The 71,734-nt window shown below is 46.7% G+C and overlaps 2 protein-coding genes and 2 pseudogenes across 3 annotated transcripts in view; 3 read left to right on the top strand and 1 right to left on the bottom strand.

Annotated features, from left to right (window-relative positions):
- The window catches only part of polr2i (RNA polymerase II subunit I), an 11,911-nt gene extending 8,800 nt beyond the window's left edge, over nucleotides 1–3,111 (top strand). The window contains exons 5-6 of the mRNA XM_078533115.1: nucleotides 1,733–1,784; nucleotides 2,861–3,111. Coding sequence (XP_078389241.1) covers nucleotides 1,733–1,784; nucleotides 2,861–2,923 — 115 coding nt within the window. The 3' untranslated portion in view covers nucleotides 2,924–3,111. The remainder of the gene's footprint in view (nucleotides 1–1,732; nucleotides 1,785–2,860) is intronic.
- A 4,212-nt stretch (nucleotides 3,112–7,323) lies between these two features.
- Nucleotides 7,324–14,103, bottom strand: LOC144671295 (putative transcription factor Ovo-like 1). The gene is made up of 4 exons (XM_078533104.1): nucleotides 14,004–14,103; nucleotides 12,702–12,760; nucleotides 8,272–8,455; nucleotides 7,324–7,616 (listed from the first exon to the last, which is right to left on the bottom strand). Exons 1-4 carry the CDS (start codon nucleotides 14,101–14,103, stop codon nucleotides 7,324–7,326), a joined length of 636 nt encoding a protein of 211 aa, XP_078389230.1.
- A 23,856-nt stretch (nucleotides 14,104–37,959) lies between these two features.
- Nucleotides 37,960–39,012, top strand: LOC144671294 (adenosine receptor A1 pseudogene; annotated as a pseudogene).
- A 32,632-nt stretch (nucleotides 39,013–71,644) lies between these two features.
- Nucleotides 71,645–71,734, top strand: part of LOC144671419 (putative G-protein coupled receptor 132 pseudogene) — a 3,389-nt pseudogene continuing 3,299 nt past the window's right edge. The window contains exon 1 of the transcript XR_013573932.1: nucleotides 71,645–71,734. This exon is cut by the window's right edge and continues 71 nt beyond it. The product of XR_013573932.1 is annotated as a putative G-protein coupled receptor 132 pseudogene (transcript).

The following is a 71,734-nucleotide window of genomic DNA, read 5'->3' as shown; positions in this document are numbered from 1 at the left end:
ATTCTCCTTGCTGCAATAGATTTGGCACAGAGATTCCTTTTGGTGGTGGAGAGAGAAAGGCCTCTCTTGTAAAAATGTCAGAGCTTCACCTCCGATAGCCCAGCCTTCACATTGCTTGTTTGACATTATTGCGATCAGACCTTCTTCCAACTTACTATTGGCAAGATTTAGCCGCCCTGTTGGGGCCTGTCAGAAAAAACTAGTACCTTATCCCAAATCTCTACACTCCGCTACAACCCTTCCCCACTGAGGTTTACTGTATCTGATCCTGCACAACTTCACTGTAGCCTTCAAGCCAGAGTCAGTCTTTCAGCCCAATAATACTCTCCATGATGCCAACTACTTAATGCACATTGTCTACCTCCTCCTGACCTCCACCCTACTTCCACAGGCCAACATCACACCTCCCTAGCAGTAAAGTTTATTTTCCAATGTATACACTCTTACGGTAATTATTGTGGTTGCTGTTTTCCCTCTTCCAAGAGACACAGGTTCCAACCAGAGCATATTGGATGTGATCCTGAGTCCTGGAGCAGAGGCTCAGAGATTGTAGCATAGCTCTGCTGCCTGGAAGCGTGACAGCAGATGCTGTGTCGCTGAGAGAAAGAGCCCGAGGCACTCGGTTTGAGGAGCTAGAGCTGGAGACAGAGAGTTTGGAGGCTAAAGGTGGGAATCAGTGACCTTAGACCAGTGAGCTGGGGAGGATGTGGGGTTGTGAAGTAGAGCACTGGTTGCCATTGCCATTTTAAAAAGGACATGTAATTCCCATAAACCAATCAGATTGATTGAAAGAAATGGATGAAGGGGTCTCATGAACTAGTTAAACCAGTAGAGTGCAACAGGGCTTCAAAGCTCATTTTAACATGGATAGACAACTTCATAGAATAATATAGCACAGGAGATGACCATTTGACCCATTGCACCTATGCAGCTCTTTGTTAGAGCTGTCCAATTAATTCTACTCCCTCGACCTTTCCCCATAGCACTGTATTTTTTCTCTTCAACCAGTTATCCAGTTAACTTTTTAAAGTTACTATTGAATCTGTTTCCATTGCAGGCAGTGCATTCAGAACTTATGCAGAATTCTCTTTCCTCATGTCACCTTTTGCCAGTTACCTTAAATCTGTCCCCTCTGGTTACCCACCCTTCTGCCACTGGAAACTGTATCCCTTTATTTACTCTGTCAGAACCCTTTGGAATTTTGAGCACCTCTATCAAATCTCTTGTTAATCTTCGCTACTCTAAGGAGAAGAGTCTCAGCTTCTCCAGTCTCGCCACATAACTGAAGTCCCTCATTCCTGGCATTGTTCTAGTAAATCTCTCTCTATCCCCTCCAAGGCCACACATCCTTCCTACAATGTGTTGCCTAGATTTGGATACACTGCTCCAGCTAAGGGATAACACGTGATTTATAAAAGTTTAGCACCACTTCCTTGCTTTTGCACTCTATGCCTTTGAATAAAGCCAAGGACCCTTATGCTTTTTTTTAGCAGCCTTCTCAATTTGCTTGACCGCCTTCAAAGATTTGTGGACAGGCACCCCCAGGTGCCTCAGTTCCTGCACTCCTTTAACATTGTACCATTTAGTTTATATCGGCTCTGCTCATTCTTCCCAGAAAAAAATGCATCACTTCTCGCTGCCTCGTATTAAACTTTGTCTGCTATATGTCTGCCTATTTCACCAGTCTGTCCTCTATAACCTGTTACTGCTGTATTTTTAAATATTGTTGCAGGTGTGGACACAAGGAAGCCGTGTTTTTCCAGTCGCACAGTGCAAGAGCTGAGGTACAGTAATGGAACCCTTTGCAGAAGCACATGCAATTGTTAAAAGTATAAATTCAAACCACTTATGCCAATGAATATTATAAGTTATATGGATATGAGTTGCTCCCTATTAAAGGCCACAAAACAAACATATTATTTGTTTTCACCATTTGTCCTTCTGTAAAGAAAGCTGAACTTAAAATAGATAAATTAAAGACAGGAGGGGAGGGCATTTTGAACTTTGAAAGTAGGTGTTGCTGCTGTGTACGGCTTTGTTTGCTGACCGTATCTTTTTGTACCTGTGATTTCTCACTGCCCTGCTGCCAACCCCACTATCAAGCTTCCTGCACGAGCCCAAAAACAGCCATTATAACCGCTGTTTAAACCCTCAGCTGCCTGGCCCAGAACGTGCACGTAGCTGTCGGCTTTCTCTTGCTTCTGTGGTCATTTCTGAGTGTGAATGTGTAGCCAGGGAGGATAGGAGAATGACTAGGCATGTATTACTCTGGGGTGTGTGTGTTTTTGTTGTGTGTAAGCCGTGAGACTATGAAAGGTAGCCTGGGAGATGAAAAGCTTAAGTTTGACCCTTGGTTACAGTGTTATGGGAATCTGGCAAGATGGTGTATTGGTTACATGCTACCTGGCGAGCTTTAACTATTCAAAAGTGAGTTTTCCATGGATAGCTAGGGTCTCACTCTGCAAAAACTAAACATTGTGGGGATGCAGTAAAGTTTATGTAGAGTATATTGCGTTTACCTGTATATAAAATTTACGTGATAAACATATTCTCCTAGTATTCAAAAAGCAGGAAGTTTCTCTCTGAATTATAGACAGTTCAATTGCTGTGAGCACATGCCTATTAAGATCTAGATCAGGATTGCCTGACCTCGTTTTGTGTACAGTGGAAATTTTAATGAGCATTAGCAACAATTGTGGCTTTTAAAAGGGCTAGAAAAATGTTAGAATACAAGGGACGTGGCTGCAGTCCTGCCTCCGTTTTTGAGTGAGCCAAATGGCGTTTGTGGCTCTTTGTTGTTGACAAAGGATTGCGAGTTTTAAGCGTGCATTTAATGCAGCCTCCTTCCTCCCTGCTGCAGGATGCAATGAGGCTGTACTACGTGTGCACAGCGCCACACTGCGGCCATCGCTGGACAGAATGAGGACACACTGTGTTGCAACTTGAGGTTTTGCTGTGCTGTTTTTGGAGCCACCAATGGACATATCAGTTCAGGCATAATGTAAGACAAAGAAATCAACAGTGTTGTAATGATGTTTATTTTTTAAAAGTCATACTTGTACTAATTTTTTGCTAATTTTATAAATACACTAATAAAACTTATTTTTAAAACAATTGGAATAATACTCTGTGCATTGACTTAACTGATAAACATTTAAGAAACTTGTTTTACGGAATTGAGAAATTTCAGCCCAAAGGTTCACCACAACAGGAAAAATTAAAACCTACATGAACCTCCTCAGCAGTAAACTGGCCGGTACCTACTGAGGATCATTGGCCAGGACCCAAAGGACCTCTGAACTTGCCACCATGTCCTCAACTGCAGAGTACTGTGCCTCAGTGTGGCACCGATCTGCTCGCACCAAACTTTTCGATGTGCAGCTCAACTCAATGATACGCATCGTTACAGGTACTCTTTCACCAACTCACTCCCCCTGGCCCCCAATCCTGAGCAACATTGCCCCGGGCCTTCCCCCAACATCAGGAGGGTAATTGCAACAGGCAAGCTATTGGAGAAGGTCAACCCAAGCCAGCCGTTAGTCAATGACCTCCGTAACCCACCACCAGTACACGTTCCCTCACACCACCCCGCCTGGTTAAACCCCCTATGCCGAGCAGTAACAACTGAGTACCTAAGACGGGAGAAAACGTCCACTAGGAACCACTCTCTCATCGTAGACCCCACTGCTCCTCCACCCAGCTTTGATCTCCTACGATGACAGTGGGCCCTTTTTAAAGCGTTTGCGGACTGGCCAAGGCCTTTGTGCAACACCCGACATCAGTGAGATCGCCAAGACCATCCAGGCTGTAGCTGTTGTACAGCCCAAACAGCAATTGACATTGTCGAGGGAGTGCCCAGTGACTAAACTTGAAAGTGGACTTGAAGAACTCCAACTAGCCACTGAGTAGACTATTGCTTGGCTCTGTGACTACACATGCAGACGCTAAATAAATACCACAAAAGAAAGGCCATTTCGTCAATTGTGCCTGAAACCACTCTACCTCAGAACTGTCTACTCCAATCCCCTTTCCTCATACCCTTTGATATTTTTCTTTGTTTATCTAATTGTCTTAAATGCGATTAACAGCTTCAGCATGACCCTACTAATGAAGCTTTTCATTGTTAGCCCTTGTGTAAAGGTACGTCTGAGAGGGGGGGGGAAAAAGTACGAGATGTGCTTTTCCCACTTCCTCACCCTGCCGTTGGTGGCCGTGTATTCGGGCTTAAACTCCTGGAATTTCCTCCCTACACCCCACCTCTGCCCCTCTACCCTTCTCTGTTTAAGAAGCTACTTAAAAGCCTACTTTTTGAATAAGCTTTTTGTCACCCCGTCCTACTATCTTGCTCTTTGGTTCAGAGTCAATTTGTGTTTGATAATCTCTCTTTACTGCAATAAAGGCGCTATATAAATGAATGCAAGTTGTTGCTTTGTCCCGGCCTGCATTTTTGTTTTAAATCGCCATGTTCTGCTGCATTAACATGCGGATTTGTAAATGTCCCTGTAATTCTGCAGCCCTGCCGACACATTCCCGTGCTTTGCAGATGGGCTGATCCACCCAGTTACCTCCTCCCTGGCCAGCATCAGAACCCTCATTATCCGTTGTGGGAGGTGAGGATGCGGGAGTAGGGGGCGACCTTGCTGGGGGGGTTTTTTTTATTGTACACTCCGCGAATAATAGATGGCTAGGGGGTGAACTGCAAATGTATTTTTGGGATCTGGATGTGAATTCAAAGCTTTTCTGCATCGGCACACCTTGCGTTTTGCATCTCATTTGTACCCCGAGCAGCTGTGCCATCCCTTTATGGTTTCTTCTCTCCTTTTCCTGAAAAAGTCGCTGACACACTGGCTCCGTTTTCTTGGGTTCCAGCACCTCACCACGGTGGCAGTTCATTCTGCGAGACTCCAGGTGGTGTGCTATTCAACTGCAGTGGGCTTCACAACAGCCCCTGAACTATCCTCACTCAACACGCACTTTCCAGCGAGAACCAAAAATTAAGTGTGCACTTCACTGAACGGGGATTAATTGACCCTCCTCCAACCTGCTGTCCCTGACTCGAGTTCAGGCAAAGATCGGTAAATTCAGTCCTGGGACTTCCAGCTGAATCCATAGTGCACTTAGTTTTTTTTTCCCCCCCTGCTGCAGAGGAATTCACGTTACCAGTTTACCTGGGGGGTCCGAGTTGCTATGCACTTTTACACACATGTTGTGTTTGAAGGATTTGCAGGTTGATACTTGACCTGTTTGGCCACACCTTCTTTCTCGTCAAGTCCCAGAGTGGGACGTGAACCTGGGGCTTCTGGCTCAGAGGCCGTGACGCTACCCACTGCACCACAAGGTCTCCCCTCCTCCTCTGCTCTACCACTTAGTCCATGTGGAGTCCTGACTGTCTTGTATTACAATCAATGCTGTATTTTATTTGGTCCTACAGTCAAATCTGCTCCTGCTGATGCTTCCTTCCCTCCTTTTATATTTCCTCCTACGCCAGTTTAAAATTATTTATCCTCCCCTTAATAAAAAGTCCCTTGAATATCCGACTACTGCCTTGTCCACTTTCAATAAGCTGAAAGCAAGCAGCTTGTTTACTGACACTACTGCGTTGACCGGTGAGTTGGGGGTGTCTGTAGAACTCAGGGCAAGTAGTTTAAACAGCTTCGGTCGACTGTTGTCTTATTTAGAAAGAGAGTCTGTATGGACTACAGCAAACAGAGCTCATGACGAAGACTGGGGCGACTCCCGATTAAAGCACGATTTCTCCCAAAAATGCAGCAAGTGGAGGGTAGTTAATGTTATGCAAATAGCGTGGGTAAGATCAGTCCCAGTCACGTACAGCAGTGCCATTTCCAGGGGGCAATTGACAGGGGGATACCTCAGGATTGTGGCTGGATATAATGGTGTCACTATGTACAGCTGCAAGTCGAAGGCTGACATTGTGAAAAATCGCGGGGGAATATTAACCCCCAACTGTCATGACGTGGCACATTGTACCCCTGGCATATATTTCCCCTAGTTTGTCTCAGCTTTCTGTCGAGGGCACAGGCCCATGATTTATTTCAACAAAAGGCAGAAGAATTGAAATGGGGTTCAGAACTCAGTCTCCAGCGGCTTGGCAGTTTATTACCGATGGAGGGAGGGAGAGTGGTCACTCACTGGAGAAGCTCAAGTTTGCTTCCCCTGCCCATGCCTTGATTATTCCCCTCCCCTCATGGAAGGGCTGATTCCTTATGGAGCGTAGTTCCAGTGGGTGCTGATAGAGCTGCTGTGCCTGCATAGTAATTGTTAGCAAGCTGTTCGGTTGTGGAGGGCATCACACCTGAATACAAACCAGCCCTCACCCAGAATACACGCACTCTTTACCAGCAGGTGTCCATGGATAGCTGCCAGGAAGTGGAGCTCTGGACGATTTTGCTCCTACCTAGCACAGAGCTACCAAAGCCATGTACCGCTAGCTCTGCTGCAGCCAAGATGATCCAACTCGATGCAGACTGTGAATTTGAACCATGGGATCTTCCCAACTTGTGCGATCTACTATCACAACGAACAATGTCAGCCACGGCCCAGTGAGTAGGAGTCTCACTTGTAAGGTCACAGCCTCAAGTCCACTCCAGAGACTTGAGCACAATAACCTAGGCTGACACCTGCAGAACGTTACTAAGGGAGTGCTGTACTGCCAACTCGAGTGCACATAATTGATCCCATGACCACAATCTAAAAGACCAGGGGGGTTAATCCCTGGTGTCCTGGCCAATATTTGGATTATTTTTATTTTTTTGTGGGAAGTGGGTATCACTGGCAAGGCCAGCATTTGTTGCCCATCCCTAATTGCCCTTGAACTGATTGAGTGGCTTGCTCAGCCATTTCAGAAGGTAGTCAAGAGTCAACCACATTGCTGTGGGTCTGGAGTCACATGTAAGCCAGACCAGGTAAGGGTGACAGATTTCCTTCCCTTCCCTCAAGGGCATTAGTGAACCAGATGGGTTTTTACAACAATCACTGGTAGTTGTCATGACTAAGACCAGATTGATTAATTGAATTTAAATTCCACCAGCTGCTATGGTAGGATTTGAACCCATGTTCCCCCAAAGCATAAGCCTGGGCTGCTGGATTACTAGGCCAGTGACATTACCACTACACCACCATGTCCCCAATTTTCTGGTTTATCACATTGCTGTTTGAGGCACTTGCTGTGTGCAATATGGCTGCCATGTTTCCTATATAACAACAGTCAATGTTTAACAGTATTTCTTGGGTTATAAAGCACTTTAGGACTCAGGTTGTGAAAGGTGCTATATAAATGCAAGTTCTTTCTGTCTTAGCTAGTTTCTAGACAAAACGCGGAATGAGCAACATGCTTAATCTGTTCTGGAACGATGCACTTTGCTTCCGCAGGTACTTGCGTAGTAAAGGGCTGCCAGGGTGATGGTCCCTGATGTGCAGGAAGAATGCGTCCCCTTGACTGGATGTAAAACCACAGTCCTCGCATACAAAAATCTTGGAACGCCGTTCCCTGTAGGCATAATTCTGGTGTACATTGTGAATCTTCTTCAGGTGGGACTCCAAGGAACATCGCTGTGTGAATGCCTTCTCACACAGGTCACACTTGTACGGGCGAATGCCTGCTTAAAACAAAGGTGAGGTGATAAGTCTTTTTCGTTAGAGTAGTAGTGAGGGGAAGTACGGCACCAAAAGGCAAAACAAGAGAGAACTTGGCGTCACATAGCACCTCTCAGAACCTCAGTTATGTCCCAAGGCAATTTAAAGCCAGTGAAATCGTTCTGAAGTGTGGTCACTTTTTTTTAATGTAGGAAATGCAGCAGCCAATTTGTGCACAGCAAACTCCCACGAACGCCAATGAAATAAATGACCAGCTCACCTACATCAGGTGTTGTTTGAGCAATAAATATTGGCTGAGGTGCTGTGAGAACAGCCCTGCCCTTATTTGAATAGTGCAGTGGGATCTTTAACATCCACCTGAGAGAGCAGACAGGTCTCATTGAAAAGGCAGCGCCCCTGACAGTGCAGCACTCCCTCCGTACTCTCAGACCAGACTATGTGCTCGGGTCTCTGCCTCCACAATGTTTCGACACAGAGGCAACGGCGCTGCCGTGGGTTCAAGTACCCGTGGGTCGAATGCAAAGCCTAGGCTGACGCTCCGAACGCAGTACCGAGGGGCACGCTGAACTGTCGGAGGTGCCATCTTTTGGAGAAGACTTTACCGAATGAGGTCCATTTTGACCGCGATGTAACCCTCCCCCCTCCCGTCCCCCCTACCTGTGTGTGTTCGCATGTGCCTCTTCAGATCAAACGTGTCGTTGAAGCCTTTACCGCAGAACCCGCAGACATGTTTCTTTACCGTGCTGTGGCACTTCAGGTGACGGGTCAGCATGCGATGTAAAGGGAAGACTTTGCTGCAGCGGTAGCAGAGGAAGTGGCCCTGGGCGTAAGCAGATTTCACCTTCCAAAAAGAATTTAAGGATTAGAAAGTGTTTTGGCAAGAGAGAATTTTCTACAAAAAAAATGCACAGCCCAGAAACAGGCCCAACTGGACCATGCCAGTGTTTATGATCCAGTTGAGACTCCTGACACTGCCCTATCCACTCATTTTTTGTTTGGAGCGTGCGAGTGATTCTTTTTAAGTGCGTGGCCCCTTTAAAAAAATTTTTTCACAGGCCTGCTAGCTAAAAGGGAGCAACCTACGTGTGGCCTCCACGAGAATGTTTGGGTTGCTGTGAGACATCACCGGTCGCCCTTCTTTCATCTAACCCTATCAGCGTTCTCTTCTCCCTCATACTTAACTAACTTGCCATTAGAAGCGTCTGTGATATTAGCTTCAATCACTTCATGAGGGAATTCGACCACTCTCTGGGTAAAGGGGTTCCTCCTAAATGACCATCTTAAATTAATACCCAGTGTTTTGGATTCCTCCCCAGGCGGAAACATCTTCCCTGCCCTGCCAAAGCCTTCAATAATCTTAAGAACGCAGGAAATAGGAGCAGGATACAGCCCCTCAAACCTGCTCCACCATTCAATAACATAATAGCTGAACGTCTACATTAACGCTGCTTTCCTGTCCTACGTCTATATGCCTCGATTCCCTTAGTATCTAAAAACCTGTTGCTTCTGACTTAGATGTTACTCAATGACTGAGCGTCCATAGCTCTCCGGGATGGGGAATTCCAAAGACTCACAACCCTCTTGAGTTTTTTTTTATTCATTCAAGGGATGTATGGGCGTCGTTGGTGGAGCCAGTATTTATTGCCCATCCCTAATTGCCACTTGAGAAGGTGGTGGTGAGCCGCCTTCTTGAGCCGCTGCAGCCCATGTGGTGTAGGTACACCCACAGTGCTGTTAGGGAGGGAGTTCCAGGATTTTGACCCAACGACAGTGAAGGAACGGCCGATATATTTCCAAGTCAGGATGGTGAGTGGCTTGGAGGGGAACTTCCAGGTGGTGGTGTTCCCATGTGTCTGCTGCCCTTGTCCTTCTAAATGGTGGTGGTCGTGGGTTTGGAAGGTGCTGTCTAAGGAGCCTTGGTGAGTTTCTGCAGTGTATCTTGTAGATGGTACACACTGCCGCTACTGTGCGTCGGTGGTGGAGGGAGTGAACGTTTGTGGATGTGGTGCCAATCAAGCGGGCTGCTTTGTCCTGGATGGTGTTGAGCTTCTTGAGTGTTGTAGGAGCTGCACTCATCCAGGCAAGTGGAGAGTATTCCATCACACTCCTGACCTGTGGCTTGTAGATGGTGGACAGGGTTTGGGGAGTCAGGAGGTGAGTTACTTGCTGCAGGATTCCCAGCTTCTGACCTGCTCTTGTAGCCACAGTATTTATATGGTTAGTCCAGTTCAGGTCAATGGTAACCCCCAGGATGTTGATAGTGGGGGATTCAGCGATGGTAATGCCATTGAATGTGAAGGGGCAATGGTTAGATTCTCTCTTGTTTGAGATGGTCATTGCCTGGCACTTGTGTGGCATGAATGTTACTTGCCATTTGTCAGCCCAAGCCTGGATGCTGTTCAGATCTTGCTACATTTGGACATAGACTGCTTCAGTATCTGAGGAGTCGCGAATGGTGCTGAATATTGTGCAATCATTAACGAACATCCCCACTTCTGACCTTATGATGGAAGTAAGATCATTGATGAAGCAGCTGAAGATGGTTGGGCCAAGGACACTACCCTGAGGAACTCGTGCACTGATATCCTGGAGCTGAGATGACTGACCTCCAACAACCACAGGCCATCCTCTTTTGTAAAATAAAAGCAAAAGACTGCGGATGCTGGAAATCCAAAACAAAAATAAAAATACCTGGAAAAACTCAGCAGGTCTGACAGCATCTATGGAGAGGAAGACAGTTAACATTTCGAGTCCGTATGACTCTTCAACAGGACTAAGGAAAAATAGAAGAGAGGTAAAATATAAGCTGGTTTAAGGGGGGGTGGGACAAGTAGAGCTGGACAGAGGGCCAGGTGGAGATTGCCAAAAGATGTCATAAACAAAAGGACAAAGAGGTGTTGAAGGTGGTGATATTATCTAAGGAATGTGCTAATTAAGGGTAGAAAGCAGGACAAGCAAGGTACAGATAGCCCTAGTGGGGGTGAGGGTGGGGGGAAGGGATCGAAATAGGCTAAAAGGCAGAGATAAAACAATGGATGGAAATACATTTAAAATAATGGAAATAGGTGGGAAAAGAAAAATCTATATAAATTATTGGAAAAAAGGGGGATCGGAAAGGGGGTGGGGATGGAGGAGAGAGTTCATGATCTAAAGTTGTTAAACTCAATATTCAGTCCGGAAGGCTGTAAAGTGCCTAGTCGGAAGATGAGGTGCTGTTCCTCCAGTTTGCATTGAGCTTCACTGGAACAATGCAGCAGGCCAAGGACAGACATGTGGGCATGAGAGCAGGGTGGGGGTGTTGAAATGGCAAGCGACAGGGAGGTCTGGGTCATGCTTGCGGACAGACCAAAGGTGTTCTGCAAAGCAGTCACCCAGTCTGCGTTTGGTCTCTCCATCTTCTTTTGTGCTAGTTATGACTCCAACTAGCGGAGAGCATTCCCCCTGATTCCCATTAAGTCCAGTTTTGCTAGGGCTCCTTGGTGCCACACTTGGTCAAATGCCACCCTGGTGTCAAGGACAGTCATTCTCACCTCACCTCTGGATTCAGCTCTTTTGTCCATGTTTGAACCGAGGCTGTAATGAGGTCAGGAGCTGAGTGGCCCTGGTGGAACCCAAATTGGGCATCAGTGAACAGGTTATTGCTAAGCAGGTGCCGCTTGATAGCACTGTTGATGACCCCTTCCATTACTTTACTGATGATCGAGAGTAGACTGATAGGGTGGTAATTGGCCTGGTTGGATTTGTCCTACTTTTTGTGTACAGGACGTACCTGGTCAATTTTCCACATAGCTGGGTAGATGCCAGTGTTGTTGAGTGAAGAGGTTTCGCCTCATCTCAGTCCAAAATGGCCGACCCTTTATCCTGAGAGCGTGCTGCCAAGTTAGAGACTGCTATCTGTACTGTCACAGTTTTCACGTTTGCTTGCTCTCCCTGCTTCAGTTGTTTTGAGATATTCCTCCCCACCCAAAAGGAAAAACCTGTAAAACTTGGAATGAAGGGTACCAGTAAAACTTGTCCAGTCTGGTCTTCTATACCTAAAAATGAACTCCAGTACCACTGCTGCCGGTATTACTGATTTTTTACTGGGATTTGAAAATTCTGAACTGGTTTTTCCCTTGCCTGCTGGCACCAAGCATTCCACCATCTACAAGGCACAGGTCAGGAGTGTGATGGAATACTCTCCACTTGCCTGGATGAGTGCAGCTCCCACAACACTCAAGAAGCTTGACACTATCCAGGACAAAGCAGCCCCGCTTGATTGGCACCCCATCCACCACCCTCAGCATCCACTCCCTCCACCACTGACGCACAGTGGCAGCAGTGTGTGCACCATCTACAAGATGCACTGCATCAACTCACCAAGGCTCCCTCGACAGCACCTTCCAAACCCACGACCTCTACCACCTAGAAGGATAAGGGCGGCAGACAAATGGGAACACCACCACCTGCAAGTTCCTCTCCCCCCCACAAGCCACATACCATCCTGATTTAGAAATATATCGGACGTTCCTTCACTGTCGTTGGGTCAAAATCCTGGAACTCCCTCCCTAACAGCACTGTGGGTGTACCTACACCACATGGACTGCAGCGGTTCAAGAAGGCAGCTCACCACCACCTTCTCAAGGGCAACAAGGGATGGGCAATAAATGCTGGCCCAGCCAGCGATGCCCACATCCCATGAACGAATAATAAAAAAAATTCTTCCAATACTCGGCTGAAGTGACCATCTGTCATGTCTGGACCTCAACATTGAGGATCCCATTTGTGGGGATGGGGGGGTAGGTGTTCCTCAGTACAGCTCCACCTTGGCCTTGCTCAACACCCATCCCCACCCCCCAGCCTGGTAAGACTGTTCTTCAGGGTTTCCTTAAATCTTTCGGGCAGTGAGAATCTCGCAGAGACAGCGATGCGGGGAGATGGGGTGGTGGTCGGGTCGGGAGCGATGGCCGGTCACTAACAGCTTTAACGCGATAAAGACGTACCCTAGCCCTGCTGAGCGCTGGCCCTTCTCCAGGGTGAGCTATTCCATGCAATTCTTTAGCAAACGATCCCACCCATGTCTTTTGCCTTTTGGCCTTTCTACTCACCGCGGCACTTTGCTGAGGTAAAGGCTGCTGCTTGTCCAGGGCACAGGCATCCGGGCATTCTGTGGGTGGAATTAAATGCTATTCATGACAGATCACGGGTATGTAAATCAGATGTGATGTTGCTATAGGCATCAAGACTACTGTGAGGGAGCATCTTTAGGCAATCACTACTTATCAGCCGCTAGACAGCTTATACCTGGCGAGGTTTAAAAAAAAAGAAACTTGCATTTATATAGCGCCTTTCATGATCTCAGGACCCCCCCACCAAAGCACTTCACAGCAAATGAAGTACTTTTTGAAGTGTAGTCACTGTTGTGATGTAGGAAAAATGCCAGACACTTTGCACACAGCAAGATCCCACGAACAGCAATGTGACAATGGCCAGATCATCTGTTTTTTTTTCCTCTCAGTGACGTTAGTTGAGGGACAAATATTGGCCCCAGGACACCAGGGAAAATTTCCCAGCCCTTCTTTAAAACAGTGCCATGGGATATTTTTACGTTCATCTGTAAGGGCAGGCAGAAGCTCGGTTTAAGGTCCCACCTGAAAGATGGCATCTCAGTATTCAACTCACTGTTCGTACATTGAGGAATGGATGACTCTGAAACCAGCCTTTTCCCTAATCCAGGTTTATTCCCAAGATTACAGAGTAAAGGCACCAGACTCCTCGTGTTCCCCCAACACTCAGTATTTTTATACACTTGCAATAATTCCCTAGCCTTTCCCCAATTGGTGGCAGCTGCTCTCAATTTCATACTTAAAGCATGCACTCCATTGCAACATGATTCCAACATTAACACTCAGGAAATGCAGTAGTCTATCTACCTATCCATCTCTCCATCCATCCCTCCATCCATCCCTCCGTCCATCTATCTATCTCCCTCCCTTCATTTCTCCACCTAGCTCTCCATCTGTCTCTAGCTATCTCTATCTATCCATCTCACTATCCATCTGTACATCAATCGCTCTATCTCTTGCTCACCTGAAAGATGGCACCTCAGAAAGTGCAGTACTTTTTCTATCTATCCATTCATCTATCTCTCTCCTTCTTTATCCCTTTCTCTAGCTACTTCTCCCTCTAGCTATCTCTATCTATCCATCTCTCTATCCATCCACCTGTCCATCTCTCTTCCCCCTTTATCTCTCCCCAGCTCTGTCGCTCTAGCTCTCTTTCTAGCCATCTCAATCTATCCATCTCTCTATCCAGCTGTGCATCAATCTCTCTCTCTCTCTGTCTCTCGCTCTGTGTCCCTTCCTTCCATCCTGGAAAAGATTGGGATTGTTTTGGAGAAGGGAACCTACCTGGAACGTAGAAATCCCCTCGCTGATCATCCGATATGTTACCCCAGTTCCGACTGCCACACTTGGCGTGTTGTTTTTTGACCAGAAATGACCGAGGCATCGTGGACAAGTGGGAGTCAGAAAGCAGCAGCAGCAGCAGAGATCACAGGCCCTGACTAACAATCGGACTGGGACTCCAGGAGAGTTTCTAACACCGGCTAAACTCTGTCCACCTGCCAAACAAGTCAGCAATTCTCTCTCAAAATATAACCTATCATCCACGGCGCTTAAATACACATGGAGCCTTATTTACCTAATGCACCTAACAAAGCCAGTGTGGACAGCAAAAGCTTTGGATAAATTATATTTAAATTTTCTTAGATAGTTTCAAAAGCTTTTCCGTTGGTAAACAGGCTGACGATGTAAAAATTTTGCAAATGAGATCATTATCCAATATTTCCATCCTCTTTATGCAAATCGTTTGCCTTCTGGTGAATGCAGTGGTTCAGCTGGCTGCCTCCATCAGAAGGTTGTGGATTCAAATCCCACTCCAGGACCTGAGCAAAGGAAAATATCAAGGCTGACACTCCAGTACGGTGCTGAGGGAGCACTGCAAGGTCAAAGGTGCTGACTTTGGACGGACTGTTAATCTGAGGCCCCGTCTGCCACCTCAGGTGAACGTAAAAGACCCCACAGCACTATTTCGAACAAGAGCAGGGGAACTCTCCCCAGTGCCCTGGTCGATATTTACTCCTCCATCAACATCGCTAAAAAACAGATTATCTGGTCGTGATCACATTGCTGTTCGTGGGAGTTTGCTGTGCGCAAATTGGCTGCCATGCTTCCTGTGTCACAACAGTGACTGTACTTCAGAAATTATTCCATTGACTGTCAGGCGCTCTGGGAGGTCCTGAGGTCAGACACAGAACGCCAAGTCCTGTTCACCCATCACCCACTGTCCTCACTGACCTACATTGGCTCCTGATTAAACAGTACCTCGAACATAAAATTCTCATTCTTGTTTTAATATTTCTTCAAGGCCTCGCCCACTCCTTGTCTCTGTAATCTCCTCCAGCCCCCACAAACCTCCGAGATCTCCTCCAATTCTGGCCTCTTGACCATCCCCCGATTTTAATCGCTCCCACTTTGGCGGCCACGCCTTCAGCAGCCTGGGCCCCAAGCTCTGGCATTCCCTCCCTCAACCTCTTCGCCTCCCTACCTCACCTTTCTCCATTAAGACGCTCGTTAAAACCTACCTCTCTGACCAAGCCTTTGGGCGTCTGCCCTATTAACACCCAATCGGCTCAGTGTCACATTTTATTTTATCCTGTGAATGTCTTGCAATTTTATTAGGTTAAAGGTGCTGTACAAATGGAAATTGTACTTGTATATAAACGCAAGTTCTTTAGGGAACCAAGGGCAGAAGTTTCACCTTGGTGGGCGGGTGGTAGGCCCAACCTGCTTGAGCGTGAAATGGCGCGCGGTGATGTTGGGCAAGCGTCCCGATGTCAACGCACAGTCGCGCAATAGTTTGGTTGGCGGGCACACCTGCCCACTGACAAGTGGAAGGCCCATTGAGGCCATTAAAGTATTAATTGACTCAAATTTTTCGATAAGGCCAAAGCGGCCTTTGCACTTTTTAGGAAACCCCATCCACGGGCGGGATGAGGTTTCCAATAGCAAATAAGAATAAAATAAAACATTTTACGTCTCATTCATAACATGTCCCCGCTCATGTGACGTGAGGGGACATGTTTTTTAAACATTTAAAAAAGATTTATTTTTGTTTATCGGAGCTCTTCATTTCCTCGCGGCTGCTCCGCGCCTCAAGGAGCTTTTCCAGTGCGTACCCACACAAAGATCCCTGCTCGCCCCGCTCACCCTCCTCCCGCCCCCACCCCTGACTGCCCACACACGCAACACTGAGCGCTGCAGCACGCTTAACTGGCCTAACAGGGTCTTAATTGGCCTAACAGGTCCTTAATTGGCTTAACATGTCCTTAGTTGGCTTAACATGTCCTTAGTTGGCTTAACATGTCCTTAGTTGGCTTAACATGTCCTTAGTTGGCTTAACATGTCCTTAGTTGGCTTAACATGTCCTTAGTTGGCTTAACATGTCCTTAGTTGGCTTAACATGTCCTTAGTTGGCTTAACATGTCCTTAGTTGGCTTAACATGTCCTTAGTTGGCTTAACATGTCCTTAGTTGGCTTAACATGTCCTTAGTTGGCTTAACATGTCCTTAGTTGGCTTAACATGTCCTTAGTTGGCTTAACATGTCCTTAGTTGGCTTAACATGTCCTTAGTTGGCTTAACATGTCCTTAGTTGGCTTAACATGTCCTTAGTTGGCTTAACATGTCCTTAGTTGGCTTAACATGTCCTTAGTTGGCTTAACATGTCCTTAGTTGGCTTAACATGTCCTTAGTTGGCTTAACATGTCCTTAGTTGGCTTAGCATGTCCTTAGTTGGCTTAGCATGTCCTTAGTTGGCTTAGCATGTCCTTAGTTGGCTTAGCATGTCCTTAGTTGGCTTAGCATGTCCTTAGTTGGCTTAACATGTCCTTAGTTGGCTTAACATGTCCTTAGTTGGCTTAACATGTCCTTAGTTGGCTTAACATGTCCTTAGTTGGCTTAACATGTCCTTAGTTGGCTTAACATGTCCTTAGTTGGCTTAACATGTCCTTAGTTGGCTTAACATGTCCTTAGTTGGCTTAACATGTCCTTAATTGGCTTAGCATGTCCTTAGTTGGCTTAGCATGTCCTTAGTTGGCTTAGCATGTCCTTAGTTGGCTTAGCATGTCCTTAGTTGGCTTAGCATGTCCTTAGTTGGCTTAGCATGTCCTTAGTTGGCTTAACATGTCCTTAGTTGGCTTAACATGTCCTTAGTTGGCTTAACATGTCCTTAGTTGGCTTAACATGTCCTTAGTTGGCTTAACATGTCCTTAGTTGGCTTAACATGTCCTTAGTTGGCTTAACATGTCCTTAGTTGGCTTAACATGTCCTTAGTTGGCTTAGCATGTCCTTAGTTGGCTTAGCATGTCCTTAGTTGGCTTAACATGTCCTTAGTTGGCTTAACATGTCCTTAGTTGGCTTAACATGTCCTTAGTTGGCTTAGCATGTCCTTAGTTGGCTTAGCATGTCCTTAGTTGGCTTAACATGTCCTTAGTTGGCTTAACATGTCCTTAGTTGGCTTAACATGTCCTTAGTTGGCTTAGCATGTCCTTAGTTGGCTTAGCATGTCCTTAGTTGGCTTAACATGTCCTTAGTTGGCTTAACATGTCCTTAGTTGGCTTAACATGTCCTTAGTTGGCTTAACATGTCCTTAGTTGGCTTAGCATGTCCTTAGTTGGCTTAACATGTCCTTAGTTGGCTTAGCATGTCCTTAGTTGGCTTAACATGTCCTTAGTTGGCTTAACATGTCCTTAGTTGGCTTAACATGTCCTTAGTTGGCTTAACATGTCCTTAGTTGGCTTAACATGTCCTTAGTTGGCTTAACATGTCCTTAGTTGGCTTAACATGTCCTTAGTTGGCTTAACATGTCCTTAGTTGGCCCGCCAGCGTGAAATCAAGATCCGGCCCCAATCATGGCCAAGCCTGCCCGACAAGGGCAACATTCTGCCCCAAGAATTATAAATGGAGTGAAGCTCCAAGACAGGGTTACTTGCGTACCAAACAGCGGAGGCAGATGTGACGGACACAGCTCAGTGGTCCCTCAACCAACAGATCAGATCTAAGCCCTGCAGTCCTGCCACATCTAGTCGTGGATGGTGACGGGCAATTAAACAACTCACCGGCGGAGGACGCCCCACAAACATCCCCATCCTCGATGATGGGGGAGTCCAGCACATCGGTGCAAAAGATAAGGCTGAAGCATTTGCAACCATCTTCAGCCAGAAGTGCCTAGTGGCTGATTCATCTTGGCCTCTTCCTGAGGTCCCCGGCATCATAGATGCCAGTCTTCAGCCAATTCGATTCACTCCACGTGATATCAAAAATGGCTGAAGGCACTGGATAGTGCAAGGGCTATGGGCCCTGACAACATTCCGGCGATAGTACTGAAGGCTTGTGCTGCACCCCTAGCCAAGCTGTTCCAGTGCAGCTACAACACTGGCATCTACCCGGCTATGTGGAAAATTGCCCAGGTATATCCTGTCCACAAAAAGCAGGACAAATCCAACCCAGCCAGTTATCGTCCCATCAGTCTACTCTCAATCACCAGCAAGTGACGGAAGGTGTCATCGACAGTGCTATCAAGCAGCACTTACTCAGCAATAACCTGCTCACTGACACTCAGATTGGGTTCCGCCAGGACCACTCAGCTCCTGACCTCATTACAGCCTTGGTTCAAAAATGGACAAAACAACTGAACTCCAGAGGTGAGGTGAGAGTGACTGCCCTTGACATCAAGGCAGAATTTGACCGAGTGTGGCATCAAGGACCCTGGCAAAATTGAAGACAATGGGAATTGGGGGAATACTCTCCACTGGTTGGAGTCATACCTAGCACAAAGAAAGGTGGTTGTGGTTGTTGGAGGTCAGTCATCTCAGCTCCAGGACATCACTGCAGGAGTTCCTCAGGGTAGTGTCCTTGGCCCAACCATCTTCAGCTGCTTCATCAATGACCTTCCTTCCATCATAAGGTCAGAAGTGGGGATGTTCACTGATGATTGCACAATGTTCAGCACCATTCGCGACTCCTCAGACACTGAAGCAGTCCATGATCAAATGCAGCAAGACTTGGACAATATCCAGGCTTGGGCTGACAAGTGGCAAGTAACATTTGTGCCACATAAGTGCCAGGCAATGGCCATCTCCAACAAGAGAGAATCTAATCATTTCCAATTGACATTCAATGGCATTACCATCATTGAATCTCCCACTATCAACATTCTGGGGGTTACCATTGACCAGAAACTGAACTGGACTAGCCATATAAATACTGTGGCTACAAGAGCAGATCAAAGGCTGGGAATCCTGCAGCAAGTAACTCACCTCCTGATTCCCCAAAGTCTGTCCACAATCTACAAGGCACAAGTCAGGAGTGTGATGTAATACTCTCCACTTGCCTGGATAAGTGCAGCTCCAACAATGCTCAAAAAGCTCGAAATCATCCAGGACAAAGCAGCCTGATTGATCGGCACCCCATCTGCAAATATTCACTCCCTCCACCACCGACGCACAGGGGCAGCAGTGTGTGTACCATCTACAAGATGCGCTGCAGCAACTCACCAGTGCTCCTTAGACAGCACCTTCCAAACCCACGACCTCTACCATCTAGAAGGACAAGGGCACTAGGCACTTGGGAACATCACCACCTAGAAGTTCCCCTCCAAGTCACTCACCATCCCGACTTGGAAATATATCGGCCGTTCCTTTGCTGTCACTGGGTCAAAATCCTGGAACTCCCTCCCTAACAGCACCATAGGTGTACTTACACCATGTAGACTGCAACAGTTCAAGAGGGTGGCTCACTACCACCTTAAAGGGCAATTAGGGATGTGCAATAAATGCTGACCTTGCCAGTGACACCCACAAGTGAATGAGTAAAAAAAAGACCATGATTAATCACCAAAATAAGACAGTGTCAAAGCTTTGCAGACACAAATACAGCCAAACAGCACAGTAGCACACACTAGCTATCACTGGGGACAATCGGTCTCTGTGATCACTATTAACTCCAACCAATCACAATGCACTATGTGTCATCCACTTGCCTGGATGAGTGCAGCAACACTCAAGAAGCTTGACACCATCCAGGACAAAGCAGCCCCGCTTGATTGGCACCCCATCCACAAACATTCACTCCCTCCACCACCGATGCACAGTAGCACCATCTACAAGATGCACTGCAGAAACTCACCAAGGCTCCTTGGGCAGCACCTTCCAAACCCACAACCTCTACCACCTAGAAGGACAAGGGCAGCAGATAGATGGGAACACCACCACCTGGAAGTTCCCCTCCAAGCCACTCACTATCCTGACTTGGAAATATATCGGCCGTTACTTCACTGTCGCTGGGACAAAATCCTGGAACTCCCTCCCTAACAGCACTGTGTGTGTACCTACACCACATGGACTGCAGCGGCTCAAGAAGGCAGCTCACCCCCACCTTCTCAAGGAGCAACTTGGGACGTGCAAAAAATGCTGGCCCAGCCAGTGAATGAATTAAAAAATACACTGTAAGTTATGAGTGGGAAATGTATTGATGTCTTCTAACAAAATATAATTGCGATTAATGATAAGAGGCAATCACGAAAGAGAACCCCTGCTTCTTGGAGCAGGCTGATTTCATTAATCACTGAGATGTGGGTTTTTGCGAAGGGCAGACCGATCAAACTAACAGTGCCTCATTCATCTGTTCCAGCTCTTGCTCAACAAACATAGCACAAGGGGGCAGCAGCCTCCATTTCCAGTGCAATCCATCCAGTTAAAATGACAGTTCAAGCTACACCGAGCTCTCTCGCTGATGATTAACCCTCACAGCTCTGGTTTCCCAATACCATCTTTGAAACAAAATGAACTTTGAATCCTCTCATGCCCTATTGGCTTCCTAATCATCAATTTCCTCCCATCCCTCCATCCTTCTCTCATCAATTTACTGTCCCTTGTGAGGTTACAGATCCAAACTGCATCGAACCCCGTGCTGTACCTGCCCTGGGAGTGTTTGATGGGGACAGTGTAGAGGGAGCTTTACTCTGTATCTAACCCCGTGCTGTACCTGTCCTGGGAGTGTTTGATGGGGACAGTGTAGAGGGAGCTTTATTCTGTATCTAACCCCATGCTGTACCTGTCCTGGGAGTGTTTGATGGGGACAGTGTAGAGGGAGCTTTATTCTGTATCTAACCCCGTGCTGTACCTGCCCTGGGAGCGTTTGATGGGGACAGTGTAGAGGGAGATTTACTCTCTATCTAACCCCCTGCTGTACCTGTCCTGGGAGTGTTTGGTGTGGACAGTGTAGAGGGAGCTTTACTCTGTATCTAACCCCGTGCAGTACCTGTCCTGGGAGTGTTTGATGGGGACGGTGTAGAGGGAGCTTTACTCTGTATCTAATCCCATGCTGTACCTGCCCTGGGAGTGTTTGATGGGGACAATGTAGAGGGAGCTTTACTCTATATCTAACCCCGTGCTGTACCTGTCCTGGGAGTGTTTGATGGGGACAGTGTAGAGGGGGCTTTACTCTGTATCTAACCCCGTGCTGTACCTGTCCTGGGTGTGTTTGATGGGGACAGTGTAGACAGAGCTTTACTCTGTATCTAACCCTGTGCTGTACCTGCCCTGGGAGTGTTTGATGGGGACAGTGTAGAGGGGGCTTTGCTCTAACTAACCCCGTGCTGTACCTGTCCTGGGAGTGGGTACCCTTCTCTTGTACATATCCTTGGGGATATACAGGAGAAATTGTCTAATGGTAGATTTTATCTATTAATTATTTCATTTATTGATCGAAGTTTTATAATTGGCTACTCAGGCAAAGCTTTAAAACTCTGTGGGAATTTGTTATATAAAGTAGTTGATTTACTTCAAGATGTAGCAATGAGAACACATGAGGTACAAAATCTCCAATCACTGAACATTACAGCCTGGATTCAGTTGCCAAGCAACCATCCAGTCTAACTGCACTTCACCTAGGCCAAGTTTTTTTGGGTTGTCCACATCGCCCTGGATTATAGCGATGGGACAAGCCCTGCGTATCTGCCTCACGATGATGCACAGAATGTGCGAATATCTCAATGCAGAACCTGACCTCTCGTCATCTTGGAACTCCATCGAACCAAGGCTTCACTTTGCCAATACTGTGTGGTAGTCGGAGTACAATGGCCACCCCACATTTTAAAAAAATCACACGTAGGCATCTTCCACTCATCCAAATGTAGTTTGGAACCTTGAAGCTCAGGACCCTCCTGGACACCCCTCACAGTGACAGGCCAAAGCGCCACCCTGCCATCATAGCTCGGGGACTCAGGCAGCACCAACGTCAACATTGCCGTCCTAACTGAGCTCATCCGGGAAGGCACCGAACACATCGGGAGACATCGTCCGGAATGTGCAGAGGTGAAGCCGAGGCGCTGGAGGGGGAGCACAAACCTCTGAACAACCCCATCTACCCAACCCCCTCCAGCACCACCTGCCCCGCATGGGGTAGACTCTGCAGATCGCGCATCGGACTGATCAGCCACCTCCGAACCCATCGAACCGGAGTGGAAACAAGCCATCCTCGATCCCCAAGGGGCTGCCTAAGAAGAGAAGCTTCAACTTACCTGTGGGAACGGGGATTTTATCAATGAAATCAAAGGTTTGCCAACGCTTTTGTGTAGAAAACAATTGACAATGCAAACTGTCAAAGGTCACTCAAAACATTATGTACCTGCACTGAAACAAAGAGCCTCACCCATCATATTACTGGTAAGTAGTACTTGTCAGCCATTCTTTAAGCTTTATAAATGTGTGTTAACTTGTACATTGTGTACCATTCTTGTGCATTAAAAAGGTTAAGATATTAAAAGGGGGCAGCTGGTAGATCTGGAAGATTGTCTGTAATAAGTAAGGTTTGGGAACCACGTGTGGAGGGAGCTTTACTCTGTATCTAACCCCGTGCTGTACCTGTCCTGGGAGTGTTTGATGGGGACAGTGTAGAGGGAGCTTTACTCTGTATCTAACCCCGTGCTGTACCTGTCCTGGGAGTGTTTGATGGGGACAGTGTAGAGGGAGTTTTACTCTGTATCTAACCCCGTGCTGTACCTGTCCTGGGAGTGTTTGATGGGGACAGTGTCAAGGGAGCTTTACTCTGTATCTAACCCCATGCTGTACCTGTCCTGGGAGTGTTTGATGTGGACAGTGTAGAGGGAGCTTTACTCTGTATCTAACCCCGTGCTGTACCTGCCCTGGGAGTGTTTGAAGGGGACAGTGTAGAGGGAGCTTTACTCTGTATCTAACCCCGTGCTGTACCTGTCCTGGGAGTTTTTGATGGGGACAGTGTAGAGGGAGCTTTACTCTGTATCTAACCCCGTGTTGTCCCTGCTCTGGGAGTGTTTGATGAAGACAGTGTAGAGGGAGCTCTACTCTGTATCTAACCCCATGCTGTACCTGTCCTGGGAGTGTTTGATGTGGACAGTGTAGAGGGAGCTTTACTCTGTATCTAACCCCGTGCTGTACCTGCCCTGGGAGTGTTTGAAGGGGACAGTGTAGAGGGAGCTTTACTCTGTATCTAACCCCGTGCTGTACCTGTCCTGGGAGTTTTTGATGGGGACAGTGTAGAGGGAGCTTTACTCTGTATCTAACCCCGTGTTGTCCCTGCTCTGGGAGTGTTTGATGAAGACAGTGTAGAGGGAGCTCTGCTCTGTATCTAACCCCATGCTGTACCTGTCCTGGGAGTGTTTGATGGGGACAGTGTAGAGGGAGCTTTACTCTGTATCTAACCCCGTGCTGTACCTGTCCTGGGAGTGTTTGATGGGGACAGTGTCAAGGGAGCTTTACTCTGTATCTAACCCCGTGCTGTACCTGTCCTGGGAGTGTTTGATGGGGACAGTGTAGAGGGAGCTTTACTCTGTATCTAACCCTGTGCTGTACCTTTCCTGGTGTGTTTGATCCTGACACTAAGAGAACAATAAGTTGTGTTTCTACAGCGTGGAGAGTTACAGGAGGATGTCTCATAGCCATGGAGATTAAGAAAGACAATTCTGGACACTAAGCAGGAGGGGAGAAATGAACAGGTCATGTTTGTCATCCATGACAGGGCTGAAGAGAAAGGGTTTGGTGTTAGGTGGTAAGGTGCACGTAATTGGCCCAGTAAGCTCAAAGGACAAAGGTGAGCAAGCGGCTACCAACGGCTCACTGGAGGGAACACGACCGAGGAAAAGCCTGGGGTTGGAAGTGTGTCGGATACTCATTGGACCTCGTGTCAGGTGGTAGGAGGTGACTGAGGGAAAGTGAGGGTGAGGCCATCGAGGGATTTCAGAAAGCAGAACTGAACTTTGGAGTCAGGTCACTGGTTCGTGGAATGCCAATGGAGAACAGAGAGGCCTGGGAGCTGAAAGCAAAACTATTGGGAAGAAATCTGTATCTAGCATGAATATCCCTCAGCCTGATGAACCTGGGTGACTTCACTCCTTATCGTTATCCAGTGACCACCATACTGGTAACCGTGGCCATGTTGGCATTGGTGAGCACAGGTGCAGGATCAGTGTGATGCTTTCATGGGTGGAATATCCAATTGCCACTGACCGTCAAGGTTCCTCTTGAGGCCCCTCTAGAAAAGAGGAGGCTGAGGGGTGGCCTGATAGAGGTCTTTGAAATTATGAAGGTTTCTTTTTTTTAAATTCTCTCGTGGGATGTGGGCGTCGCTGGCAAGGCCAACATTTGTTGCTCGTCCCTTATTGCCCTCGAACTGAGTGGCTTGCCCAGCCATTTCAAAGGACAGTTAAGTGTCAACCATATTGCTGTGGGTCCAGAGTCACATGTAGGCCTGGCCGGGTAAGGGTGGCAGATTTCCCTCCCTAAAGGATAGTTGTCACGGTCGCCATTACTGAGACCAGCTTTACCTTCCATATTTATTAATTAAATCTAAATTCTATCAGTTATCATGGTGGGATTTGACCCCCATGACCTCAGAATGTTAGCCTGGGCCTTTGGGATTATTAATCCAGAGACATTACCACCACGCCACCGTCTCCCTTTAAATATAGTAAAACGTCTCGAGATGCATAGAAGGATCAAGCACCATGTTTGAGGAGGATGGTTTGGGGAGGAGGACCTGAAAGGGGTTTGAGTTTGAGACATCTCAAAATGGAGAGAGGTGCAGGAAGGAGCAAGTGTTTGGAGAAGATGTTTCTCCTTCTGGAAAATTCCAGACCCAGGGGTCATAAATATACGATAGTCACTAATAAATCGAAGGAGGGAATTCAGGAGAAACATCTTTGCCCAGAGGGTGGTTAGAATTCTACCACAGGGAGTAGTTGAGGTGAATAACGGATGCATTTAAGGGGAGGCTAGAGGAGGAAGTAGGGGAGCAGTCGGACATAATGATGAGGTCGGATGAGGTAGGGCGGGAGGAGGCCCACCATAAACATTAGTGGGCTGAATGGCCTGTTTCTGTGCTGTACACTCTCTAATCGGGGCACAGCCAAGTTCCGTGGAACTGTAGTCTAGTAAATCGTCAACAAGACCACCGATTTGTGCTGTCCACTGAACTCTGGAGAGAAAATAAGGTTCCCCCAAATCAGCCATAAAAACACTGGATTCTCGCGGACAAAGTCGAACTTGGGATGGTGACAGTCAGAGGAAATCTCAGCCTGTGGGTGAAGGCCTTCACTGGGCCCTGATTTGGAAGGGATTGGGAGTGAATCAGCTGTTTCCGCATGAGTTGTTCCAAGTGAATAGCCCGGATTGTTCGTTTGAATGGACCTCAAGTATCATAAACGGAGCTCTATTCCTTCTGCTGGATTTGCACAGTGCCTTCAACGTTTCTTTCTCACGAAGCCAAACTGTTGTCTGCATTCTGACCCCAGTCACCTCCTTTGGCTCACATTTCTTTCAGGACTCCAGGCAAATTGGAAGAGAGAGAGAGAGAGGATCAATATTCTGAGCTCTGCAAAAGAAGCGGCTTTAAGAGCCCATGACAGAGTGTTTCCGCTCCCTTGCTTGGCACTTTTTTTTTTGTTTTGTCTCGTTTTGCATATTCAATTGCCTCTCTCCCTTTCCTTAGTTAAACAAATCAACGAACTGTGGAAGTGAATACAAACAGCCCAGGGTCGGGCGTCCTCCCAGCAGCGGGGACGTGACGAGGTTTGCAGGTGCAACCCTGACGGGTTCGGGAGAATGGACGCCGTCGGCGCCATACTGGAATCATAGAATAATACAAAGCAGAAGGAGGCCATTCTGCCCTTTGTGCCAGTGCCGGCTGTCCAATTAGCCTCTGGTCTTTCCCCTTAGCCCTGCATGTTTTTCCACCTCAAGTATTTATTCAATTCCCTTTTGAAATTTACCCTTGAACCTGTTTCCACCGCTTTTTCAGGCAGGGCATCCCGGATCACAACAACTCACTGCCTAAGTAATTTTTTAGCAGCACTTGCTGAACAATCCTAAATGTGCTAACAAGTGCACTAACAGCCAATTTAAGATAATCAGTTGGGCTTGTAATGTGGCTCACTTACACTTGCTAGAAGCTACATACATTCAAACAGAGGGACCCATCTTCTACACGCAAAAAGAACATGTCCAGGCATTGCACTATTTTTGCATTAAATAAAAGTGTGGAGGACAATAATTCCCTGGTGCATTCTCAGTGACAACACCTTGATCAATCAGAGCTGACTTGCCAACCAATCAGCACCTTTTCCCATGCAATATACATTGTTCCTCCCTTTGAAATTTGGCATTCTTGCATTTGTCCTATCGAATGCAAGACGAAATGCTTCAACATGGCTCTTTTTTTCAGCAATACTCAAGTTCTGTACTACCAAACAATTGAATATTTTTTTCCTCATATTACCTCTGGTTGCTTTGCCAGTTACCTAAATCTGTGTTCTCTGGTCACTGACCTTTCTGCCACTGGAAACAGTCGTTATTTAATCTATCAAAACTCATCGTGATTTTGAACACTTTTATCAAATCGCCCCTTAACCTTCCCTGCTCTAAAGAGAAGCCTCAGCTTCTCCAGTCTCTCTCATCCTTGGGATTGGCTCCTCTTGAACCCACGACCACTACCGCCTAGACAGACAGGGGCAGCAGACACATGGGAACACCACCACCTGCACGTTCTCCTCCAAGCCACCCACCACCCTGACTTCAAACTATATCGGCGTTCCATTGCTGTCGCTGGATCAAAATTCCCTAACAGCACTGTGGGTGTGCCTACACCACAGGGACTGCAGCGGCTCAAGAAGGCAGCTCACCCACCACCATCTCAAGGGGCAATTAGGGACGGCCAATAAATGCTGGCTTAGCCAGCGACACCCACAACGCATAAATGAATATTTTTTTAAAAACGGAAAATCTCCTCCGAACCCTCTCTTAGGTTCACTCCAGAAAAATCCAAGCTGACAATCCAGTGCAGTAGTGAGGGAGCGCTGCACAGTCCGATGGGGCGTTAAACTGAGGCCCCCTTCTGTCCTCTCAGACGTGAGGTACAGGCACGCTTTCCAAGGTCCGGGGGGGGGGGTGGTTCTCCTCAGGCCACCCATTACCCCTCAACCGACATCACCAAAAAAACCGGATGACCCCATTTTTCGGACTGAGCTGACGTCGGCAGGGGTTGGGGATTAAAACCTGGGATCCTGCAGTTGTTTGGCGATGCCTCTTTAAAACGAGGGCCTGGGAGGAGCGGTTTTGCATGGAACAGTACTGTGAACGTGTGACCGTGCCAACCAGGTAACCGTCGGTTGACCTGTTTGTTAAACGTAGGCTGCTGAGTTTGGTTGACTTGATCGGAGGCAGCTGTGTCAACAGCACTGGACCCTATGTAAATTTAGAATTATTCAGTCAACGCTTGCCGGGAGGTCTCAGTTATTGTTGCTTTGCTCCCGATGGTTGCAAGCAAAGAAACAAAATTAATGTAACTAGAGCAGGGTTGCCAACCCTCCAGAACTGGTTTGGAGTCTCCAACAATTGAAGATCAATCTCCAGAACGCCGCTGCAATTAAAATCAAAGGGACAGCAATAACTTACATTTATATAGCGCCTTTAACATACTGAAATATCTCAAGACGCTTCACAGGAGCATCGTGACAGAAAGTATGACGCCAGCCGTATCAGGAGCTATTAGGACAACTGACCAAAAGCTTGCTCAGAGAGGTAGATTTTAAGGAGCGCCTTAAAGGAGGAGGAGGAACGAGAGGCGGAGATGTTTAGGGAGGGCCATTCCAGCGCTTGGAGCCCAGGCACCTCCACCAATGGTGGAGCAATGAAAATCAGGGTCGCACCGGAGGCCAGAATCGGAGGAACGCAGAAGCCTTGGAGGGTGGTGGGGCTGGAGCAGATGACAGAGATAGGGAGGGGGCAAGGCCACGGAGACATTTGAAAACAAGGAGGAGAATTTTAAAATCAAATGTCACGGACAGAGTTTCTGTGTTTTCCTGTTGCCTGTGATCAAAGTGTTTTAATGTGTGAGGTTAGTGCGTTTTGTTACCTTCTGAGCGATTTGTCTCAGTAATTTCCAGCAGCAAGCTTTTGTGAATTTAAAATTAAGAAGATTATTTACTAGCGCACACTTGCCCCAGAGGTTTAAACGCAATATGTTAACACACAAAGATTAGATGCGGATGAAGAAAAAAAAACACGCTTACAATCTGGAATTATTTCAGCCTCTTTCACAGCAGGCCTGTCATTTCTTGAACGAATTGATGCTTTAGCTGGAGTGGTGGTCTTGTGAAAGCAAAGGATTCTCAGTAAGCTGTGAGGCTTCCTGTAGTTGAATTGCCAGGAGGTCAGCTCCTAGGTGAACTTGAAGTTGGAACAGATTGGGGGGAAGAGGCCTCCTCCTACTTGCAAGGTATGGCAATGTATAACCTTGGCTGTGGTTGTCTTGCAGCTGGTTCGATGGCTTAGATTTTGCTGTCAATGGTGTTTTGGAACAGCTCCTGCCGTTGTATATTTTAAAAGCAGGGAGCAAAGATGGCTGCCTTACCAATGTGACCCGCGATAGGCCCAAAGTCCTTTTCCAAATAAGGTGGTGGATTGGTAAACATCCTGCGTTGAGGCTTTTCACATCCTGGGAGTTTCAGACAGCCATGGTCTTTGTGTTTGAGGTGAGGAACCACTACAATACAGTGAAAGGTTGATGAGATCTATTTCACATCCGGCTAACACCCCTGAGTTTCGATGCCTCTCTTGTCCATGGTCCTTTCTCTTGACAGTCCCTCCTGGACAAAAGGAATGTGGGAATTTCACAAGTAGCAGTGATTGTCCATATGTGATTAGATATTTGTTTGTGTGTCAGGACTGTCTGGAACAACATACTGCCAAGTCACGTGATATGCTGAAGTCATCTTAAATAGCTTTTGATGTCCACTTTTAAGAAACATAGCCTTGAAGGTTGGTAATATCTTCATGCCTGTACTGGGCATGACATGAGGCTGCTTGACTGGGAACCAATGTCAGTCCTTAACCAGCTGGCGATTTAAAAGTTCTAGGTCAGAATCTGGCCGCTAATCTAATACTAAAGATTGAGAAAAATGTACCAAAGAGATTCGGACCTGCACCAAATTCCTATATTAGCACCGGTACCTCCTCACAATCAGGCCTCGTCACACTCTATGCTCCCACGCTCACTAACTTCACGATCTCAGGAGGGTGCCAAGGGATGGTCTAATGAAAAAGAACAGAGAAAGCAGCAGGAGGCAGTAAATCAATAAGAAGGAGCAGGTAATTAATCACCGTTCAATTACAGTGAAAGAACAATAATGTGAATCATCAAAACTGATTTTCATAAGATAATTGAGTACGTATTAAGCATCCATGCATCTGGTTAACTGAGCTAAGAGAAAAATGCTCATTATTCAACTCAGCTCTGGGTTAGCCAGAACTTGGACAAGTTAATCCTGCCCAGACACTTCCTTGTTGGAATAAGGTTGCTGGCTACTGTTCATTCGATCCTGCTGTCGTCTCAGGGGTCATTTCTACATGGACCGAGAGAGCTCATATAACTCCTGCTGTTCAGGTCAGTGACGCTAGTTTAAAATGAAATGTCATTCACAGTGAAATGGTGATCGACACAAGATTTGTCGGCAATGTCTTTTCAATCCTGTCCGTCTAACAGTAAAGCCTTGTGTCAAAGCAAAATACTGCGGACGCTGGAAATCTGAAATAAAGACAGAAAATGTTGGAGAGCCTCAGCTGGTCTGGCAGAATCTGTGGAGAGAGCAATAGAGTTAACGCTTTGAGTCCGTATGACTCCTTTTACAAGAAGAGCCTTACGGACTCGAAACGCTAACTCTGTTTCTCCCTCCACAGATGCTGCCAGACCTGCTGAGCATTTTTCCAGCATTTTCTGCTTTTATTTTGCATTCTATAATAAAGCCTTGCGCTTTGGTTTGCTTTGAGTGGCATTTATTTTAAGCTTAGCCAAGTCTCTTTAGCTGGCAGGTGCTGCACTAGCGTTACCCTCTGCGATTGCCGCTACACAGGTCTGTAGCTACGATGATGCCCTTGGCTTGAGGCTCTGGATCTGGGGCACTCTGATATTGTGTCCGTGTCGATCATACAGGCACACATCATGAAGCCTTGGAGCCACATCTAAAGTTTAAATCCATCCTCCTCAATATCTCAAAATGCTGCAAATAACCAGGATTTGTCATATAAGACCATAAGACATAGGAGCAGAAATTAGGCCATTCGGCCCATCGAGTCTGCTCCGCCATTCAATCATGGCTGATAAGTTTCTCAACCCCATTCTCCCGCCTTCTCCCCGTAACCGTTGATCCCCCTTACCAATCAAGAACCTATCTATCTCGGTCTTAAATACACTCAATGACCTGGCCTCCACAGCCTTCTGTGGCAATGAATTCCATAGATTAGCCAGGATGCCCTCAGTTCCTTCATCTAGATCATTAATGTATAAAGTGAAAAGCTGTGGTCCCAACACTGACCCCTGCGGAACTCCATTAGTCACCGGCCGCCATCCTGAGAAGGACCCCCTTATCCCCACTCTCTGCCTCCTGCCAGACAGCCAATCTTCTATCCATGCTAGTACCACTGATGTCCAACCTGCCTGGTTGACTTGCAATCTGTTAACTCAATACAGACCAGACACTGAACCTATGAGTTTCCTGAGCCCTAAGGAAAACTGAACAGACTTGTGCTCTCTTCTCTAGAAAGGAGAAGGCTGAGAGGTGGCCTAACACAGGTCTTTTAATATTACGAAGGGGTTCGATAGGGTAGATTTAGAAAAGATGTTTCCACTGGTAGGGGAGGCCTAAACTAGGGGGCCATAAATGTAAAATAGTCGCCAATAGACCCACTCGGGAACTCAGGAGAAACTTCTTTACCCAGAGAATGGGGAGAGTGTGGAACTCGCTCCCACAAGGAGGCAAATAGCAGAGATGCATTTGAACGAAAGCTGGATAAACACATGAGGGGGAAAGTGAAAAAAAGGATATGTTGATAGGCTGAGATGGGGAGGGGTGGGAGGAGGCTCATGTGGTGCACAGCATAGACACCAGCATAGACAAGCTGGGCCGAATGGCCTGTTTCTGTTTTGTAAATTGTGTGCGAAAACCAGGACTTGCATTTATATAGCGCTACTTATGACCACCAGACACTTCAAAACGCTGTACAGCCAATGAAGTACTTTTCTGAAGCGTGGTCACTGTTGGAATGTAGGAGACACTGCAGCCAATATGCGCAATGCAAGATCCCACAAACAGCAATGTTAACCAGTTTATTTACTTGTTTTTAAAAGTAGTTTGTTGTGTAAGAAATCAATTTTTTTGTGTTTACCGAAAGAAGCCTGGTTAGAGTCTTTTCACGCTGGGAATAACAGTATCAAAGGATAACAATTGGCTAGTTTTGTGGGCGAATTAAACATTTAAACTATTGTTATGACCTGTGGAGAAGTGGGTCTAGAATTAACTGTGCACTCCCATCTCTGTCTGTCGCACATCTCTGTCTTAAATGGGAGACCCCTTATTTTTAAACTGTTCCCCCTAGTCCTGGTCTCTCCCATGAGGGGAAACATCCTCTCAGCATCCACCCTGTCAAGTCCCCTCAGGATCTTATATGTTTTTTTGGATCTTCTATATTTACCAGAGTAGAGCAGGCGGATGGGGCTCAGTTTAGCATCTCATCTGAAAGGCGGCATCACTGACAGTGCAGCACTCCCTCAGTACTGCACTTCCTCCAGGAGTTCAGCCTTAAATTTTTATGCTCAAACCCTAGAGTGGGACTTGAACCCAGAATCTTGTGACTCTGGGGTGAGGGTGCTACCAACTGAACCACAGCTGACACTCACAGTTGTGCGATTCACTGCCAGTCTGAGCGGGAGTCAACAAGGGAGCTTGAAGGACACATTAGGACAGTGGAACCTTCTAGAACAGCACTGGAAGGCCGCGTGATCATCGTTCCCTCCAGTTCATGACCCCAGGCCACGAGCCATGCTGCAGGAACACTCTGTCACTTTATTAGCAGCGCCGAGTTAAGAGGGAGCACGTAAACTGCATCTTCATTTTAATGCCACACCTCAATTTGTCTATCAAATGACAGGCATGGCTGTGTAAAACAGAAGGACAAAGCATCAAAATCATTGCACAGGCGAGGACACTCAATTAAGGCACTTGGGAACTGGGTGGGAAAAGGTCCAGCAGGAAAGATGGTTAAAAAAATCATATTCCATCCACCAGGCAGTGATCCCAGGATGTTCTGTGCAAATGCTTTTGGGAATTATTAAGTGATTTCCTTCATTAAGTGCAATAGATTTTCCTTCTGGCATTTATTAACCAAAGTTGAATCTCGCGTAGCATAGAATAGTTATTTTTCGTGCCTATAGTCTGTGTTGTGTGTTGGGCACGGTGCTAATTGGTTAAGGATGGTGAATTTTACGTTAAAATTAAACACAGAATAAGCACATTGAAGTGAGGTTGACAGACACGGTCGAGGGCCCTGGCAACGTTGGAGGGAGCGGATCCACAGTTGAGGAAAAGGAAGGCGTATCAGAGACATTGTGTGGAGGGTGACATTGTCAGAGTGGAGATGACAGAGATGGAGAATCTGGGAGAATGGGATAGAGTCCTTACAAGAGTCAGGGCAGGTGAAAGTTTAACCAAGGCAACTGTGGGAATCATAGTTCTTGGAGGATAATTGGTTGACATTTTGTCCCCAGGAATTGAGTCACATTTCCCTCCTTCCCTCGACTACTGTGCCCATTCTCCCAATTTCTCTGTCCCTGTCCCACCTGTCACCACTATGGTACCAGATCTGCTGGAGCAGGTCACACATAAAAACACAAACAACTGCCTCCTGTCGCTGTCTATGTGACATGGCTTACTCTGCAGTTTTCAAGCACTATCGAGGGCCAGTAGCTCCATTAAATAACATAGTGGTTATGTTACTAGTGCTAATAACCCAGAGGCCTGTGCTAATGATCCATTAAGCAGCAGATTATGTTGATCATGTAATCAATGAAGGATCTGATCCTCAATGGGTTACAGGAACTAATGCAGCTCTGTCTTATATATAATAATGTTCTGAACTGTATAAAGCAAATATATAATCAAAAGGGTTAGGATATTTTTTATACAGCATACCCAGGAGTGAGTTACAGACTGGATTCTAATCGAGGGGTTCGGGGTGGTTTATATATAGAATAACAGATACCCGGGAGTGAGTTACAGACTGGAATCTAATCGAGGGGTTCGGGTGGTTTATATATAGAATAACAGATACCCGGGAGTGAGTTACAGACTGGAATCTAATCGAGGGGTTTGGGGGGGGGGTTATATATAGAATAACAGATATCCAGGAATGAGTTACAGACTGGAATCTAATCGAGGGGTTCAGGTGGTTTATATATAGAATAACAGATACCCGGGAGTGAGTTACAGGCTGGAATCTAATTGAGGCGTTCAGGTGGTTTATATATAGAATAACAGATACCCGGGAGTGAGTTACAGACTGGAATCTAATCGAGGGCTTCAGGTGGTTTATATATAGAATAACATATCCTGGGAGTGAGTTACAGACCGGAATCTAATCGAGGGCTTCAGGTGGTTTATATATAGAATAACAGATACCCGGGAGTGAGTTACAGACTGGAATCTAATCGAGGGGTTCAGGTGGTTTATATATAGAATAACAGATACCCGGGAGTGAGTTACAGACTGGAATCTAATCAAGGGGTTCGGGGTGGTTTATATATAGAATAACAGATACCCGGGAGTGAGTTACAGACTGGAATCTAATCAAGGGGTGCGGGGTGGTTTATATATAGAATAACAGATACCCGGGAGTGAGTTACTGGCTGGAATCTAATCGAGGCATTCAGCTGCTTTATATAAAGTGTCATAGATAATGAGTTACACATTCAAATTTATTTAAAGGGTTTGAATAGTTTGTACACAGAACATGCTGGAAACACAGAGGAGGACTGTCAGCTTCTGTGTATTTTCCACAATTCAATTTGATGACTTCTGTTTATTTATATAGAATGATGGATGCCTGGGATTGTTTTTAAAGATAATCGAATTGAGGTGCGCAGCTGCCGTCACCACTCTGAAGATCAAAGCGGGTGCTGTTTATAACTGTCGCTGAAGCAGGCTGATTAGATTACTATATCCCCTGTACCTGTTACACATTAACAGGCTCTTGACGCCATTCGTGCAGGTTTATCACAGAATAATCACCAGTTAATTAGAAGGAAGTTGTGTCTGGAGTGAGGTTTCGCTGGATTGTTCTGTTTGTCAGCTTTGCTGTTGAGGGAAATTGTGGATGAGAGTCACCCTAGGTTTGAGGTGCTGTCCTGTCTGAGGACAGGCAATTTGGGCCAACTTTGCAATCTTTAATGAACTGGAATGGCCCCTAACGCGGAATTAGCATTGCCAAGAGGAAGGTGACTGGATGGTAGGTATACTGCAGGCTGTAAGTTGCCCTCAATTTATCTTGGGAGTGAGAAACTCTTAAGAGCCTTTTCTGTGGTTCAGGTTGGGGGTTAGTTAGAGTCCACAGAGGAACCGACCTGGCTGTGTCTTTTTTTTAGAGTTTTACTTGCGATTGGCGTTTATCTGACTTTGTCCCTTGGCCATCTAGTTCAGGGAGGTAGCAGGCACACAGCGACCTGGATCTCCCTGGAGCTGAAGGTTGAAGGGTCTGTTGCGTCTCAGCAAGTAGTAATCTCACCTCTGAGTCAGAAGGCTGTGGGCTCAAGATCCAGGCAGAAGCTTGAGCACAAAAATCAGTCTGGCACTCCAGGGCAGCGTTGAGGGAGTGCTGCACTGTCAGTGGTGCCTCTATCGAATGAGATGTTAAACTGAAGCCCCATCTGCCCTCTCAGGTGGATGTAAAAGATCCTGTGGGCTATTGCAAAGAAGAGCAATAGGCTTTAGTAAGGGGGCGGGGTGTGGAGAGTACAAGAGTAAGGAGATCAGGTGAACTTGTATAAGGCACTAGTTCAGCCTCAGCTGGAGTATTGCATCCATTTCGGGTCCTCACACTTTGGGAAGGATGTGAAGGCATTGGAGAGAGTGCAGAAAAGATTCACGAGAATGGTTCCAGGGATGAGGATCTCCAGTTATGAAGATAGACTGGAGATTTGATAGAGGTATTCAAAATTATGAAAAGCCTGGACAGAATACCTGGGGAGAAATTGCTCCCACACGTGAAAGGATTGAGAACGAGAGGGCACAGACCTTAAGTAATTGGTAACAGAAGCGGAAGTGACAGGAGGGAAAGTTTTTTCACACAGCGAGTGGTTAGAGTCTGGAGTGCTCTGCCCGAGAGTGTGCTGGAGGCAGGTACAATCGAAGCATTCAAAGGGAATGAGACAGTTATCTGATACAGGAAGAATGTGCAGGGTTACGGGGAGAAGGCAGGAGAATGGCACGAAGTGAGTTGCTCATTCGGAGAGCCGGTACAGACATGATGGGCTGTATTGTAACAATTCTGCGATTCTGTGAGTTAACCATTGTGTCCTGGCCAATATTCATTCCTCAATTTATGTCGCTAGAAATAGATTATCTGGTTTTTGTCACGTTGCTGTTCGTGGGAGTTTGCTGTGCGCCTTCAAAACAGTGACTACTTCAAAAGTGCTTTGGCTTTGAAATGCATGGAGCATCCTGAGCTTGTGAAAGGTGCTACATAAACGCAAGTTCTGACTTCCTTTACATTTGCCTCTCACTTTAGCTCCACGTCTGGATTTGTTTCCTTTATGGCTGTCGCTGGCAAGACCAGCATTTGTTGTCCGTGGTTTGTTAGGGCCATTTCAGAGTCAACCCCATTGCTGTGGATCTGGAGTCACATGTAGGCCAGACCGGGTAAGGACAACAGATTTCCCTCCCTAAAGGACATTAGTGAACCAGGTGGGTTTTTGCAACAATTGATGATAGTTTCATGGTCGCCGTCACTGAGACTTGCTTTCAACTCAGATTTTATTAATTGAATTTAAATTCTACCAGCTGCTGTGGTGGGATTTGAACCTCTGGCCCCAGAGCATTAGCCTAAGCCTCTGGATTCCTCGTCCAGTGACATTACCGCTTTGCCCAGTCCCCCCCATGAAGTTTCTGATCCATAATGCTTTTTGCAATGTGAACCAATAACAATACTGTGTCTCTACAGCGCCTGGGACGCGTTTTCCTCTGTTCCGTTTCTCAAAACGCTGTGATGCTTGTCACGTTATTGTGTGGTTAGCTGTAAATCTGCATCAACCCCCATGTGGTTTAACTGGTGCAAACTGTCTCCTCCCCCCTGCATCACGCCCCAACCTGCCTGATAGCTTCCTCTGTGTTAGCTTTTTAAACAACAACTCGTTTGACACTCAGAATCTTTTTACTCTCTTTGATTTCAAAAATGCCGATTACTTTGGCTTGTTAATTATCTTGATGTGTGAAGCTGTGTGTGTGTGTGTGTGTGTGTGTTGTGTTAGAGAGAGAGAGAGAGAGAAAGGAAGAGAGTGAGTGAGAAAGGGACAAAAATAAAGAGTGAGGCAGAGAGAAAGATTGGGGAGATAGAGGTAAGGTGAGAGTGTTGTACAGAGCAAAAAGAGATACATGCAGTGAAAGAGAGAGAGAGGCAGAAACATGAATACGTAGGTTTACATAGTATTTACGGCACAGAAACAGGCCATTCAGCCCAACCAGTCCATGCTGGTTTTTATGCTCCACTCAAGCCTCCTCTCGTCTTTCTCCATCTAAATCTATCATCATAACCCTCAATTCCCTTCTCCCTCGTGTTTACCCAGCTTCCCCTTAAATGCTATTCACTTCAACCACTCCCTGTGGCGACGAGTTCCACGTTCTCATATACTCTCTGGGTAAAGAAGTTCCTCCTGAATTCCTTACTGGATTCCTTGAAGATTGTCTTAAACTGATAGCCTCTTGTTATGCTCTTCCCTGCAAGAGGAAATATTCTCTCTGTATCTGTCGAAAACTTCCATAATTTCAAAGACCTCGATTGGGTCACCCAATCTTTTCTTAAGAGAAAAGGGACCCAGCCTATCAATCCTTTCCTGATGTGTAAACACACGCATTTCTGGTAATAGCCTCTCTGCGCCCTCTCCAGTGCCTCTATGCTCTTTTGGTAACATGGTCACCAGAACTGCACACAGTTCTCTGAGGTCTGACCAAACCTCGATACAGATTTAGCATAACATCCCTACTTTTCAACCCTCTTCCGATCATCTAGGAACTTCCAGGAAAAATGTGCAAGTCTAGGATTGGACACATTTGAAAGGACTCCATGTTAGGTGACACTCAGTACCCAATTTCACAATGAAAAACTGGTCTCTGGGGGAGGTACTGGAAGGTGCTTCTCCAACTAAAACCTGCCAAGAATTCAACATTCTTAGGAGAAATGGAGATGAACTAAAGGGCAAATATTGTCAAAAAATAAGAGAGTGGGCTGACTGCTTCAATGCCGTTTTATTTCATTATATGAAGATGCTAAACATCTTACGCTCTCACAGCATAGGTTGACCAATAATTGCTTGTCTCCAAAAACATTTCAAAAGTATTTGGATGTCTACTTGAAGAGCAGTGACCTGTAAGGCTAGGAATCTAATTCAGGAAGGTGGGATTAGGGTGGCTAACTCCTCATCGACTGACATCGATACAATGGGCTGAATGGCTCCCTTTTGTGATTTCCTATGAACAGAATGAAAGTATAACCCTTCTAAAATTACCCCTTTTCTTCCTAAGGGGAAACAGAAAGGGCTGACTCTTCCCGCTGAAGACTTGTGTATGGCTCATTTCAAAATCATCGAGGAGCCAAGCGGGAAGAATGAAGGAGCCAAAAGGAGATAAGGAGAAAGACTAAGGGAGAGGAAGCGTGGGCAGTCCGCCATTTCATTATGGACGTGTTAGGAAGTTTTATGGATAGTGTGGCGAATCCGACCCACAACCAGACCAATTGTACCAGCGCCTCCTTCCGCATAAACGTCAGGTACGTTATTGTGGAAGTGTTAACTGCGATCTTTGCTGTCCTCGGGAATATCTTTATCTGCTTTGCTGTCGTCAGGAGCAAGAAGCTGCGGACGACGACCAATTACTTCCTGGTGTCACTGGCCGTGGCGGACATATTGGTCGGAGCTGTAGCCATCCCATGCGCCCTGCTGTCGGACCTCGGCCTGCCCCAGTGCAGCTACTACCTCTGTGTCCTGATGCTCTGCACCTTGCTCGTCCTGACTCAAGCTTCCATCTTCGGGCTGTTTGCCATCGCCGTGGAGCGCTACATCGCCATCCTGAAGCCATTCCGTTACCAGGTCTTGGTGACCCCCAGGAACACCCGCCTCACGATCGTGGCGTCGTGGGTGCTGGCGGTGGCCATTGGGCTGGTGCCTCTGATGGGATGGCGCAAGGTTCCCGCCACCAACGAGGGCTGCCTCTTTGACAACGTGATCGACGAGAACTACATGGTCTACTTCAATTTTGTTGGCTGCACGCTCCTGCCGCTGCTCGCCATGTTCGTCATCTATGCCAAGATATTCCTCGAGGTCAAGAAACAGATCCGCAGCATAGCTGAGAGGCACATTGGCATCAGCGTGGAGGAAAAGCGACGGAAGATTGTCCGTAAGGAGCTCCACACCGCAATGTCGCTCCTCATTGTTCTTTTCTGTTTCGCCCTGAGCTGGATCCCTATACACATTCTGCATTGCATCAGACTTTATTGCCCCAGCTGCAACATCCCAACCCCCATGATGCTGACCATGGTCATTCTGTCTCACGTCAACTCGGTGATCAACCCCCTAATCTACGTCTTCAGAATAAAGACCTTCTGGGAGGCTTTCAAAGATGTCTTCTCGTGCATCCCCACAGTCCTCAGAAAGCATTCCAACCTGGATTTTATAGGAATGACTAAGGTTGAATCATTGGGGAGCAGGAACAATGCATTGCCAGGCATGTAGGACTGGTGAAGAGGCTCAGTTTTTTAGTGGTCCTGGTGATGACCCGGTCACGGTGTAACCTCACTCTCTATTTATAGATTTGCCGTTGTCAATTGTATTTTTATTTAATTGGTCATTTTCTGATACTGCGGCAAACCTGCCCCACAACCAGATCGATTCTCCAAACCCTGACTCTCAAAACAGTGTCTGCTCCGAAGTAACATTATATGAGTAGCAGGTTATGCATTGGGCACAGATATATTATTAAACGTGATGCTTGTGAATAAGTTACCCCTGATCTAGCTGCTACTCAGATTATTATAAAAATTTCCTTTATAGGATTGTGGGCATCACTTGCACAGCCAGCCTTTATTTACCCGTTCTTAACTGCCCTCGAGAAGGTGGTGAGGAGCCACCTTCTTCACAACTGAGTGGCTTGCTAGGCCGCTTCACAGGGCAGCTAAGAGTCTGTGGGTCTGGAGTCACGTGTAGGCCAGACCGGGTAAGGACGGCAGATTTCCTTCCCTAAAGGGGCATTATAGCGAACCAGATGGGATTTTAATAATAATCTGGTAGCTTCATAGTCACCGTCACTGAGACCAGCTTTTTTCAGTTGGCTCCCAATTTATTTAACTTTGCCCACTGCCATGGTAGCGTTGGAATTCATGCCCCCAGGCCATTAGCCCAAGCCTCGAGATGCCAGCCCAGGAACATAACCACTATACTGTTGTGTGCCCATTTGCCTTGGTGACCTGAGCCATCAGTTGGCAGCTCCGAGTTTGGACAGGACTCTCCTGCCGGTCTTCCAATTCTGTCGTTGCGCGGGGAGACCGGAGAACCTGGGATCGTCCCCTTTGAAGCAGAGAATTAAGGGGCAGAATTTGATAGAGGTGTTCAAAATTTTGCAGGGCTTTGATAAAGTCAAGAGAAACTGTCCCCAGCAGCAGAGGGATCGAGGACACAGATTTAAGACGAGTGGCGAAATCAGAGGGGGCATGAGCAACATACAGACATACAAATTAGGAGCAGGAGGAGGCCACTCGGCCCTTCGAGCCTGCTCTGCCATTCAATAAGATTATGGCTAATCTGATTATAACCTCAAGCCCACATTCCCGCCTCCCCCCGATAACCTTTTACCCCACTTGCTTATCAAGAACCTATCCAGCTTTGCCTTTAAAATATTCAAAGGCCCTGTTTCCACTGCCTTTTGAGGAAGAGAGTTCCAAAGACTCACGGCCCTCTGAGAGGGATAAAAAAAGATCCTTTTTACCTAAGGAAGCTGTTGTGTGATCTAGAACTCGCTGCCTGAAAGGGCGGCAGAGGCAGATTCAATAATAACTTTCAAAAGGGGACTGGACAAATGCTTGAAGAGGAAAAGATTGTAGGGCTGTAGGGAAGCAGAGGGAGTGGGACTTTTTATTGAATAACGGTACCAAAGAGATGGGCCGAATGGTCTCCTGCTGTACGGGATGATTCTGTTATCCCAGGGTCCTTATTGGCTGCCTTGCTAAACCAATGAAAGCTCTTTTCAAAAATATCACCGCTCTCACGTGATGGGGACGGTCGGAAGATGAGCTCTTGTGGGGAAAATGAAAATTGTAAACAATTGGGAACGTGGGGCTGAAATGGGAGTGTGACCAAGAGTAAAATAATTTTAAAAAGCAAAGATAGAAACGAAACAAAAGAGAGAGAGAGAGAGGTAAAAAGAGGGGCAGCCCCTCGTGTGAACACTACTCCCATCATCCATTTCAGAGGGAAGTGAGAGGTTCAGTGTTAATTGGTTTCCAGGACAGAACCAGGCCATTCGGCCCAGCTGATCCATGCTGGTGTTTGTGCTCCACATGAGCCGCCTCTCTCCCACCCCTCTCCATCTCACCATATCAACATATCCTTTCTCCCTCATGCACTTATCCAGCTTCCCCCTTCAACTCATCTATGCTGTACATCTCAACCACTCCATACGGTAGCAGAGTCTACTCCCTGGTAAAGAAGTTTCTCTTGAATTTCTTAATGGTTTTATTAATGACTCTCTTATATTTGATAGTCCTGGTCTCTTCTACAAGTGGAACCATCTTCTCTAAGTCTACCCTATCACGCCATTCAGAATTTTGGAAGATCTCCATTAGAGATCTTTCTAGAGAAAAGAGCCCCCAGTCTGTTCAACCTTTCCTGGAGACCGAGAAGGTAGTCTGGCCCATGATTTTATCTCCTTACGCCCTCAGTAGCCTAAATCAGGGATGGGGGGAGCAATTCACATGCCCATCCCTCTAGTCTAGCGGCCTTGTCCCAGCCTGAGCCTGTGGCCTGGTGAGCAGTGGGGATTGGGGGAGTGGGGTTGGAGTGGGGGTTGGGGGAGTGGGGGTTGGGGGAGTGGGGGTTGGGGGAGTGAGGTTGTAGGATTGGGGTTGGGGGATGGGGATTGGGGGAGTGGGGTTGGGGGAGTGGGGTTGGGGGATGGGGGAGTGGGGATTGGGGGAGTGGGGGTTGGGGGAGTGGGGGTTGGGGGAGTGGGGTTGGGGTATGGGGATTGGGGGAGTGGGGTTGTGGGAGTGGGGATTGGGGGAGTGGGGGTTGGGGGAGTGGGGGTTGGGGGAGTGGGGTTGGGGGAGTGGGGGTTGGGGGAGTGGGATGGGGGAGTGGGAGTTGGGGGAGTGGGTGACGGCTCACAGCCCAGCAACGGTGGGAGTGTTCATCCTAGCCTCACAAGGAAGCCTTAGGACTCCCTTAACCCCCAGCGTGCCCCCTCCTCCACCCCTGATGACCTGAGGTCTGAGGCCCCGGGCCCTCCACCCACTGCAATTGTCTCCTGCCATCAAACCCCTGCCTCAGATCCCACCTCTCACCCTCCAGTGGCCAGATTGGTTTGAAAGTTGGAGAATATTTATTCAAATTAGGCCCGGCTGTTAAGTTTGGTGTCAGAGGTAGGTAATCTCGGCCTACAATCCAGTGCAGTGCCAAGCGAGTGCTGCACTGTTGGGGATGTTGTTTTTCAGAAGGTATGTTAAACCAACAAACCCTCTGAGGTGAATGCAAAAGAACCCATGGCATTATTTTGAAGCAGAGGAGGAGAGTTCTTGCCAGCGTCCTGGTCACTATTTATTCCTCAGCTAACACCTCAAAACAGGTTACCTGGTCATTATCGCACTGCTGTTTGTGGGAGCTTGCTGTGCGCAAATTGGCTGCCACGTTTCCTACACTACCCTTCACTGTAAAATGTACTTCATTGGCCATTAGATGCTTTGGGATATCCTGAGGTTGTGAAAAGTGCTATTTAATGTAGAGGCTTTCTTTCTTATCTATACATTAATCAACCCGTGGAGGAGAGAATTGAGAGAATGGTGAGCACTTTCTTTGATTGCTGCTGTGGGTTAGTGGTTGGCTAAATAATTCTCAGTAGTTCGCCTGATGACATCCTTTGCAACTCAGCTTCTTTCATTTGAATTGTAGAAGTTTACGTCGCGGAGTGAAATCATTCAGCCCATCATCTCTGTGTCAGCTATTTTCCACGCCAATCCCCCCCATAAACTTCCATCTCTTTGTTCACCGTCGAAAGTGTCGCTTTCTGGCAGCCTTCCACCTCGGTGATCAATTCCGTGTTAAGCGCCGCCCGGTGTTGGCTCAGGGCTCAGGACCTGCCACACTTGCCGCAGAGGAAGACGGTGGGGCTGAGAAGGTGAGCAACTCACCAGCCTCTGTTTTCTCAGAGCCTCCTCTCGGCCAGCTGAGCTTTCCGTTTCCCCTCGCCTCTCCCAACGACCTTCCGAACAGTCAGCCTCTTGAGCTCACAGCCATCAGCGACTGCCTCCCCAGTTGCCTGTGTCAACGTCCGCCGTCTTCACATCTCACTGGCAGAGCTGTGGATGTCCAGCATGTTGTGGCTCAGTAACCAGTTCACCAGACAGAGGGTCTTTGGTTCTACGGCCATCACCAAGCCAATGGGTATGGCTGAAGCAGTGCAGGCGTCGTTGGCTTAGTGATGAGTGTATGCTGATGGAATTAGCTCACTCCAGGACCTCTGAGTGGGTGACCTTGTCCCACCAGGAGATGCCAAGGATACGTCTGAGACAGCGAAGGTGTATATACTTTTCCCTAAAAAGATGTACTGGCCTCAGCCTCAAACTCTCCTTTTTGCGAAGCATTCCAACACAGGAGTGATGAGTTGAATGGTCTCTCTCTGTGTTGTGTGACTCTGTGTTCCAGCAACCTACTGTGTAAAGAAATTTCTTCCACTCTCTCCCCCCACTCTCCTGTTGCCAATTTTAAATGAATCTCTTGCCACTGAAACGTGTCATTATCCCATATTCACAATACCATAACCCTTCCATTAATCCTGTTTCAATTTTCTTATTAAGCGGAAATAGTCCACATATCTCGATTCTATCCTCACAAACTATAATGTCTCATCTCGAGAATCATCCTACTCGATCTATGTTATATCCTCTTGATGGTTATATTGTTCTACCTCTAATGTGTGCTCCAATATTGTATGCACTGGGCAGAATCTTGTGCCTCCTCTGGCAAGTTTGGCAGTAGAGAGGTGTTGTAGGGTGACCGAGTTGTGCTAGTATAAATAGAGTTGATCTACAGACACATCTTAATTGGAAACATGATTATTTACACTATACTCAGCAGCAACTGCACGTGTGTTTTCAACTCCAACTCTATCGCTACGCTGACTGCTGAGATAACCCGCGCTACTCTCATATTGGTTACTACAGATCATGTGATCTTTCCTAACAGGTATTATTCTTAAAGGTACTAAATAAAACCATAATTACTACATTCCTCTCCCTTAAACTGGCCTATACATTTTATATTTACAAGTACATATTTTTCAAGACAACATAATATTTACACTGGATGAGGAATTTACAAGTTCAGTCTTTCAGGTGGTTTCCTGGTACATGTGGAATGTCGCAGCTCCACAACTTCAGATTCTTTGTCAGGAACCTCCTTTTCCGGAGTTTCCTGAACATCAGGTGCTTCGGTGGGCACTCGCAGTTCTGTATCCTCAACTCTTACAGGAACATCAGACATGTCAGTCCTGGGTTGAGTTTCCTCAACAGGAAACACAGACCCGGTCATGGTCACTGGTGGAACCAAATCTTGGTGATTTGACTCTCTCTTCCTTAAATTGTCCACTTGTTTATGGATGATCCAGCCTCCCACCTCCACGTGGTAAGATAGACGTCCAGTCACCTCACTTATTTCACCCGGTAACCACTTTGGTCCTTCCCCGAAGCTTTTCACGTATACCGACTCTCCCACGGTCAATTTCCTCTCACGACTATGTCAGTTGTGTCTAGTTTTCTGGCTTCCCTGACTCCTTTCCATCTTCCCCTCTAAATTCGGCATCATTAAACTCAATCTCACCCTGAGATAACGTTTCAACAATAACTCAGCAGGTGTGACACCTGTTGTTGTGTGAGGGGTAGTCCTGTAATGACAAAGAAAGCGTGGGAGCTTGGTTGCCAAGGAATCACCAGTTAGTTTTCTCATGCCTGTCTTGAACATTTGAACCGCCCTTTCGGCCAGTCCGTTTGAGGAAGGGTGGGTACGGTGCAGTTTTTACATGAGAGATACCGTTGAGACTGATAAACTGTTGAAACTCTGCACTCATAAATGCCGTGGCGTTATCGGAAACGACTACTTCTGGTAGTCCATGAATGGCAAAACTCTGACGTAGTTTCTCAATTGTAGCGGCCGATGTTGGTGACTTCACCTCATATACATCCAACCATTTTGAACGGGCATCGACAATGAGCAGAAACATTGTTCCAGGAAAGGTCCAACGTAGACAATGTGTAACCGCACCCAGGGTCTACCTGCCCACTCCCATGGGTGTAATGGAGCTGCCACTGGCAACTTTTGCAGTTGCTGACATTGCACACAGTGCTTTACTAAACTCTCTATTTCTCCATCCATCCCAGGCCACCATAGATAGCTGCATGCTATGGTCTTCATTCGGGAAATTCCTGAATGGGCATTGCGTAGTTCAACTAAAAGTGGCTCCCTGCCCTTTGGAGGAACTATCACTCATGCTCCCCACCATAAGATGCCATCCTGGCTGGTTATTTCATGTCTTCTGTTGAAGTACGATTTCATTTCATCCGATACGGGACCCTGTGACCAACCATGTAGCACTTGATCTTGTACCTGAGATAGGACTGGGTCCCAACTTGTCCAGTCTCTGATATGTTGAGCACATACCAGCGAGGAATTTAACAGTAAAACAAGTGGAACTGGGGCGTGCTCGTCATTTTCTTGTAAAGACAAATGACTAAGAGCGTTGCGTTTTGACTAATCACGTTTACAATTTGATTGCCAGGCCTATATACGAAAGTGCTACCAGAATTAAGGTCCTATTAGTATTTCTATATCTTCTTTTTATGTGCCTTCTTCTTTCTAGCGTAGACTTTAATCTCGGCCTTATTTTTGACTTTGCTATTGGCCAGACTTCTCTCAGATGCCAACTCAACTTGTCTGAGCTCAGTGGCTGAGTCTCCCAAAATTTCATCATCTGTCTGCTTATTGGAAAATTCTGCGACTTTTGCTTCCAAATCCTCTTTGGCCTCATTTTGCTGATTCTTCAGCTCTTCCGTCTCTGTTTTGTATTTGTTTGCTGCCTCCTGAAAATTGAACATTGTTGTGTCTTCTCTGCCGACTCATTCTTCAGTTTGTTCAGAGAGGTGCTGAATTCTTTGTTTCTCTTCATACTTTTCCAGAGATACAAACTTTGACTTGAGGGAACCTTGTCGTGTGTGAAGGTCTTTCAACAGGTTTTCTTTTTCCCTGCGAAGGTTGCTCACCTCGTTTCGAACTCTGTCATCAAGCAGGGTCTCTTCCAGTTTCTTCTGCTGTTCTTCCAGGTTTTGGTTTAAGACAACCTGCATTTCTTCAGGTTGTTGAGTCCTTACACACTCCTTTCCCAAAACAGGAATGCTTCCAGCTTCCTTTTGGAATCTCAGCGGCCCATCAAGGTTGATTTCCCTTAGCCAATCTCACTCAAGGAGGCTCAGTCCTCTGCCTCTCAATACCAACACTGGTAGCTTTGCTGATTGGCTTCCATAATGGACAATTACTCTGCCAATGCCTTTTACTTGAATGTCTTCACCTGTATGTGTTTTGAGCTTGGCGGCTGGTTGTCCTAAACTTAACTGATGTTCACCATTATTCAAATATCTGAAAGTATGTTCCCCAAATACAATAGTAGAAGCTCCCGTGTCTACTTCCATTTTAACAGGTTTGCCATTTACTTTCACTGTGACAAATATTGGTTCTGTCTTTCCAACTTTCAGATTAAGCAATGAGTAAATGTCTGAATTTGTTGTTTCAGGCTCTTCTACATTGTAGATTTCATTGGGCTTCTTCTTTTGTTTACAAGTCTGTTTGAATCTTTCCTTGCACTGCCTCATCATATGTCCATTTCTATCACAATAGTAGCATTCGATTTTTTTAAACTGCCAATCGCTAAAAGACAGATTGTTTATACCTCAATTAACATTATTCTTCAATCTCATTGCGAAGTTATTTTTCTTTAATCTTCGGCTAGAGGGGGCTGTTTCCCACTTCTCAGCAGAGTCTCACTTTCTCACACCACTTTCGCTTGAGGTTTCCTGCCCGATGTGGAGGACGGCACCATTTTGCTAACCCTGTATTGCTTGTGAATCTCTTACTGCGCTTTCCATGGCCAGCGCTATCTCTAGCACCTTCTTGAAATCCAGATTCACTTCGGACAATAATCTTTCCTGAATAGTGTCCTCTTTCACACCACACACTAAACAATCTCTGACCATGTCGTTCAGAGTCATACCGAACTCACAATGTTCCGTTAACTGCTTCAAATTTGCCACGTGGCATGCAATTGTCTCACCCGGGGCTCTATTTCACAAAGTAAACCTGAACCTCTGCATCGTGACTGAGGGCTTGGGTTGAAAGTGATCCTTCACAAGGTCCACCAATTCATCAAAATCCTTTGAATCTGGGGCACTGGGTGCCGTCAAACTTCGAATCAAACCGTAGGTTTTGCTCCCACAAGTACTCAAGAGGATTGCTCACCCCTTCTCTTCCCTTGTAACCTCGTTCACTTAAATAAAGAACGTAAGATGTTCTATGTATTGAGACCAACCATCTGTGGCTGGTTCAAAAGGGTAAATTCTCCCAAATTGTGACATTTCGAGAGGGGATAACTTCTTCAATTCTAACGGAGCTTGCTACTCACCATCACTGGGCGAGGTACGGTACTGACTTCTTATTAACTTGATTTCTTCTGTACAATCCTGTTGTATCCTCATCGCCAGTTTGTTGTAGGGTGGCCGAGTTGTACTATTAGTAATAGAGGTGATCTGCAGACACTTCTTAAGTGGAAACATTAAGTTTATTTACAATATACTCAGCAGCAACTACACTTGTGCTTTCAACTCCAACCCTATCTCTACACTATTACTGAAGTAGCCCCCGCTACTCTCCTATTGGTTACTACAAATCATGCGATCTTTCCTAACAAATATTATTCTTAAAGGTACATTACACACTTAATAAAATCATAATTACTACAGGGGGTCATTTTATCAGGCAGGAGGGTGGAGGTGGGGACCCTGTTGCCTTCCCACCTTCACCCCGATTAAGTCCATGACAGGAAAGCCCATGGACGGCCTTCTCGCCCCACCATCAATTGAGGCCCTTAAGTGGGAAATTAATGCCTACTTAAGGGCCTCATCCCGCCGCCACTGGTATTAACCCAGTGGTGGGGTGGCGGGGGTGGGGAGGGGGGGTGGGTCTCGCCATGCAGAGAGCATGCCAAGCAAACCCTAGCGATCCATTGTTCAAAGATACTCAGTGCCTGATCGTGGGACCCGGCATTGGGCAAGGGTCGCCCCACTGAGAGCGACCCTCTGCCCTTTGTTGCCAACCCTCCTCCAACCCCAACCCCCCACGACCACCACCCTTCCCGTCATCGCTCACCTGTGGCCTGGGTCTCTCCTTGAGCCAAGGTCTTGGGTGGGTGTAGTACTGGCAGCAGCCACTGCACCCCACTGATGGCGCTACTGAGTACAGAAGGCTTCTGATTGGCTGGCAGCTCTCAGTGGGCAGGACTTCCACCCCCAGGGTCCTCGATCCTGGGGAAAAGCCTGCTGGTGGCCTGCGAAGTGCCTGAGTGGCACAAGAAGCGATGGGCCTCCCTGTAGAGAGGTTATGCAGGGGCCTCAACAGGTAGGACCCCCCCGCTGCCTCCACGAGACTCTGCCCACTGTTCTCAGTGTAACCTGACTAATTCCTTGTACAAATCTACCTAACCGCACGGTGGGTGTACCTACATCACATGGACTGCAGCGGTTCAAGAAGGCAGCTCACCACCACCTTCTCAAGGGGCAGTTAGGAATGGGCAATAAATGCTGGCCCAGCCAACGATGCCCACATCCCGTGAAGTGGCATAGTGGTATTGTCAGAGACTCTGGAGACCTGGGTTTGAATCTCACCATGGCAGATGGTGAAATTTTGAATTCAATAAAAATCCGGAATGAGACCATTGCTGGTTTACTAAGTCTGATGTCCTTACCCGGTCTGGCCTACATGTGGAGCATTGATAAACACTCAGCTGGGATTTGCAAATGTATTTTGGACCATAAGTAGACTGTTTAAGTAGACAGCAATGCGGTTGACTCTTAAATGCCCTCTGAGGGCAATTAGGGATGGGCAATAAATGCTGGCCTAGCCAGTGATGTCCACATCCCATGAATGAATAAAAAAAAATCAACATCCTGTGTGGGGGTCACCATTGACCGAAAAATGAACTGAAACTTGTTGGTTGGTTTTGGAACGGTATTTATCTAACGTGCTTTTTTTTATTCATTTACAGGACGTGGGTGTGTCACTAGCTAGGACAGCACTTTATGCCTATCACTTAATGACCCTCTCAAGAGCAATTAAGGATGGGCAATAAATGCTGGCTTAGCCAATGACACCCACATCCTGTAAATGAATAAGATAAAGCTCAGCTTTACACCTTGAAAGATATTCCAGTTTTTTCCGACTAGGAACACAGGAGCAGGAGTAGGCCATTCGGCCCATCGAGCCTGCTCCGCCATTCATTTGGATCATGGCTGATCATCTACCTCAACATCACTTTCCCGTGTTATCCCCATATCCCCTTGATGTCATTAGTATCCAGATACCTATCGATTCCTGTCTTGAACATAGTGACTCCCAAAGATTCTCTCGCCTCTGGTTGAAGAAATTCCTCGTCATCTCAGTCCTCAATGGCCTGCCCCTTATTCTGAGACTGTGACCCCGATTCCAGACCACCCCCCCTCACCCCTCCCTTGCCCTCAGCCGGAGGAACCATCCATTCTGTACCTGCCCTGTCTGGCCCCTTAAGAATTTTATAAGTGAAGTCACTTCCCATTCTTCTAAAACCTAGAGAATACAGGCCCAGTTTCCTCAATCTCTCCTCACAAGACAATCCCGCCATCCCAGGAATTAGTCTGGTGAACCTTTGTTGCACTCTGTCTATGGCGAGTATATCCTTCCTTAGGTAAGGGGGCCAAAACTGTGCACGATACTCCAGGTGGGGTTTAACGACACTTGCACTGAAGTGTTTCTTAAACAACACCCAGCCCCAACCTCCTTGTAGTCCTTATTAACCCATTTCATCAAATTTAGCCCACTAGTGCCAACAGGTCTTAGACATTTCCCATCTGTAAATCATGTTAAACTTCACCGCTCTGTGTTTGCTTTTCCCTCAGAGACGCAAAGGCTTTCACTTTCTGGGTTCATGTCATGCAGAAAGGTCGCATCTACCGAGACAACAGGTGAATCTCAAAAATACTCAGTTGAGCCAGATATTTAGATCTGATAAGACAATCTGTAAATGTCAGCTGAACGGAATCGTCTGAACATGAAGCCTCGAAACGTCACAACAGAGGAGGCGAATGGCTTGGTTGGAGGTTTTAGCTTGGCTTTAATGACACAAACTTCCTTTTATTGCTGCTTCTGTACACTAAAATGTACGCGGGTGCTATTTATAACTGATGTTGCACTGTTGAGGTGTGACATCCATTGCTTCAGCTGATTCGCATTGTTAGCTTTAAGGTGAGGTCCCACTGTCCCCGCAAGTCGTCAGTCTGTCCGAGGGTGGCCTAGAAAGCAAAACAAAGAACTTGCGTTTATGTAGCACCTTTCACAATGTTACAAAGTGTTTTGCAGCCAATGACGTGCTTTCAAAGTGCGATCGTCGCACTAAACGACTCTCTTTCACACAGAGAGAGCTGCGATTAAAGAGAGAAATAGGGAGATAATGTCGGAGAGAAATAGAAATAAGAAGCAAGAACAGAAAGATGGTATGAGAAAGCCAGCAGGAGAGATAAGGTGGCAGAGAGAGAGAGAGAGAGAGAGAGAGAAAGAGAAATGGAGAGAAGGAGACAAAGGGATAGAGAAAAGGAAAACAGAAAGAGACCGAGAGAGGGGGAGAATGTGAAAGACAAAAAAAGAAAGAAGGGAGAGGCTGAAAGATTCGGCAGGTTAAAAAAATAAATTGGGGATATTTGTGGAGCGAAATAAAGGATAAAAGATGGATGGAAATAGGGAGAGACAGAAAGAAGAAAAAAGTGAGGGAGCCACAGTAATAGAGAAAGAAAGAAAGGAAGAGAGACAGAATTAAAAAGAAAGTCGCATTCAGGATACTGGCAAACAGGAGTTTTTGTTGGGATATAAGGGGGGTCCGAACTCATCCTCAGATGGTCGCATTGCAAAGAGCAGGGGAAATGGGGCAGAGGAGTTCAACTCAGTGCTCGATCTTTCATTGGCCATGTGGTCAAATCTCTGGTTGCGTTGCCCCCCCCAGTGATCCTGGTCACAGCCGCTGGATACAGACTGGAATCAGCAGACCCCTGTGGTCCTGACTGCAACAGTGCGGGACTCAGCAACAAGAGAAAGATGGCAACTCGATAAATTGTTCTGAGGAATGTGTGAGACTCCGAGCTGCTGGGATATGAAGCCAAAGTAGAGCAGGATGCCGGCATGAGATTCTGGAATCCTGATTAAGGACATAAGAATTAGGAGTAGGGTTAGGCCATTCAGCACCACCCACCACCCCTCCACCCCGAGCTCGTTCTGCCATTCAATAAGATCTGATTGTGGCCTCAACTCCCACTTTCCTGCCTGTCCCCCATAACCCATAGATCACATTGACCTTGACTTACATCTTGGGCAGAGACACTTCCTGAACCAATTTGTCCGAAGATTGAATTAATTGGTAAAGTGCATGATGGGAACCGGGTGAACCGGTGAAGGACCGGCTTCCACAAGATGGAGCGCATTTCCTCGTTCACCGTCACCGTGTCAACCCACCTCCGCACCATTGCTTGTCTCCATGCTCACCCCACCCCCCCGTCATTGTAACCCCCACACGCACTTGAGGATACCCCAGGCTCCACTTCACCCCCTTGCTCCTGTCCAATCTCTTACCCAAACGCCAACCGACGCAGGCGTTTGCCGCCTGTATCCTACCCTGCACTCAGTCAGCCCATGCCCCCCCCTGACCTTCCCATGCTGCAGTGCAATTCATTTCAAAATGCTTGTCTGTGTTTATATGGCCCCTCTCTGGCCACGATCGATGATCTTTCCTGCGCTACTGCAGACTTATCCTCAGATGATCGCACTCCATGGAGCAGGGAAAGGGAGCAGAGGGAGTCCAGCTCAGTCTCGCCTTCGTGGATTAAATATCCCAGAAAACCTCCTGTTTGTCAGTATCATGAATGTGTGCCTTTCTTTTTAATTCTGTCTCTCTTTCTTTCTTTCTCTGTCACTATGACCGCCTCACTTCTTTCTTCTTTGTCTCTCCCTCTTTCCATTTACCTTATTTCCATTATTTCTCTCCACAAATAACTCCCGATTTCTTTTTGTGAAACCCCACTTTCGGTCTCTCTCCCCTCCTTTTTTTTTCTTTTTTTATCTTTCACATTCTCTCCCTCTTTCTGTTTTTTCTTTTTACTCTCTCTCTCTCTTTGCCTCCCTCTCTCTCTCTATCTTCACTCCCTTATTTCTTCAGCTGCCTTTTCTCACTCTGTCTTTCTCTTTCTTCTTTCCCTCCCCCTCACAAAACCTGGCTTCTCCGAAAAGGCACATTTAATTCCATCCCCTCAGTTCTTAAACTTAAATTAACTGGTTCAAGTACATGGGTGGTAGGTGACAATGTGTTTTTTGTGTGGTTTTGAAGTGGTGATTATCTCAAGTTCAAACACAGGAAGAAAGCTGAACTAACATCACATTTTTATTTAGATCTGACCTTATAAATCAGAAATTGATATGACTCTAAAGGGGGCAGTCATCACTTTCCATTTATCACTGCAGCCATGCCTTGGCCCTGTCATATTACTAATTGTGTTCGAAATTTATAAGTCATCTGCCCTAATTTATCATCATTGACATTCAATGGCATTACCATCACTGAATCCCCCACTAGCAACATCCTGGGGGGTTACCATTGACCAGAAATTGAACTATATAAATACTGTGACTACACGAGCAGGTCAGAGGTTGGAAATTCTGTGGCAAGTAACCCACCTCCTGACTCCCCCAAAGCCTGTTCGCCACCTACAAGGCACAAGTCAGGAGTGTGATGGAATACTCTCCACTTGCCTGGGTGAGTGCAGCTCCCACAACACTCAAGAAGCTCAACACCATCCAGGACAAAGCAGCCCACTTAACTGGCACCCTGTCCACAAACATTCGCTCCCTCCACCACTGACGCACAGTAGCAGCAGTGTGTGTACCATCTACAAGATGCACTGCAGCAACTCACCAAGGTTGCCATCTAGAAGGACAAGGGCAGCAGCATCACCTGGAAGTTCCTCTCCAAGCCACTAACCATCCCAACTTGGCACTGGCCACCACTGCCGCTGTGCCCCAAGACCTGAAGGTTCACCAAATAAATTCCTGGGATGGAGGGATTGTCCTATGAGGAAAGATTAAGTACACTGGTCCCTTAATCTCTGGAGTTTAGAAGAATGAGAGATGATCTCATTCAACCAATCAAAATTCTTACAGGATAGATGCAGGAAGGATGTTTCCTCTGGCTGGGTGGGTCTAAAATCAGGGGACACAGTCTCAGAATAAGAGGTCGGCCATTTAGGACTGAGATGAGGAGGGAATTCTTCACTCGGGGGGTAGTGAATCTTTGGAATTCTCTGACCCCCTGAGGGCTGCGGAGGCTCGGTCATTGAGTATGTTCTAGATATTTCTACATATTAGATAGATTTCTACATATTAAGAACATGAAGAGATACAGGGATAGTTCAGGAAAATTGTGTTGAAGTACAGTATCAGCCATGATCTGATTGAATGGCGGAGCAGACTCGATGGTCTGAATGGCTCCTATGTTCTAAGTTCTTATGTTCCTAAAATGTTTCCTCCAGTCGCCTCCGATTCTTGTGCCGATTATCTTAAATTCGTGTCACTACCGACCCCTCTACCATTCTCCTTATTCACTCCATGAAAGCCTTTCATGATTTTGAACACCTCAATAAAATTTTCCCCGACCTTCCCTGAGATTGTGCTTTGAGGACAACATTCCCAGCTTTTTCTAGGTTCTCCGCACAATGGAAGTTCGTTATCCCTGGTGTGATTCTAATTTTACATCACTCCTGCGCCCTCTCGAAATCACACCAATGGTTTTTTTTTCCTAATGGAAAAACAGCGCTCTCAATGCAGAGAAGCAAAATGCGGCGGACACTGGAAATCCGAAATTAAAAACAGAGAACGCTTTGAATATTCAGCAGGTCTGGCAGCATCTGCGGAGCGAGAAAGAGAGCCCGGATTTCCCAGTCTCCGGAAGATGTGCTGGGGAACCCCTCAGAAGTCCCAGTGCAGGAATTCTGCAGGAATTGCCCGGGAAGCTTCAACTTCTGTTTGGCAATTCCCCTGCTTCTGGAACCTTCCGTAACTCTGAATGTGAGCCGGAGACTTTTGCATGGTTCCGACTCACTTACCTGAGTAGTTATCCAGGAAAAATGAGAACGATTAAAACCAGTTCTAACTCCTGGGTTACTGTACTACTGACCTCCCCAACTCCCCACTGGAAAACCCCACCCCCGCTGACCAACTCTCGACCCCCCCCCCCCCACCAGCTACCCCACCTCTCCCCCCCGCCATCCCAACTATGCCCCCACCACCCACAGACCCCCAACTGCAGGAAGTCACCAAGCCTCCTTTGACGGTACCTTCCAAACTCACGACTGCTACCACGTAGAAGGACAATGGTAGCAAAACCACCCCGCCACCTGCAAACTCCCCTCCAAGACGCTCGCCGTCCTGATTCGGGACGATATCGCCGTGTAATGGAGTAGGCGTAAAAATTGTAATCGCCATAAAAAAGGAGAAGCGAGATTTTCTATGTTCTGCCAGTCATGCTCAGTGGGAAAGCCCGTCAGAATGGTAAATCTGAGGCTTTAGCACCTTCGAATGGGGGAGGTCCCAGGGTTAAAAATTTATGAGATTTGGATCAAATAAAAATATAACTTTACTTGTGGTTTTACAAGGAACTGAATTACGCTGTTGGTGACCGTGCAATTTTTTTACAACTTATTCTTTGACAAGACGTGGCAAGGCCAGCATTTGTTACCCACCCCTAACTACTCTTGGGAAGGCGGTGGTGAGCCACCTTTTTGAACCACTGCATCCACGCGCTGTAGGTACACCCACTGTGCTGCTAGGGAGGGAGCTCCAGGTTTTTGATGCAGTGGTGTGGACATCGCTGGCAAGGCCAGCATTTGTTGCCCATCCCTAATTGCCCTTGAACTGTGTGGCTTGCTCGGCCATTTCAGAGGGGCAGTTAAGAGTCAACCACATTGCTGTGGGTCTGGAGTCACATGTAGGCCAGACCGGGTAAGGATGGCAGATTTCCTTCCCTAAAGGGGCATTAGTGAACCAGATGGGTTTTTACGACAATAGTTTCATGGCTATCATCACTGAGTCTAGCTTTCAATTTCGGATTTCTTAATTGAATTTAAATTCTACCAGCTGCTGTGGTGGGATTTGAACCCATATCCCCAGAGCATTAGCCTGGGCTTATATCAATTACTAGTCTAGTTCCGTTACCATTACAGCACCATCACCGCATCATTGAATGTATCATTCATCAGAAGTGATAAAACATCCACTGCGCCCCATGGTGGAAAGTTGTTTATCATCGCAAACCAAATTCACAGAAGATTAAACGTTATGAAGTCACTGAGCTATGCACAGTAACGGCTCACATCATCTATCTGGATACACCCTCTGCAGAATCCTCTGTCCAAGCTGTAACCTCCTCCCGCCGACTGGCTACTACATGGGAACTGACATCAACGCTCCGGCGGGCAGTTCGACCATGGAATGAAGCACACCGCGGCTGTCTTCACTCACTCATTCACATCACACGGGGTGACTGCTACTGACCAGGCGGGGGCAGACGCCCCTGAAAGATTCTATTTTTAACCCCTGAGCATTATAATGCAGCATTTGGCACTGAGCCGCATAAAGGAGATATTACACGTGGAAGGTGACGCTGTTTCTTTGGATGAGGGGCAACACGTAGGTGAGAAATAGGAGGGGAGTGAAGCTATACCCTTGGGGGAACACCCAGATGTAACAGGGCAGGAGCAGGAACAGAAACGATTGCAAGTGCGCTCTGGTTCCGATTAGATAGGTAAAAGTGGAACCAGGTGAAAGCAGTTGCACCCGGCTGGATGACAGCGGAGAGGTAGGTGTTGGAGGAAGATGGTGTGGTCAAACCGTGTCAAAGGCTGCAGGCAATTTGAGAAGGACGAGGAGGGATAGCTTACCTTTGCCACCGTCACGTAAAAGACGAGAGAGGAATGTGGGCACCTGTCCATTTTAATAAGATCCTGTCTGCCTGTCCTGGAGAATGCCAGCAAACCCAAGACCACTAGTCCAAGCAATGGAAATAAGGAAGAGTGGGCAAGGGGTAGAGAATCGGATATGCTGGCCAGAGTTTTCTAGCCCCCCTTCCCCGCCGTCCCCTTTCACATTGGTGGGACCAGAAAATTCCACTGGTGCGAAAGCCTGGAAAATTCCTGCCCATCTATTTAACACGATTGCACAGAACTGGGATAATCCACATTGCCCCCATACTAGCTATAACTTACACTGGAATGTTGATGCTTCTTAAACTGCACTAACCTCACTGCCTGCTTATCAGCTTTTCAACAGTTTGCATTTGTATAGCACCTTAGCATTGTTACACATCCCAAGGTGCTTCACTGAAGCATCATCAAATACATTTTGACTGCGAATTACACAATGAGATTTTAGGATGGATGAGAGGTAGATATGGAAAGAGGAAAGGGAGGTACGTTGGGGGAACAGTTTAGGGAGGGAATTCCAGAGATTAGGGCCCAGGCAGCTGAAGGCACGGCCGCCCATTGGAAATTGGGGATGCTCAAGAGGCCAGAATTGGAACAGATCAATGTTGGTCAGCAAGCACAGGAACGGGTCATTTGGGTCAACTGGTCAGTTACAAGCATCAGTTACTGGGTGGATGGGTCAGTTACAGGGTCACTGGGTCAGTTTGATAGTCAAAGGGCCAAATGGATTGTGGTTTGAAGTGTGTGTGTTGGAAGGATGGGGGGATATCGAGGACGCTATGGATGGTGTGTAATGTGAAAAGATACGCTTAATCGGCAGAAACCCTTCTCATTATCTTCCGCCCCAGAGTCCGCTCCGTGGAGCAGGATGAGACGTGCTCATGTTTCTCCTTCCAAAAGGTACACAGAGAGAGCTCTGTGATCAGCAGCCTGAAGGAAGAAGACGGCTCAGTAAAGTCATCGCAGTCCGACATTTTGAGGATCAGCAAATCCTTTTATGCCGGATTGTATGACGTGAAGCCCACAGACAGCACGGCTTCCCAGTCCTTCCTGTCCTCTATCACGGAGAGGTCTTAGACGACAGTACACGGGAGAGCCTGGACAAACCGCTAACTCCTGACGAACTGACTAAGGCCCTTGAGTCCTTCGAGAAGACTAAAACTCCCGGAAGCGAGGGCTTGCCGGCGGAGTTGTATTCGGCTCTGTGGGACTGGATGGGCCCAGACCTGCTAGAAGTGTACGAGAGTATGCTCCTGGCCGGCAGCATGTCAGAATCCATGAGGAAAGGCATCATCACCCTCATCTACAAGCACAAGGGGGAAAGGGAGGAAATTAGAAATTGGCGACCCATTTCACTGTTGAATGTGGACTATAAGATTCTGTCCAAGGTCATCGCCAATCGGGTCAAGTCCGCTCTGGAGTTGGTGATTCACCCTGACCAGACCTGCACTGTGCCGGGCAGGAAGATCTCTGACAGCCTCGCGCTGCTCAGGGATACGATTGCCTATGTACAGGACAGGGGTGTGGACACCTGCCTCATCAGCCTGGATCAGGAGAAGGCCTTTGACAGAATATCGCACACCTACATGGTGGATGTGCTCTCCAAAATGGGGTTTGGGGAGGGAATTCGCAATTGGATCCAACTGCTCTACACTAACATCAGTAGCGCAGACTCAATCAATGGGTGGGAATCAGATAGCTTTCCGATTAAATCTGGAGTCAGGCAGGGCTGCCCTCTCTCCCCTGTCCTGTTTGTGGGCTGCATAGAACCCTTTGCTGAGTCCATCAGGAAGGATCCGGGCATAAGAGGAGTGACAATCCCAGGCAGTGGAGGCACTCAGGTCAAAGCCTCCCTGTACATGGACGATGTCGCCGTCTTCTGCTCGGATCCGCTGTCGGTGCGCAGACTGATCCACATCTGCGACCAGTTCGAACTGGCCTCAGGAGCCAAGGTAAATCGTGGGAAGAGCGAGGCCATGTTCTTTGGGAACTGGGCTGACCGATCCTTTGTCCCCTTCACCATCAGGTCAGACAGCCTGAAGGTGCTGAGGATATGGTTCGGAGGGACCGGGGCATGCATTAGAAACTGGAAGGAGCGAGTGTCTGTGGTGAAAAGGAAACTGGGCATGTGGGAGCGACGCTCCCTCTCCATTGTGGGTAAGAACCTGGTCATCAGGTGTGAGGCACTCTCGCTGTTGCTGTACGTGGCGCAGGTCTGGCCCATTCTACACTCCTGCGCGATGGCGATCACCCGAGCCATCTTTCGCTTTATCTGGAGGTCAAAAATGGATCGTGTCCGCAGGGACGCGATGTACAAACCTCCAGATAAAGGGGGAAAAAACGTGCCCAACATCGCCCTCATACTGATGTCCACCTTTGTGTGTGGCTGCATCAAGCTGTGCGTAGACCCTCGGTACACAAACACCAAGTGTCACTACGTGCTGAGGTTCTACCTGTCCCCGGTGTTGCGAAGGATGGGTCTGGTCACGCTGCCGCGGAACGCTCCAAGTAGTTGGACCATGCCGTACCACCTGTCCCTCGTGGAAAAGTTTAGGCAGAGAAACACCTTTGACCACAAGTCCATCCGGCAGTGGTCGCCATGTAATGTCTTAGAGGCCCTGCGGGAAAAGGAGAGGGTGGATCCTGTGGGATGGTTCCCCGAGCAGACTGTCAAAGTCATTTGGCAGAATGCCTCATTGCCAGAACTTTCCAACAAACGCCAAGACGTAGCTTGGCTGGTGGTGAGAAAGGCCCTCCCTGTCAGATCCTTCCAACACACCAGGAGTCTCACCCACTCTGCATGTTGCCCTCGAGGTGGCTGTGGTGGGGAAGAGACCGTTGTTCACCTCCTTGTGGATTGTGCCTTTGCAAAGAAAGTCTGGAGAGAGATGCAGTGGTTGCTGTCGAGGTTCATCCCGAGCAGTTCTGTGACACAGGACTCTGTGCTCTACGGGCTGTTCCCAGGGACACACACCGAGACAAACATCAACTGCAGCTGGAGGATCATCAACTCGGTGAAAGACGCGCTTTGGTCTGCCCGAAACTTGTTGGTCTACCAGCGCAAAGAGTTATCTCTGAACGAGTGTTGCAGACTGGCACATTCCAAGGTCCAGGACTATGTGCTGAGAGACGCACTAAAGCTTGGGGCAGCCGCCGCAAAGGCGCAATGGGGAAAGGTCGCTGTCTAAGACCTTTCTACCACAGTGCACCGAGGGACTGGGAACTGTTGAGAGCCCCTCGGGCTGTACAGCTCAAAATGAATGTCTGCATTGAATACTAATTGTATTATAATTGTATTGAAGCACCTCAGAGTGCAACATGATGTATGTTGATAACTCCAATCCCATTGTCTGATTGTCTGTAATGACCATATTGAAATGACTGTAATATTCACTGATTGTATTGATGCACCTCGTGATCCCTGTGTAAAAAGTTGGATCTGATTGTACTTTTGCGATGGTGATTTTGAAATGTTTTGGAATGTTCTTCCAGATATTTTATGAATAAAGTATATTTTTCAAAAAAAAACCCTTCTCACATCAGAGGAAGTAAATGGAAAAGCTCAGCACTGAGACACTTGAACTTCATTGGGAAACAAGCTGACCTACAGTGTGACTATTCTTAGATTAAAATGAGGAATTTGTTTTAAAAAATGTATACCAGTGCGGAGCTGAAAACCCACAATGGACGAAATGGAAGGGGAAAGGTATGCAGCCTGGGGCACTAGACCAATCCATGACGCATTTTGGGGTATTTTTACAATTGTTAAAGCTCAGATTTATATCCTGTATTTCACTCTGCTGCGCATTATTCATAGGCACTTGTTGCATCATTTACTAAAAATAAAAGTGCATTGAAGAGTGTCATGAACTTTGGTGTGGAGGCGGCCGAGGGTTAGTGGTAAGAGCACAGTCAAAGAGGAGGGCAGAAAGGTAGTGGCAAAGGTGGGATGGAGTGGAAAGTGAGGTAGGGAAGGTCAGCAGACCAGGAAGGGGTGAGAACAGGGCTGGATAATCGTAGAGAAAAGTTCGGACACTGGTGTGGAGAGGTTTAACATAAGATGATATGATCATTATCATAGCACTGCATGCAGAGACTTGCTGCAGGCAAATAAGATCATGGCTAATCTGACTGTGGCTTTAACTCCATTTTCCTGCCAGCCCTTGTCCTAATTGTCAATCATAAACCTTTCTAACTCAGCCTTCAATATATTCGATGAGCCAGCCTCCACTGTTTGCTGGGGGAGCGAATTCCAAACACTAACGACCCTCTGAGAGAAGAAATTCCTCCTCATCTCCATCTGAAATGGGAGACCCCTTATCTTTGAAACTGTGTCCCCTAGTTCTAGGTTCCCCCACGAGGGGAAACATCTACTCAGCATCTACCCTGTCAAGCCCCTCAGAACCTTATATGTTTCAATAAAGATCACCCCTCATTCTTCTAAACTCCACTGAGTATAGGCCCAAACTGAGCTGTGCTTCCTAAATTGCCAACCTGGTCTCTCTGGGATATTATGCATGTGGCCAAGATAATATTGATCTATCTAGTCCCTTCAGTTATTGACTCTTAGGACATGGGTCATTTTAGTTGCTCATCTCTAGTTGTCCAGACCTCAATGGCTTGCTGAGCTACTACAGAGAGCATATAGTATGGGACTGTAGAGTCAAGGGTAGGTCCAGATCTGGCAGTGGTATTTCTCTGAAGGACATTACAACAATCTGACCGCTCTTTACCACTGTTCCTTTCCTGGTATCAACCCACAATTTACAGTTAAGTGTCCGGAAACTATTTAGCCACGCAAACTGGACGGGAGAAGATCAACAGGCCTACCAAGGCCTGCCCCACACCCCAATGGACTGGGTGTTGTGGCTAAACATTTCTTCCTTCCACTGATCTCTCCTTGCTACCCACCCCCCCACCCCCACCACTTCCTTCCTAATGTGGCAGAGGCAAAAATCGAGAGAGAAGAAAACCCAAAGCCAATAAGGAAAACAATTGGGAATTTCCCTCCCCTCAGGCAACCAAAACCAGTTTTGGGGGAGTACAGCAATGTGCGTTATCTATGGACATTATCCTTCAATATGATGCCATCTCTAGTTCAGGTCTCTCTTGAAGGGAGAGAGTCAGCACCCACCTCACCAGACAGCAACACGTTCCATTAACTCTCTGGGAATAGGGGAACCAGTCTCTGGACTGCTCTCTCAGCCTATTGCCATGTGACTCTATACATCATACTATGGGCGGTGCTATTCTCCAGTCCCACATTAACCCTTGCTCTGCCGAGCACCTTTAATTTAAAATGGCGCGCAGGCACATGGAACATCATACAACAGCACCCACATGTCTGTGTACATGCAGCAATTGTGGCTTCCTGGCAATGTGTTGGCTGACAGAATGATTCGACAAAGCCTCACCACAGATCTCAAAGAATGGAACAAGCTGAGAGTGAAACTCTAAGATAAAAGCAAAATACTGCGGATGCTGGAAATCCGAAACAAAAACAAAAATTGCTGGAAAACCTCAGCGGGTCTGCGGAGAGGAAGACATGGTTAACGTTTTGAGTCCGTCTGACTCTTCATCAGAACTAAAGAGGAATAGAAATGTGGTGAAATATAAGCTGTGAGAAGGGGGTGGGACAGGTGGAGCTGGATAAAGGGCCGGTGATAGGTGGAGGCAAAGGAGAGATTGCCAAAGAGGTTTGGTTTATGACATCTTTGGCAATCTCTCCTTTGCCTCCACCTATCACTGGCCCTCTATCCAGCTCTACCTGTCCCACCACCCTCCCCCAACTCAAACAGCTTATATTTCACCTCATTCCTATTCCTCTTTAGCTCTGATGAAGAGTCAAACGGACTCGAAACGTTAACTCTGTCTCCCTCTCCGCAGACCCGCTCAGTTTTTCCAGCATTTTTTTGTTTTTGCGTGAGAGTGAAACTCGTTTGAACTGTGGTAAGAAAGAGGCAAGTTGCAGTTGATGTGTCGAAGCCTCACTTCTAACACTCTTTGTTTCATGATGTCACTACCTCAGCAATCAACAGTCGAGCTGAAGTTAATTCTTTGTCAGCCTTGAGGAAGAAGTTTTAAAATGAATCATTGAATTTGCAGACAGAATGCTGATTGATTACCAGAAACACTGGGGAAGCAGGAGTTTAAAAAAAGCACCACAGTCATGTTTAAAACTGTTAGCACAACGAATTACTGGATTAGGGGCTATTAATAAAGGGACTTGTGTTTGATTGGAGCCTTTCACATCAGCTCATCCTGTGGGACCAAGGTAGTAATTTTGAAGTGCCAATGCTATTGTAATACAGGGAAGTAGAGCCGTGTATTTCTACACAGCAAGCTCCCACAAACAGCAATGAGTTGAAAAGCTAGATCACCTACTTTAGGTGGTGTTCAGGGGATGTTTACCAGGATTGATATCAAATGTATTGTAACCAGTTAACAATCAAGTGCCATTTGCTTACAGCCAAAAAAAGGCTAGAAAAATAAAGAAAATTTAAATTGAATGTCTAGCCTAGAGCCAGGCCAAACAGCCCAACTGGTCTATAGGAACATAGGGACATAGGAACAGGAGGAGGCCATTCAGCCCCTCGAGCCTGTTCCACCATTCAGTGAGATTGTGGCTGAGCTGTGTGACCTAACTCCATATGAGGTGGCGGCATAGAAGTATTGTCACTTGACTGGTATCCGAGGGTAATGCTCTGGGGGTACCTGGGTTCTAAATCCCACCATAGCAGATGGTGAAGTTTGAACTCAATAAAAATCTGGAATTAAAAGCCTAATGAAACCATTGCTGATTGTTGTAAAAACCCATCTGGTTCGCTAATGTTCCTTAGAGAAGGAAATCTGCTGTCCATATCCGGTCTGGCCTACATGTGACTCCCACGGCAATTTCATTGACTCTTAAATGGGATGGCCAGTGACTAGCCAGTGATGCCCACATCCCATGAACAAATAAATGAAAAGAAAACTTGCCTTTGCCCCTTAACACCTTAGGTTAACAAAAACCTATCAATCTTTAAAGTTAACAACTGATCATGCTGTTTGCAGAAGAGAGTTCCAAACTTTTATTGCCTTTGTGTGTCAAAGTGTTTCCTAATTTCACTCCTGTAAGATCTGGTTCTAATTTTTAGACTCTGCACCCCCCTAACCCCCCCCCCCCACCACCCCCCACCCGACATCCCCACCCCCCACTAGTCCCAGACTACCCAAGCAGCGGAAGTGGTTTCTCCCTATTCACCCGATCAGTCCCCCTAATTGTCTTGAAAACTTCAATTAGATCACACCCCCCCTCAACTTTCTAAACTCTAGGGAATATAATCCTAGTTTGTGTAATCTCTCTTTGTAGTTTAACCCTTGGAGCCCAGGTCTCATTCTGTAAATCTACGTTGTACTCCATCAAGGCCAATGTATGCTTCAGGAGGTGAGGTACCCAGAACCTGCTCATTGTGACTCCAGATGAGGTTTAGCCAGTGCTAGTGTTTAAAATTTAACTTGCACCCCTTTTTTTTGTTTAATTCATTCGTGAGACATAGCCAAAATTTTCGTTGCCCATCTCCTGAGAACAGTTAAGAGTCAACCACGTTGCTGTGGGTCTGGAGTCACATGTAGGCCAGACCAGGTAAGGAAGGCAGATTTCCCTCCATAGAAAGGGGCATTAGTGAACCAGCTGGGTTCTTAAAACAATCAATAATTTCACATTCAACATTACCAAGAACAGCTTTCAATTTAAAATTTATTGACTTGCATTAGGTGCTATGGTGGGATTTGAACTCCTGCCTCCCCAGAGGGTCAGCCAGCAGTTACTAGGTTAGGGACATTACCCCTATGCCACCATCTCCCATCAAATGCCATCACCTGTTTCAAGTTGTGCAGAAGGTTCAAACACCATGTTCGAGAGGATGGCTTGGGGTCCCAGCTCTGTAGTACGATATAGGGGTTGATTTTTGAGACATTTAAAAATGAGGAGAAGTGCAGAAAGGAGCAAGTGTTTGGAGGGGGAGTTCCCAAGAACTGGGGTGAGATGACACCCGGGGCTTTGCACTCGCGACTGAATGGAGAGAGGGCAGGTGGCTGGAGCTGGAAGGGCAGAAAGTTGCGAGCTACCACAAAGCGATCGAGATGTTTCCAGGAGTGGGGCAAGGCCACGGAGGAGTTTATAGACCAGGATGAGAATTCTGAAATTGAGAATTGCTGAAAAAAGACATTTTGCCGAAGCTTTTCATCTTGCACTCATCAGGACAATCGCAAGAATACCAATGTCAGGGGAAGCAACAACTTTATACTGTATGAGAAGAGAGTGCTGATTGCTCGGCAAGTGGACTCTGATTGGTAGAAGTGTTGCCAGTTAATGGTGACTGACAGTTAACTGCCAAGCATTGTTTGAAATTTAAACCAGGCAGCTTGACTCTGGTTGCTCAAGGCATTGCCCTGAGGAATGAACCAGTGAATGGCTGTCACTTATTTTGTTTAGTTGAAACAGGCGCAGTGTGTGTACATGTTCTTTCTGTCTGCAAAGAACAGGGCCCTGTGCATTAATATATGTAGCTTCCAGTGCATGCAAATGTGCCAGACTGCAAGCCCAGCTGACAATCTTAAATTGGTTGTCAGTGTAATTTTTAGTACATTGAGGATTATTTAGCAAATGTTGTCCAGTCAGAGAAGCACATCTAATCTTGGACACTGTGTTTTGAGTTTTGTAAGCATGGGCTGGTTGGGTAGGGTCTATACCCTCCCTGTTGTGAACAGTGGCTGGGACATGCTGCTTGATACAATCTGCCAGTCTTTGGGACATACGGCATACATACCTAGCATCACACTGGCACTGAAGTTCGTATAACACATTACTCATTTGTGCGATAGGCAAAATGCTTTTTTGGCTTGATGGCACCATCCTGTTAGTGGTAAATACCACTTGTGTTGCTACTGCATAGTAGTAGCGTGAAACAGCTAACTTCACCTGTTGCTCAAATTGTTGAGATACCTTACCCTCCCGGGGTAATCTAAGGTAGACCGGGCACTTTTCAGGGCTGAAAGTGATGGCCTTAGGCCTGTTCATGAGTTTGTGTGAAATAATTTGATCAGGGGTAGCCACTATTCTACAGGATGTTTTTGATGCCCCTATTTCAGCATCAAGATTGCATGGTGAGCAGATGGCTTGGGCTCTATTGACAAGTTTGCTGATAAGACCAATCTTATAGCGCGTGGAACTGTAAGAATCCCAGCGTGAATATTGACCAATGAAGGTAGGCTTGCGGTAGACTGTGGTAAGAGAACCCCCTGGCACAATTTTCAACTTGAGCAGTCAAGCGAGCCCTGACATTGGTATTTCCTTACCATTGTCCTGATGAGTCCAAGTCAAAAAGCTTCAACAAAATATCATTTTGCAGCAATTCTCAAGTTCTGTACTACCAAACGACTATTTGAATTCTGAAACCAAGCAGGAAGCAGGCAACAATGGCCCAACCATCGTTGCAAAGGACATTGTGTGTAGGGTAGGGTTTGGGAGGGAGAAGTTTGGAAGTGCAGGAGTTTATCTATGGTTGAGTAGCCATCACAAAAAGCATTAGGGGCTCAAGGGGTGTTTCTCACAATAAGAGGCTGTGGCGGAAGAATTAATCTTTTGGTTTAAGCTGGTTTATTTTCCAGACAACGCCTCAGTGCTACTGACTTCCAAGTCGCTTCCACACAAAGTGTTCCAGCTGGATCTTTTTATTCTGTTAGGATGGGATAATCAATGCCCATCGCCTGTTTAACTAGCAATTTGGTTTCAACAAGGTGATTGCTATATTAACAGATTCCCCTCTTTTCTAACCAAAAAAAAAACTTAAGAACAATTTTTAAAAATAAACAGAAGGAAATAATGTCACGCATTTCCACATCTATAATTCCCGAATTTCTTTTACCACAAATATATATAGAAAAAACAATTTTTTAATTGCATCATTATAAGACACTCCCCACCCCCTTCCAACACATTTAATAATTTCTTAGATCAGGTACTTCTTTTCGTGAAACATAGTTGGTGACTTGTGTCAACCCATTTTATCTTAGAGATCTCTTTTCTCTCCAACATCTCTTTTATGCTGGCTAGGCGTATTCTTAGAGCCTTTTTTCAGTGACACTTTTTGGGGAATGAACGTTGTCCCAAAGATACCGGTTATCAACATAACATTCTTTGGGCAAACATTTCCCACATTGCCCCTTATATAATATTTCTGTCAGTGCATTGGATAAGTAAACCCCCATATCTAATGCTTCTACCAAAGCTAGAGTCTCAGCAGCTAAGGTGCTTTTCACAACCCTTTTCATTTTCTTGGCCTCCCAAGCCAGTGGGCAGCATTTATCATTCTTTCCCACCAAGAATACGATAAACCCGGCTGTGCTAGAGAGCCCATCTGGGAGATTGGCATGTGAAGCATCGCTAAAAATGACCGACCTCATATCTTCTGGATCACCCAAAGCTGGAAACTGGAGCACACGACTCTCAGAATTTAAATTTTTGAATGTTTTATTTGCTCTCGGAACGTGCTCAACTGTAGCATGTTTCATCATGGTACTCAGCTCCAACACATCATAACTAGCGTCAGGCCTAGTCTGAGTGCACAACCAGCTCAACTGCCCAATCAAGCTTCTCAACTGTTCCGTTTCTTCCTTGGTAGCAGGATCCTCTTTTTGTGAGGATTTACCATGAGTTATTGGGATATAATTAACATTTTCTAGATAAGATTGTTGATTCAATGCTATTCCTAACTTGATCTGCTTAATGTCCAAACCTACGTATTTAAAGGCCCCTGAAGCCTGACTTCTGACCTGGAATTCCTTCTTTATCTTCTCGATTACCCATTGTTCAAATTCTACAGAACCTCCCCACAGGAAATCATCAACATGCATGATAAAGGTCCCAGCTAGTTTCTCCTTACGGTACCAGTGGAACATCGCGGGGTCTGCTTTGAACTGAGTGCAACCTGTTTTCAACAAGACAGACCTCACGGAAAAACACCAGACTCTTGACGCCTCATTCAACCCATAAACACCTTATTCAATTTCCACAGCTTTCCTTCTACTTCCCCGGCTACTTTGGCGGTTTCAAAAAAACTCCCCTTTGAAACTTCTCCACCTGTAAGAATGCAGCCTTTATATCTGTCGATTTGCACTTCCTGGAATAAGGTGCCAAAATAGCTTAAAAAAATCTCCAAACTCACTTTCCCCGCAGTAGGCGAGATTCCCCTCTGACATCCAGATCTCCTCGTCTCTCTTCAAAGCCCTATTACCGTGCCAGGTCCTTCCCACTCCTTCTGGCCTTCCCTTTTATAATGTACCATATCTCCTTGTCTAAACTGTGTTCCTGATGGTCTTATGCGGTGCCGTAGGTGCCGAATTTTCTCCGAAACCTCAGCTTTAATGAAAGCTTTACTGCCCGCAGGCAAAGTGTTCAGATGAGCAGAAAAGCTGGAGCTAATGCTAGTCCCTACTCGAGCAGGGGGAGCATCTGACAACACTGAAGGTAACTTTGGATTTCTTCCGTAAACTGACCAATATGGACTCTACCCCCAACTATTTGCAGAGAGTTCTTTGTGTGCACTGCCCATGCTAGTGCCATTTGCAGTTTACAATCTGGTTCATTAGCTAATATTTTATGTAACATGTCATCTATTACCACATGATTTCTTTCACAAAGACCACTACTAAGTGGGCTCTCAGCTGCAGAATGCATAACTATGATGTTTACATTTTCGCACATATCTCGAAGTTCCTCATTGGTGAATTCCCCACCATTGTCAGTGAGGAACTTAGTTGGTGTTCCTAATCCTGTTCCTACCCATTTCTCTATGACCTTATTGACACTGGTCCTTTTGTCTTTACTATGTATCACAGTGGATAGGCTAAACCTGGTTGCCATGTCTACTAAGTGTAGTAAAAAAATACCCCTATCCTTGTCCCAAACTTTCAAGTCCATTGTCACTGCATCGTTAAACTCCCTGGCTAGTGGTAAGCTCACAACAGGACGTGGTGGTGTCTTGTGATATTTAAGGCAAATTTCATACCGAGCAGTGATTTGTTCAATAAGATCATCATATCCTTTATTGACCACTCCCGCATCTCGAAGCAGAGTCTTCAGTTTCTGTGGCGCCGGATGTGCAAATTGTCTACCTAATTTCCAAATGATAGTCTTTTTGTCCACCAAATTCTCAATTCTCAGCAGTTAACAAAACTTCATGAACGTTTTGATGAGAAATCTCTGGCTTCCTCAGTGGCAGTCAGTAATGTCCTGACCGAGTAAATTGTAGACCCACATTTTTTCCAAACACAACTGCTCTATCATTCTTCATATCTAACGTCATCAGAGCCTTCCTCATCGCAGATCGACTCAACAATAGTGGTATCTCACTTGAAACTACATCAGTACTGATAAACAGATTGATCCCTGCTATCTTACGAGAGAGGACCACCTGTTTGGAGGATGTTAATGTATTGTCATCTCTGAACCTGAAGCAGGTAGAGCCTTCATACTCTTTGACCTTCCGCTGGTCTGCCTCATCGAGAGACTCCAGATAGCAGTCAAGCCAGTCCATGCCACACACTGTAGAAGTGCAACCACTGTCCAGAACTGCACAGTTGAGGGAATCTAACATCAAGATATTCATCACCAGATTCAAACTCTCAGTGATCAATACAATTCCATCGTGGCAGACACCATCATCATTTTCAGTTTCAGAAGAATCCATCTCATGGGCCACTTCAAAAACATGATTCCTTCACTGTGGGCAGTTCATCACGTAAAGATACTGGGAATCACACCGAAAACACCGATTAACCATTCCCCGTGCATTTTTTTGGGTTTAAACGCCTACGGCCACCATCCCAGACATGCTTTTTGTCCCAACTCTCAAATTGGCTAGGGTTACAACCATTTTCAGACTTCTTGTCATTAACCCCATCTTTGTATTGGAATCTTTGTCTAATATTTGGTTGACGGTGAAATTCAGTCACCATTGAATCCTCTATCCTGTGTTTCACAGCTTAGTTGTTCTCATTTGCTAAGAAAGTGACAGGGACCGACTGTTACCCCAGGAATTTTTTTAGGGCAGCAGCCAGCTGATCCGAGAGAGATTCTGTCCGCCGGAACTGAACCCCTGTTGGTAATAAAAGACCAGCAACATGGGAAATGCGAGCACGGTCCTGTAACTTAAATGCCAAATACCGATCCTGGAATTTCAAGTTCAAATCGCTGTGGTCTCCTGTACCATTTATCAAAATCCATGATATATTCTTCCGTGGACTGATCATCTGATTTCCTAAACCTATCACAGATCGTTCAACTTCATCCGCTTCCAATAACTCATCCTTTTTGTAAGACTTATCCAAAAATTGTATCAGATAGTTTAATCCCTCTTCATGATTCAAATCACCCACTTTCCACTCTGAAAATACTTTACTCCTTATATTACTTTTGGCTGATAGTGATAATGCCAAAGCCATATCTTGCTTCTTCCAGGGTGTTGCATAACCCGGGTCCACACTTCAACCTCAGTCTTCCATTGCTGATAAGGTTCAGAATCAGAAAGAATTGGTGGATCGTCAAAGTTTGCGATTTTTACACCGTCCTTCCGCCAATCCATAACTTAAATTGTCAGCAACGCTACACTTCTTTTCCCTCAGAGGATTGAGACAGAAATCTTCATATACAGCAATCAATCAGCAAAGCTTAAAGTTCATCCTCTGCTACCCGTCTTACTCACAATAAGAGGCTGTGGTGGGAGAATTAATCCGGGCTGACCTTTTGGTTCAAGGTGCTTTATTTTCAAGGCAGCCCCTCAGTGCTACTGACTTCCAAGTCGCTTCCACACAAAGTGTTCCAGCTGTACCTTTCTATTCTGTTTAGATGGGATAATCAATGCCCATCACTTGTTTCAATAGCAATTGGTTTTAACCAGGTGATTGCCATATTAACAAGGAGGGCACTTAGAATAGGTATTATCAGGAAGAAACAGCAGGCCTATCTCCCGCCATAGGCCCGGCCAATATTTGCCCCTCAACCCACATCACCATTTGGATTATCTGCATTTGATCACATTGTGGAATCTTGCTGTGCACGCTTGGCTGCAGAAGGGTGGTGCGAACGGGAGCTAATTTGCAAACCTTTGGGCTGGCGCCCAAGAGGGATGGCTTCTTTGCTTGGTTGGTGCTGCACTGGGAAAGTTTCGGCTTGCCCACGAACTGGCACTGGGTTGGCTGCCAGGCTGTACAGACAGGGTCTAGAGAGAGAATGGCAGGGAGGCAGGTCTTGGCATTGCCCGCCTAGATATGTAAGTTGACCATAATGTCTCCAACAGGCTGAAAGTATATGGGTATAGCAGGAGGCCAAGAGTCTACACTTGAGGTGACTATGCAGACAAAGTACTGCGTAGTTAGAAAATCTCCCTAAATCCCTGCAGTACTTGAGGGGAAACTTCTCTTGTGTCAGATGTGGTTTCGATTCTAAATTCTTGTGAAAAGAAATGATCATCATGTCACAGATGACAATTACTCCAATTGCACCTGGAAAGTCCTCAGGTTTTCCTTTTCTTTTTTGAGTTTCTGTCTCAAACACAGAATGACTCCCCTCGTTTCAATCCTCAGAGCCCCTCTCTCTCCTTTCCTGAAGGTACTGGCTCCCCCCCACCACCCAGCCGGCTCCCTGGCCCCGCTTCCTGCGCAAGCGTAGGCTTCTCGGCTGTGATGCGGTGTCGCAGGGCAGCTGGGTCCTGCCCTCACATCCCCACCCTCACTCGAAACGAGCACACGCACACTTTCAAACTGGAGGCAACAAGTGATCGGAAAGATAAAGGAGAAAGGCACGCATTTATATTGCGCCTTTCATGACCTCAGGATGCCCCAACGTGCTTAACAGCCAATGAAATACTTAGCCCCTGTTGCAGTGTAGGAAAAGCGGCAGCCCACCATTTTGCGCACAGCAAGATCCCACACTCAGCGCTGCGATAACAGGCAACCCCTGTTTTCGTGACGTTGATTGAAGGATAAACATTAGTCAAATCACCATGGAGAACTGTCCCGTTCTTCCTTGTGGCTGTGAGATCTCTTGTGTCCACCAGAGAGGGCAGATAGGTTTAATGTCTCACCTGGAAGTCAGCATCTCCGACAGCGTAACACCCCGGGATCACGCCTGATTTCTTTGTTGTGCCCTCCTCCTTTCCCCCCCTTGCTCCAAGTCTAGAGGCACTGAGGCCAATGCTGATCCCTGGGGTTATTGAGGAGCAAGAGGGAGGAGGGACAGAAAGAGAGAGAGCGAGAGAGAGAGAGAGAGAGGCAGAGAGAGAGTGAGAGAGAGAGAACAATAGAGAGAAATAAATAGTCATGGTCTTGCTCTTGACAGCCATTCCAGTGTGGAGTTCATGTATGTTCAGCGGTGGACTCAGCTATGAGGCAATCTGGTGGAATAGCTGACTGCCACTCACTGTCTGGAGATCGCCTATAGAGAGAAGATACTTGGCCATGTTATCAGGGCAATTGGGACACCTTCAGGAGAAGTGAGGTGAAAATTACGTTTCCAAAAAGCAATCATCTCTTGAATTCTCGAACAAAATATGTTTACAGTTCAACATTCTGCATCTGTTACACCCTCGGCTTTTTAGGACAAAACCTCATAGTTTCGTCAGCAGGCCAGCAATCAGGCACATGTTGTTCCCCGTCTGTTGGTTTGCTTTCAAGCCCATTGTAGCAGTGCGTCATTCAGGTCTGCAAAAGTCTCGAGCTTCCTGTTAATGACAGTTCCAGATTGCGTGGTCTGACAAGCTGCAGATTCACTCTGCGCTGCAGTCAAACACAGGAGAGCTTGGAGATGCCATCGCTTTAACCATCACTGGTACATGGGCTGC

Source organism: Cetorhinus maximus, chromosome 32, assembly GCF_964194155.1.
Source record: "Cetorhinus maximus chromosome 32, sCetMax3.hap1.1, whole genome shotgun sequence".
In the NCBI taxonomy this organism is placed as follows: domain Eukaryota; kingdom Metazoa; phylum Chordata; class Chondrichthyes; order Lamniformes; family Cetorhinidae; genus Cetorhinus; species Cetorhinus maximus.
The sequence above is the reverse complement of the archived record's forward strand: the minus strand, read 5'-3'. Positions and strand labels throughout refer to the sequence as shown.

Coding starts and splice junctions, on each gene's coding strand:
- LOC144671295 (XM_078533104.1), bottom strand. CDS start 14,103: ATGCCTCGGTCATTTCTGGTCAAAAAACAACACGCCAAGTGTGGCAGT. Junction 12,761..14,003: donor AGGGGATTTCTACGTTCCAG/GTAGGTTCCCTT, acceptor TTCCACCCACAG/AATGCCCGGATGCCTGTGCC. Junction 8,456..12,701: donor TACCTCAGCAAAGTGCCGCG/GTGAGTAGAAAG, acceptor TCTTTTTGGAAG/GTGAAATCTGCTTACGCCCA.